This window comes from Suricata suricatta, chromosome 11 (genome assembly GCF_006229205.1).
Source record: "Suricata suricatta isolate VVHF042 chromosome 11, meerkat_22Aug2017_6uvM2_HiC, whole genome shotgun sequence".
Classification (NCBI taxonomy): Eukaryota; Metazoa; Chordata; class Mammalia; order Carnivora; family Herpestidae; genus Suricata; species Suricata suricatta.
In genome coordinates, this window is record NC_043710.1 from 6,429,160 (window position 1) to 6,492,369 (window position 63,210).

Genomic DNA, 63,210 nt, shown 5'->3' on the forward strand with positions numbered 1-63,210 from the left:
GGGAGAGGTGGGAATTGCAATCATCAAGCCGGAAGTATTCGAATTAGGCAAGCGTGAGACCCCAGGCTCCAGCTGCCCCTGCAGAATTCCCATTTTTACGCTCCCAGGCAGAGCACGGTGGGTGTCACCACCGGCTTTTGCAGAGGCAGAGGCTGAACCTCAGACACCTTAACGTTGCTGAGGTCACCCAGCTGGGAAGAGGAAGAGGGGGCACTAGTACCCAGCTGGGGCCCTGGGGCTCTGATGCAGCGGGGCCACCCAACGTCTGAAAGCTGCTTGCGGAGAAGGAGAGAAACAGGCTCCCAGCAGGGCAGGGGCCACTGGGTCCCCAGGCCTCCTCCTTGTAAGTCCTACCAGTTGTCTCCCTCTCCCCACTTGCAAGGATCCAGAGAGAGGAGAATGAGCTCTCCATCAGGACAGGGTATGAGGGGCTGGAAACAGTGACTTCTCTCAGCCGGGGGAGGACAGATGGGAGCCACCTCGGCCAGGCGAGCTTGCTCTGGCCAGGAGCCCTGGGCCTCCTCCAGAGCCAAGGATTTCCTATAGGCACAGCCCCTCCTGCCCTAAGGAGCACTAGCCCACTCCCTACTTTCAAAGAGCAGCCCCCAACCTTGAAATCAGGAGAGGGACCTTGAATCCATCTCCAGCTAGGACTCGTCCTGTGACTTTGGGCAAGACACTTCGTCTTTCCCGCCTTCACCTTCCCCATCTATAAAAGGGGTTGACAAAGTCGTCTGCAGAGGGCTACTGGAACACCCTACAGTGCAAGGGAGAGCAGATGTACCGCAGACAGGGTCAGGGTCACTGTCAGCCCTGTTTTTCATTCCGCAGATAACTGTAGGTTTTCCAGGGACAGTGCTCCGAACAAGACCAAAAAAAGGAATGCCCCCATGCTCCAAGCTTCCGCCTTCTCCTGCCCTGGAGGCAGCCGGCGCAGAGTCCCCCTCGCGGGCCCGCGGGAGGCCTGGTCTCCCGGGTCCCCGTGCAGAGCGGCGCTCGGCTCCACGGCCGCGAGGTGGCGCGCGCGCTCGCTCTGTCGCCTCGCTTCCCTGAGGAGTCCCGGCGCGCACCAGGGTCTCCAGCGCGCTTCGGGCTCCAGGCAGGGCCCCGCAAGGAGCTGCACGTTCGCGTACCAGATGCGGATTGTCTGAGGGATCTTCTTTTCTTGGGGTGTTCTGGTCTCATAACAAGACAGTAGAGGGGAAAAGGCGCGATCGGGGACCTTGCCAGGGTCTCCAAGCTCTGGGAGGAGCCTGCCCCGTGCTTTCCGGCCTGGGCGATGTCCGAGTGTCCGTTCGGCGCAGGGCCAGAGCTCGGGCGTGCAGGCCTCCACCCCTGGCTCCCACGGGTTCTGTTCCTCAGCCCCAGCTCGGGTTCCGCGCAGACCCCTCCCCGCCCTCTGCCCGAGCGCCCAGCCCGGATCCGTTTCAGGACACTTGCGGCCGCGGCTAAAGATAGGAGGACACCTCACCATCGACTAAAAATACGACCCCCAGCCCGGGCGAGGTCGCTGGGTGGCGGGAGGGCGATCCCACGTCCCGAGTGTGGGGCGGGGACGACGGCTCAGAGAGAAGGGCGGGACCGCGAGTTCGGGGTCTGGATGCTCGGCGCCTCGCTGGCGGAGGGGGCGCGGGCGTGGCCCCCTGGACCAGCGCGCGGGCGGGAAACACCGCGGAACCCGAGGTTCCCGGGAAGGGACCTGCGCGGAGGTGACACAGGGACCCGGGTGCGACCCAGGACGGGGCCCCCCGGGGATGGGCCTCTGGGAGGGCCCCCTGGGCGTCGCGGACGGGCTGCAGAGTCCCGGCCGGAACTCACCTTAAGGTGCTCAGGCGGCGGCCCCGCGGGCTGCGAAAGCTCTGGAGCTGGACGGCGAGGCTATGGGACGCGATCCGGGCTGTGAACTCCCAGTGCGAACTGTGGCCCCTGAGGCTCCGCCCCTGGCCCGCGGAGCCAATGCCGGGCCCGCCCCAGCCAGGCCCGCCCACAGCCCCGCCCCACGCCGGGCCCCGTCTCCGCTCCCCCATCGGTGGCGCGGCGCCTTGGGTACAGCAGCCGCGCGGACGTGGGGTGCAGTGCAGGCTCGGACGGCTGCGAACCAGGCGGTGTCGGGTGCCCGGGCTGGACTCCGTGGACTTTGGCTGTGCCTGTCGGAGCCAAACTCGGCGTTAGGAGGGCCGAGGGTGTGGCAGCCGGAAGCCGAATTGTAGTTCTACAGAATTCACCAAACGACCTCGGACCAGTTCCTTCCCTGAAGGGCTGGGTCCGGGGAGCGCCCGCACAAGTGTGTTCAGTGACCACTAAGGGAATGAATGAGGCCTTGGAGGCGCCCTAGTGAAAATACTACAAACTTGCGAGAGTTGCCAGGAGTTTACCGCCCCCGACTAAAGAGGGCACTGAGGGTGTGCGGGCAGGGTACGCCCCTGTTTTGTCATCAGTCTAGTTGGCTTCTGAATCGGCGGTGGGACCCATACTTAGACTTGTTCCACCTTCGTTTGTTTCTTTCTTTCTTTCTTTCTTTCTTTCTTTCTTTCTTTCTTTCTTTCATTCATTCATTCATTCATTCATTCATTCATTCATTCAGTACTAGAAGCATTTATTAAAGGGCAGACCCTGCACAGGGCCCTGGAGATAGCCGGAAGGAAACGGCCCTTGCTCCATTCAGAGATTCACCAGATACTTGAGTATCTACTAGGTACGGGTCGGGTTTTTGTCACTGGGGATTCACAGCCTTAGGAAAGAAGGAAAACTGTAATTAACGGCCCTGATAGTGATCTGTTGTGCCTGAAAGTGCAAGACCTGTGGCCTTTGGGCCTTTCTCCTGCCTCAGGCTTCTCACCCAGCCGCTGCCCGCCCACCCCCTCCCTCCCACAGCACAACCCTGGGAGAAGACCCAGCTCCAGGCTAAGCCTTAAGCACTACCTCTAAGCCACGGGCCCAGGTTCCCCGCTGGCTCAGCTGCCCACTTGCTCTGTGGCCTCAGGCAGAGGACAGTTCCTCTTGCCTGTAAAAGGAGAGTTACATGAGTCCCAAACAAGATAAGAGACTTTCGTGTTTTGTGTTGATGGGAACACATAGCCCTCAACAGGTGCTACTTTCATGCAAAAGTTCACAGTCGCTTTGCGGGACAGCAGGCTGGCCTTGCCACTTGACCTGGAATGGCCCCCCTGATTAAACCTCTGGAACCTGCAAGAATGTGGCTGAGGCACAGCTCCCTACCCTCTCTGTCCATCTGCTGGGCGTCCTTCTTTGGGGGAAGGAGGTTGGGAAGGGTCGAGAACTCCATTCAGAACCAGGTGGAGAAAACAGAAAGTTGGAGGGATGGAAGTTTGGACAGGCAAAGACACACACCCAAGGTTCCCACATGAAACTGGGAACCAGTTCCAGAACTCCTTGAAGAGGGTTTTTTTTGGGGGGGGGTTGGCAAGCACTGGGGGATGGTTAGAGAGCAGCGGATTTGGCCCCTTCGACCTGGTCCTAGCCCCCACTCCCCTCCCTCAGGGGCTAGTAATCAGTCCGGCATGGCTGCCAGCCCACGACTCCTAACCAGGGCCCCAAGCCATAGGAGCCACCATCTGTGTCCTGGGGACTGTTCTGAGTCCATCTGGACGTGACAAGCCTCCCTGTACGTGCTGGCTTCCCATACTCCTGCCATCAGCCAGGGCCCAGGCCTGCCCGCACAAAGCCTCCATTACATCCGAGCTGTGACCTGGGCCTGGGGGTGGGTTCTGTGCTCTCCAGGCACTGAGGTGAGCGGTTCGCTCTCTCCATTCACAGATGAAATTATGTCACTTGGCTGGGGCTGGAGGAATCCCGAAGGGGCCTGCTGATGGCACCGCTCCTGGAGGTTTTGCTGAATAGACAGGATCTTTGCGTACACACCCAGCTGGTGTGGGAGCCCTGCAATTAATGTGCATTTATGAAACAGGATTTCATTTGCTAAAATTGGCTACTTTACGCAACTTCTCAGGCTGTGTGTAAGGGCCTGAGTGTGGGCGGGGAGGCTGGGATCCTGGGCCAGGGGATAGCCAGGGTGTCCTGCGTTTCTGACTCAACGGACATCCAGGCCAAGTGCCCCGCCTCCTGCCCTGCCCGTACCCTGCATCCAGGGTCTAAAACCTCAGCCAAGGCTTGGAGTGTTCTCACTGGAAGGGCTCCGCCTGAACACCCTGGTGGCTGAGGGGACAGGACCCTGTAGACCGTTTGGGAGGGGTTAGAGGCAAGGCAGGCTGTGATGGACCAGTGCCCGAAATGGGCTATTCAACTTCCTTCCCCTGCCCTGGGAGCACCCCTGGCCCCAAGATGGGTCTAGTCCGTCTCTCCCACCCCATGGCTGCTCCCCCCACTGGGCCCTGTAATCACCACGCAGTGACTGACTCAGCCCTTCCTTCCCCTCCCAGCCCCTTCTTCCTGGAAATCGTCTACGTCAGCCCAGCCCTCGTGGGCCCAGAGGGAGAGAATTGGAAGCCCCCTTCTCCAAGATTAGCTGGGGAGGATGGAGAGACTGGTGGGGAAGGCCTTCTCCCTCCCAGGCTGAAGCCAGCTCTCCAAGGTCCCACCTACCAGGGGAGCTAGGGCCCTAGGAGGCAGGGGGACACTGGTGACCAGGAATCTGGGGGCAGGCCTGGGGGCAGAGAGTCACAAGGAAAGGGCAGTGACAATCTTGGGGGTGGAGAATCTGGGGGGCCAGTGACAGGAGACAAAAGTGTCTGGAAGGGGCCTCAGCACCCCAGTCCCCCGAGACCACAAGGAAGCGGGGAGCTGGGCAGGAGCTCAGTCTGCCCCTAGGAAGCCTCCTCCAGCTCGAGCCCAGCCTGAGGGCCCCATGGCCTCAGCCAACCCCCGGCCTGGGTTGGATTTTTCCTTGATTGTTTCTTATTTCCTTCTTCCCCTGGGCTCCCGCCAATTCCAGCCCTGCCCTGCTTGCAGAGAACTCTGGCCCACCAGAGGCTGGGATTCCCGAGGAGAGGCCCCTCGGAACTGCCCCCCAGCTTCTGTCTCTGTTGTGAACCCCTCCTGGGGAATGGGGTGTCAGGGCCTTGTGGGGGGACTTTTTTTGGGTCAGGACTTTGGGCCCATGCCCAGAGCCATGGGGGTTTCCAGAGTGGTGACAGCTCTGTCCTAGCAGAGACTAGCCCAGGCATTTCCCCCAGAGGCCTCTGGGAGCATCCAAGCCGCATGGCTGTCCTTTGGCCTGGGTGAACACAGGGTCAGCCGGGGGCCATCTTCAACACTTCCCACCTCTTCGAGACATCTTGTCAGTGTCCATTTTGAAAACTCCTATTTGCGTCTATTTCTTGCCTAGGGCTGTGCTAGACACAGATGGCCAGGACTGGTCCCCAGCCCTCAGGGAACAGATAACCCCAAATGCAACAAATAACCAATTCTAGACTAGCACGTTCTGTGCCGTAAAGGAGGGCCTTGAGCCTGGCTCTGACTCACTTCTAACTATCCCAGGCCAGCACGGATGAGGCTGTCTGTGAGTACGGACGGAAAGAAGAACTAATAAGGACAGAAGTGAGAAGGATTCGAGTTGCTAGAAGGGAGGAAGCAGATGGGAGCTTTAAGAAAATGACAAGGAGGGGCTATTTGAGCAGGGTACTCATGGATGAATAGGAGTTCACCAGGCAGAGAAAAGAAAGGACATTGGCAGGCAGAGCAGGCAGAGACCAAGGCAAAGGTCAGGGGGGGCTACAAGTAGATGCCTGGTGTGACCAGGAAACAAGAGACACCCAGTGGACCAGGATGGCATAGGAGGGGGGGCAGTCTACGAGGGTAGCGGGTGAATACTGTTTTCCTTGCCCAGCTCCTGTCCCTCTTACCCTGGTGACCAGTACTCCATTTCCCAGAGTCTCCAGTGTGACTAACGCCACCCCCAAGGTCTCCCTCTTCCCCCTGTTCCCCAGGCCCCCGTTCTCCCAGAAGACAACCAGTGTTATCAGCTTCTTGTCTATACTTCTAGAGATGCTCTTACATGAATGGCAACGTATAGACAAAGTACTGCAGGTCCTGGTGGCACTGGGGGCAGGGAGAAAGGCAGGCTCTACTGTCGATGGCAGTGGAGGCGACTCTGCAGGGCGGATGATCGAGCCTCTGCTGTTCTCACGGCTCTGTGCCTGAGCAGTCCATACACAGCAGGACACAGAATGTGTCCTGTCTTCCCATGTTTGCCGCGGCACAGATGCCGCGGCACAGTCTTCCGAAGCAGCTCTCAGCTGGTGCCCATGTGGCGTGTCCCCAGTGCCTTCCCACGACAAGGCGCTGCGGCGGGTCCTCCCCTGCAAAGACCGAACCGCGCATGCGTGCGCACAGCTGCGCCACCATTCTTACCCCTTAGGGGCGGACGGACGCGCGCTGGGGTCACTTGGTCAGCTCTGTCTGCCTGTCCTTCCAGGGCATGGGCCACGTGCCAGGCCGCAGAGGGCCCCTTTCTCCTTAGCCTCCTCAGTACCTGGTTCTCGACCTCTCTGATTTCTTTTCAGTCTGGGAGGGAAAAACTCAGACTGTTTTAGTTTGTGTCTCTTATAAGTTTGGCTGCCTTTTCGGAGGCTTTAGGGCCATTCCTTGTTCATTTTCTGTGGACCGGCTGCACAGTCTGGCTTAGGAAGGTCACTTGCGGGGTGGAGGGGACCTGGAGGCGGGCTGGACTGGAGGCAGAGGCAACTCTGCAGAGAGGGTTGGTTCAGGAAAAAGATGGAACTTGGCTCTGAGCTGTGGCATAAAAGCCAGAGCTGGAGATAATCAAGGAGAAAGATTGGAATTTGGTGACATACCGGCCATGGGGCCCATGGAAGGAGAAGGGGAGTTGATCCCAATCCAGGGTGACGACTCAGAGCAGGGAGGGCGGGGCAGGGCAGGGAGACGGTGGGGCCACCAAGGGAGATGGAGGATCCTGGGGGTGAAGATGATGTGCCACCTGCCTATTCACCACCCTGCGTCGTGACCGATGTGCCATATGCCCCTGCTGACGCGCTTCCAGGTCCACAGTCCCCGGGCAGGGCCCCTACCACCCCCTCCCCACTCCCTGTGCTGCAAGGCGGCCCCTGGCCTCACCTGGCCGCCTCCCGGGGGCAGGTCAGCTGGGACATCTCTCCCTCAGGGAAGCCTTCCGAACCCCCAGTTGATGTCAAGTCCCCTTGTGGTACCCTCGGAAAAACTCTGGGCCACCGTCCCGTCTGTGCCACTGTCAACTGAATCACATCCGTCCCCCACTGGACAGTAGCCACCAGCGTCTCCCCAGAGTGTCTGGCACATTGTAGGTACCTGATGAACGAACAAAGGAATGAATCAGTGAATGAACGGCAGGATGCTGGAGATGGCAAGGTGCTAGCAGACACGGGGTCTAGGAAGCCAGAGCCTGCAGCCGAGGCCCTCTCTGTGGCCCTTCCCTGGCACCCCGTCTGCGCTTGGCCTCCTGCGGTTTCCTCGACCGCATTTGCCTCTGCCTGTGCCTGGTTTTGCTTGTTGGCGGAGCTCTGGGTGGGGAGGGCGCTGTCTGTTCCCTTCACCTTTGCGTCCCAACCCGATCCCAGCCCAGAGCCGGCAGCCTAGTGTTTGCAAACAGGAGCAAGAGGCCGAAGCGATGGGCTGGGGCTCCAGGTCTGCACACCAGAGGCAGGGATGTCCCGACTTGCCTCTTCTCCAGGCGCCTGTCTGGGAAGGCAGAAGGGAGGGTGTGTGGTGACAAAACCTTCCTGCCGCGGGCATCTCCTGTGGGCCTGCTGCAGGCAGGGCGCGCTTCGGGGACGGGACAGGCTCCCTGCCTGAGAAAAGCAGTCCTCCTGACGGAGTCACGGGGAGAGGGTCATTCATGGGGACGGACATGGAGAACCAAGGAGCGGAGGGGCCAGATGGTGCTGTGCAGAGTTTCTTTTCAAGGCTTCCCCACACGTGGCACAAGATTTCAAACGGGATAGGAGGGTGGACATGACGGTTAATTCTCTGAGCCCTCCTGCCCCTGCCCCCAGCCCTTCCACTCCCATCCGCAGAGGTAAACCGCTGTTACTCCAAGTGTTCCAGGGGGCAGAGCCCTCGGCGGGGCTGGAGTCAGCCAGCCTGGCATTTCCCCTTCCCCAGCCCTCCGGGGGGGTCAGCGGCCCCGGCCCTGGAGGCCTCCAGCTCTTTCTCAGAGTAGATGCTTCAGACCCCGGGAAGATCTGGGAGGGATGCAGCAGGCAGAGGAGATGGGGCTCAGCTGGGCCCTCAGGGAGCAGTGTGCGGGGACGAGGGGTCAGCAGGGTCACAGGGCAGCAGCTGTCCCAGAGGCCTCGGAGGGGCCCCTTGGCCCAGGCAGCTGCTAGCCCGCTCAGCTGTCAGGCGGGCAGGGGGCGGGGGCAGGGAGCCCAGGACTTGAGGAGGAGGGTGGGGCTGAGCGGGGGAATCTGGAACTGGCTATGGGCCCAGGTGGGTCCAAGGGCAGGCCTGGGGGCCTGGCATTTTGAGGGCAGACCCAGGGGGAGCAGATAGGCGTGGCTGCTTAGCAATAGAGAACCTGGAATGAGAGAGGCCAGGGTGACAGAGGGGTCCAAATGTCTGAGTGCAGCTGAGTCCCAGCCTAGTGACAGCCGCCTCAGTGACCTGCAGACCGGGAGGCCAGGAGGGTCAGCTCCACCTCCGGCCACCTCCCCCAGCCCCGCTGCCCCTCAGGCAGACCCCCCAGTACCTCCCAGTTCTGCAGCTTTTGAGTCCGGTCCCCACTCCTCACCAGAGCGCTGCTCCTGTCACCCGATGGCCCAGGTGCCCCCCCTTAGTGCTGATCTGCCCCCAGGCACCCCCCTAAGCACCTCTCCTCAACCCCTTCCCCACGTGCTCCCAGGTCCCTGGGCTGCTACCTGCTACCTGCCCTTGCTGCGTGCCAGGATGGTCAGCATGGCAGCGGGGAGAGATGAGGGGTGTGGAGTTCAAATCCCAGCTCCGTCACTGACTTAGGCTGTGACCTCCAACTCTCAGCACCTGCCGGCAGGGGGTGTGGGGAGTTAGATGCGACCTCCGTGTCACAGTGCGCGCCGTACGTCCCGGAAATGTCCACTCCTTTGTCTTCCTGTGAAGACTGTGCCCTGGCAGCCGTCCCGAGCCCGCGGTCCTGGATCAGGTTTCACTGTTTTGGTTGCAAATGACAGAAAGTTCAATTCTGACTAGTTTAAGACAAAAAAGAGGGGGATGGTATTGTGGCTTAGATTTTGGGGAGGTGAGGACTAGCTTCATCAGAGCTCAGACAACGTGGCCTGGTGCCGCCCTCTATCTCCTGGCTCTGTGTCCTCTGGTTTAGTCCATATTCATGATGGGTTTCCCTCTTTGTGGCAAGATGGCTGCAGCAGCCCCAGCCTTGGGCCACGTCTTTCCTACCACTCACGCAGAAGCCCTGGAGTCATTGTGTTTGGACTGTCTTAGGTCCTGCCTGTCCCTGGCCATTCACCAAGGCCAGGGAGATGCAACGTGCTGCTTGGTTTAGGGAAAGGAGGAGCGAGGTGGGCGGGGGGCTCTCCCAGAGGGAAACTGGGGTACTGTTTCCACAGGAATGGAGAGTGGGTACTGGGAAGCTCTTCCGAGAGGCTCCAGCCTCTCCCAGTTTCACTCTGCCCCTAGTGGCACTGCCAGGCCTTCCTAAGTCACAGGCTCCATGCCGTCCATCTGTTCTACTAGAAGCCTTTACAGGTTCCCTGGGGGGCACTGAATCAAGTCCAAACTCCTCCGCGAGGCCTTCCTGACTTCACCGACTTCACCGTCTGGCTCCAAAGCTCCACTCCAGGGCCATCACTTCTGTTTGTCCCTCTTTTCCTTCCTCCTTCCTCCTTGTCTTCCTCTCTGCCTGCATTCCTTCCCCCATAAACCTAACCCCTCTCCCCCATCATTCCTAGGCTCACACCAACAATGGAGCATCATTCACTTTAAAAAAAAAAGTTTGTTTATTTTGAGAAAGAATGTAAGCAAGGGAAGGGCAGAGAGGGAGAAGAGAGAATCTCAAGCAGGGTCTGCCCGGTCAGCACAGAGCCTAATCCCGGGCTCGAACCGATGAACCGTGAGGTCATGGACTGAGCCCAAATCAAGAGTCGGACACTTAGCTGACTGAGCCACCCCGGCGTGACAGGGAGAGTCATTCACAACAGCCAAAAAAGTGAAAACAGCCCCAATGTCTGTCACTCCGTTGAGTGAATAAGGAAAACGCCGTCTGTCTGTACAACGGGATATCACTCAAAAAAGGAACAGAGATTAAGGACTGACACCTGCTACAGTGCGGTGACCCGTGAAAACGTGACGCTCAGCGAGAGAGGCCGGCCACCGAGGACCCTGTCATTTGTATGATGTGCCCAGAACAGACAAGTCTGTCGAGGCGGAAAGTAGATTTGTGTTTTCTAGGGAATGGGGGGGCGGGGCAGTGACGGCTAGTGGGGGTGGGGTTTCTTTCAGAGGTGATGAGAATCCTCTGGAATTAGTGATGATGTTCACACAACATGATGAATGTACTAAAAACCAGTGTATGGTGCCCATTAAAATGGTAAAGTTGACGGTGCTAGTACATACATCTCAATAAATTTTAAAATGTTACTACCCCCTCCCCCATGCCATCAGTCAAGGCCCTTCAAGGGGACTTAGAAGGCTCAAATCTGAAGGAGAAGGCCCTAGACTTGGCTTGGGGTGGAGTGGGGGTGGGGGACTCAACAGGAGCCCCAGGGTCAGGGGGAGGGAAATGTATCCCAAACAGAAGTGAAAAATCAGCCCAAAAGGCTACTCCCAGCACCAGGGGAAGCTGCCGGACAGGCTGAGCCAGGCTGGGTGACCCTAGGTCAAGGGAAAGGAAACACCAAGCCCAAAGTAGCTACAGAAAGGCAGAGCAGGATAGAGGCGCCAAGGAGCAGTCATGGCCCGCCCGGTCCCCCTCCGGTGCCCCCACCGCCTCAGTCGCCCAGCTTCCTTCTTAGAATCCAATTGGGTTCCCCTCCGCAGCTCTCCCCTGACCTTCCTAGACACAGAGCCGGAATCCTAAAGGGGGGGCCAAGCAGCGGTTAAGGGAGGGCAGCCCCAGCTTTACCAGAACCAGGTAGAGGTGGTTGGAACCCTGGGGCCCTGCGGGGGCGCGACAGCTGGCACACGGAGGTGCGGAACTTGCTAAGAGCACAGAGACTTTGTTTCTTTGGAACCATCTGCTCTGCCCTCAGGCTTGTGTCCTGAGGGCACCAGCAGGACCAGGGGAGGTGCCGCTGAGCCAAAGGGGGGTCTGAAGCAGGTGCATCCCTGTCCTCAGCTGCTCGGCTTCCTCCCACCTCCCTCACCAATGACCATCCCTCCCCGCCCGCCCCTTACTCCAGAGGTCATGTGCCCCAGTGCAGGCAGGAGCAAGAGTCCTATAGGAACAAGAAAGATGCCACCAATTCAGGAAATTAGCGACGGGGCTCAAAAGGGGCCTGGGAGCAGCCAGCTGGCTCAGTTGAGCACCGGCTTCCTGACAAGAGCCAAAGGGACCGTCTGGTGGCAGAGAGGCGCCCATCCGCCAGACCTGTCTGCAATCTGGGGTTCGCATCCTGCTTTCTCTTTGAGCTTTAAATGCCTGCTCTGCCCCCCCATCACTCCCAGGGGTCACCCGACTGGTATCCAGGCAACAGACCTGCGCTCCCATTCATGCTGAGCTCCTGCTTTCTCACTGGGAGGCTGCACACCCCTGCCTCCTGCGTCCGTCTGCCCTGCACACGCCTCCCTTCACCCCACATGTGGGTCTTCCCTCCCCCTCTGCCAACTGCCGCATCCCGCAGGGCCTCTGGATCCTGCTGAGGCCGTAATAAGGGGAAAGGGGACTTTGTGCTTTGCCAAGCGGGGACCCAGACATTACAAGTCCCCACAAGGCTTCTCCAGCAGCAGCACCAGGGTAACTGCCAAGAGCCGTGGCTCCCCGAGGGCCACACATGGGTTCACGAGATAAGGGCACGGAGCTTTGTTTATCGTGGCGGAGGGCCTGTTGGTTAATCTTCCCAGGCGGGGAGGGACAGGCTTTTGGCCGGCCTTGGGGTTGGTGGAAGCACCACTACTATTCTTAAACTAGGGTTCAAGGTTGTGGAAGAGGGGCCCGGGACTCCCCAAACGCCACATCCGGAGACGAAGGCGTGAGGCCCCCTGCCCCGCAGCTGGGTGCTTCCGTGCGGGGGGATCTTGGGGAGGAGGGAGAATCAGCTCCCCAAGCTGGGGCTTGTCTCTGGTTCTTGTCTCCAGAGGAGGCGCCTGTAACATGAATGAAGCAAAACCACAGCCGCTTGTTTCCAAAGGGAGACAGACTGGCTTCACCCAGGTCTGGTCAGACCTGCCGTTGACGCCGCCTCCCTGTCCCAGGTGGGAGGCAAAGGTTGGACACTGCTCAATCGCCAGTTTATCTCTGACTCAGGGCACAGGCATCGGCACCCGCTGCTCCCTGGCGCACTTTCCCTCGGCCCGGGAGCTGTGGTTTCCGGGCTTGGCTTTGGCATATGGGGCAGGACAGACTGCCAGCTTTGGGCAGAAACCCACCCCACGTTTAACCTGTGACCGCCTTTCCCCAGATGCCAGGACACACGAGATGTTGGGGGACCCCGGAGGGCCCTGCCCATCCAAGAGCTCGGGGCTGTGGGGCTCAGCAGGGCCGGCACCAGGAAATCCAGCTTTGGCACAGCTCCGAGGGGCCACCCCCTCCAGATGGAGAGGTCAGGCCGGGCCCAGCATGCAAGCGAGGGCCGAGCGGGGAGGGCCGGGCACGCTGCCAGCTGCTCGCCCTGCGGCCCAGGCCCAGGGCCGCAGCCCAGCACACAGAGGCCGTGGGGGTCTGGTGGGGTGGGGGTGGGCCGGGGCTGGACGGAAACCCGGTGTGACAGATGCTCTGCCTTCTCTGGGCACAGGTCAGGGAGGCGATGTTCTTGGTTCTGCTGGGAGAGAGCGCGAAGGTTTAAACTCAGAAGTTCTCAGAATTTACTTTTATTTCTCCCAAAGCTGTCTCCGTGTCTGGTCCAGGTAGAAAAAATCACAAGGCCACCTTGCGTTTTCAGAGCTCGCGGAGTCCACTGCCTGTTTGCTCTAGACTGTGTGTCCTTGAGGCAGTAGTGGCTTTCTTCCAGAGAGAAGCTCAGCTCCGAGTCAGGGTCCAGCCGCACGAGGCCTTGGCCGCCAGGCCACCTCTCCTCCAGCCCCGCCGCCTGTTTCCTCCCCGGGCGACGGCTAGGCTCTTGTGTGAGGGCCGTGCGACGGGGAGGGCGGGCGTCCCCTCAGATCCTGACCACCTGAACGGCAGCACACGGACTCCGCGTCCCCTCCCTGTTTGCGGTCCGCTGCCCCCTGAGGAGGAGTCGGCCGAAGGTGCCCCCCACCTGCCCTTTGGTGAGGCGCCCGGGGTTCACGCAGATGCAGCCGAGGACGTCCTGGGGGAGAGGGGAGGCGCCGGCGTGAGAAGTCTGGAATGGCCTAACCGTCGGACCCCAGGGAGGGCTTTACAAGATGGGAAGGACCCATCTAGTCTGATCTGTTAACTGATTGGCGGAAAACCTTGAGTTCCTTGGGGGCTTCGGAAACAACGAAAAAAGGGACAAACCTGACCTGGGGGCTGCTCTCCAGCGTGGGCGCAAATGTTGACCTCCTGAGAGGAACAGGCTCTGGGTGGGCAGGAGGGGGACTGGTTGGGTGGCGGGCGGCAGAGATGAGAAAGAGCCAAGGGGCTGAAATGCCCTTGGGGGTCACAGGCGAATGCAGGGGGCGGGGTGGGGTGGGGGGGCCAGTGCACGGGTGAAACCTCTCCAGGTCGCCCGACACGGCCCCACGCAACTGCCGTTTGAGGGCCTTCCTGCCGGGCCCCGGGCTGGGCCGGCAGCGCCATGCTCTGGGCTGCTGGGGAGCAGCGGGGGATGCCTTTTACTTAAACGTTTTACTAACAAACAGGGCCACCGTCCCCAGCATGGAGGGCAATGACTGGTGGTCCAGACGGGCAAGCCACAGGGCGGTTCTGGCATCTCTGGGAAGAAGCAGGGTCTGAACCTACCTTCACGAAGTATTTCAGCTCTGACGGGATAATGAAGACGTCTGGGGTGACAGGCAGCTGTGCATAGGTGTAGAAGTTCTCATAGTCAATGGCCATGTCTTCCTGGGGAGGGTAGAGCGGGTAGTAGCTACAGAGACGGAGAGAAACCGTCAGCAGCGGCTGGTCTGGGCCCCCCTTCCCACATGGCTTCCCTCTGTGCGTCCCTGCTCTTAGAGGGTCCTGCCCGCTCCTCTGGGTTCGGGGGACAGAATGCGGGCTTGTCAGGATGGCGTGGAGCTCCCTGGGAGGGGCCCAAGGAAGGCGCTGCCCATCAAATCGGTCAGAGCTCCGGACCCCGAAGCATGGCCTTTGTGGTCCGTTATTCCAGCGAGTGGGCTCACCTCCTCTGGGTCAGAATGTGCTTGAGGATTCGGCTGAGTCTGTCTGAAGTTCCGGAAGAACTGGGGAAGGAAGAGAAGCAAGAAACGGAATGCAGAGCCCTGTTTTTCAGCTTCTGTTTCTCTCTGGGGAGGACTCGATTTAATAAACTAGCGGGTAACGACATGGCCCGCAGGCGCAGTGATGGGAGGGTACCTTGGGAAAGTTCAAAGACCCACCCACGAATAGCTCAGTCTGTTTCCACCTAAGAAGGGGAGCCGGCCAACAGGCTGTGAAGGGAAAGGGCGGGCATCCCTTGTGACAAGACCATGGTGGGCTGGTGGCTGGAACCATGGTGTGCAAGAATGGGCGAGGGGTGCCTTGGTGGCTCAGTTGGTTAAGCATCCGGCTTCGGCTCAGGTCATGATCTCACGGTTCGTGGGTTCGAGCCCCGCGTCGGGCTCTGTGCTGACCGCTAGCTCTGAGCCTGGAGCCTGCTTCGGATTCTGTGTCTCCCTTTCTCTCTGACCCTCCCCTGCTCGCGCTGTCTCTCTCTGTCTCTCAAAAATAAATAAAAAACAAAACAACAAAAAAAGAATGGGCGAGGGGCCCACCAGTGTGTAGCGGCATGCAGGCGGGGTGACCCCCACCGTGCCCAACACCCGAACTACTTCACACTCCTTCCAGCCACGGGGGATCTGAACCCCCGGACCTATGCTCAGTGGGGGCCGTCTCTCTGCAGAGCGACGCCCTGCTCTGGTACAGAGGCTGTCCTTTCCAGGAGCCTCCTGCTTCATCCTCCCTGAGCGGGGACACCCACTCCTGCTTAGGTCACGGAGGTGGGAGGAGAAGGAAAGTAGGTGAGCTTCTAGAATTATACAAAAAGTGCAAAGACGTGGCTCCTCCGGGGTCTCCGACACGGCAAATGACCGCTAGCAGAAACCCATGGGTCCAGGGGCCGGAGAGCCAGCGTCCTGCCCGCTGGCCCGGAGCTGCTCCTCACCTGCTGATCTCCTCGGCCCCCATGTGGAACAGCAGATCCGTGGACGTCAGGCCGAAGACCACTCCGTTCAGGGAGAGGCTGCAGGGCTCAGACACGAACCGCACTCGCTAGGTTGAAGGGGCGAGACAAGCATTTGTGCACCAAAGCTAGGGACTCCTTCCCCGTGAAAGTGGGGGGGTCTCCCAGGGCTGGGGAGACCACCAAAAGGGGGACCCAACCAACAGAGAATAGATCACAAATACATTTGCTTGTTAAAAAGAGAATCTTAAGGGGCGCCTGGCGGGGCTCAGTCTGGTCAAGTGTCTGACTTCAGCTCAGGCCATGACCTTGCAGTTCACCAGTTCGAGGCCCACCTCTGGCTCTGTGCTGACAGCTCAGAGCCTGGAACCTGCTTCGGATTTGGTGGCTCTTTCTCTCTCTGCCCCTCCCACGCTTGCTCTCTGTCTCTGTCTCTCTCTCAAAAATAAAGAAACATTAAAAAAAATTTAAAAATAAAAGAGAAGCTTAAGATTCAGGCCCTATCCATGACCCCAAAAGGCCCCCCTGGCTCACGGGGCAGAGCTGGGTCCCCCGGGGCACCTCAGATTCAGGCTGCCCGCCGCTCAGGGAAGGGATGCTGGTACCTTTACGTCTTCTCGAGGCAGATCAGAGTAGGTGAAGGGTGGCTGTGGGTACACGGGCTCGTGGTGCACGTCCCTCAGCGACGGGACAAAGACGAGGTGGGAGCCGGAGCTATTGTGTCAAAAGCGTGTCAGAAGAGGGAGAGAAATGAGTGCAGTTGAGTTAGAACAGCTGGGCGACAGACTGAAGATGTCACAGCCGGACACAAGCGCCCGCGTCCAGGGAGGAACGTCAGAACGGAATTCTAGCAGGAGAGGTGCTGTTTCCCGTGGGCGCCGTGAGCAGAGGACGGTTCATTCTCATCTCCGCCCTTCTACCCGGACGAGGCCCCGGTCACCCGGGACGAGCCTCCTCCTAGCCCTGCGTGAGGCTCCGCTGGGGACAGCACGGGCCCGTCTGGTAGAAAAGGGGGGAGACGTTGGGATATAGAAAATCTAGAAAGACAATGTTTGGACACAGCACGGGCCCGTTTGGTAGAAAAGGGGGAAGATGTTGGGATATAGAAAATCTAGAAAGACAATGTTTAGCTAGAGCTGGACCCGAAGTTCTGAGTCTTCATGCTACGCAAAGGGACGTGGCCTTGGGCCTTAGTCTCCCCGACGGGGGCTCGTTCCCAGGGAGAGGCGGGCACCGCTGACGGGCTCCACACGTGGCCTCTCCCGTTCGGGGATCGCACTACACCTCCCGACAGAACGCTGGGTCCGAATTACGACGACGGAGACAGGAACTCCTTGAGAGGGACAGGGATAACGCGCTGGGCCGTCCCCGTGCCTCTCCCGTGGGGAAGCGAGGCCCCAAGCTGTTCTCAGCAATCGCCTTGCCAAAATGACGGGACTATTTAACAGCAACAGCAGAAGCATGGATTTCCTCGGACGGAGGCGGAAGGGGGGAATCTCTAGGGTACAACATGTCATCGAAGAAAACCCTGGAACTCTGGGACCCAACTGCTCATCCTCCTCAGGAATGCAAAAGAGGAAAAGGGTGGGAAAAAAATCCGGTTTTCTTGGTTCCCTCAGCCGGGCTTGGCAGCGGGGCCTATTATAAACCGCACGGTGCAAAGTGCCACTTTGGGGGCATGTTCAAAAGCCACCAATAGCACTCAGGGCCAGCTCCCTCTCTTGCTTACACTGGATGGCCTTCCCAGACGCAGGAACAGGGATACGGTATTGGTGACCGTGGTCCCATCCGTCCCTTGTTTGCCCAGAGTGTCAACTGAGACTTTTACAACAGATCATGAGGAACTTGAGACCACACGCACTTTGCACATCACAGTCTCTCTGACGTGGACCAGCGCACTGTCCTTTCTCAAGGCCGCGGGGACCTGAATGGGACTCGCCGTGCTCCAGACCCAGGGGCTCAGGCTGTGGTGGACACAATGGGGATGTGCAGCTGGCCCCGCTGTTCCGCGAAGGTTCTGGAACAGCAACAGTTAAGGAGAAAACGGCCCCTCCCTCTCAGTCACGAAGGGGCGTAGGGGGAGGGATCGGAAAGAAAATTCCAACTATGCTGAGCGCTGCGCAGCCCTCAGGCGTCACGGTGGGTGGGTCCCCGCGGCCCTGCTCTCTGTGGAAGGGGCGCTTCCTCAACAGTTCTGGCTTTTACTGATAAATTGGCTCTGTGCTCCGCGTTTCTGAGCGCTCAGGATATAAATCCCCCCAACGGGGAGTCGCTGACCCCTTATATACAGTCCGGGGAACGGGGAGGCGGCCCCCTGCCCCGAGACGCACGCTGGCTGCAGATGAAAGTGCCTGGCGGCGCCGGGCGCTCACCCCACAGTGACAATGCCCCCTTTGTTCTTTGTTTGTCCCACTGCTGTCACCACCATACGGGGCGAGGAACCAAACACAACCTGATGTCACAGGGACAGCACCCAGCCCTCCGGGGCACGGCTATGCAGGCCCTTGCCCATCCCCAGGGAACTGAACTGAACAAGGACACCAGCCCTGTTGCCGGCTGTCGGGGTGCAGTGGGGGGTCATCTCAGAGGAGGAGCACTGGGCGCTCTCCGGGTCTGATGAACTCGGCCAGGGTCCCCACCAACGTGGGAGGCAAGAGGGCAGGCACTGGTATGACCTTCATTTGCGGAAGCGAGGGGGGCAGGGAAGACCCATCGCACTCGGGCGGTCACGGGCCCGACTCGAGGCCCCTGACTGGCAGGTTAAGTGAGTGGGTGCTCCGCCCCATCCCCGAGGCCTACCACGCTGGCCATGCTGCCCATACAGGAAGGTAGTATTACGACTAATTGACTCCGGGATCAGTTCTCACGGCGGATGGGCGGAGGATTGTACATCTTGTTTCGAGAACCACCTTTGTTACAGACTCGTTTTTTAAAAGCTTGGCCTCAGGAATGTGTTCTTATGAGCTCGGCTACCGGCGAGCAAATCCCCAGGGGAGACGACCCGTCACCTTCGCCAATTCCTTCCAAACCCTGGCGCTGCCAGGGCAGGGACAGGCAGTGAGGAGGTCAGCTTCCTGAGCAGCTTCCTACACGCAGCCCTGGACTCTTCCTGGCACAGTGCCCTTTCTCTCAAATTAGAGCCGCTCATCCCTTTCATTACCACTGTGACCTCTCACGGTCCCTTCCCCTTGGTCTCTGGCGAAGATCCAAGGTCCCACCCTCTCGGGAGTTTCTACCAACAGCTTCCGGCCTGTCGGCAGTGCCCCTCGAAACCCGGGGAAGCTTCAACTCCGGGGAAGGACTTGGGCTCACCCCCAAAACAATCACTCGAGCAGCAAGATGTTTGGGGCCCCTGGGGGTTTTGTTGGGTAACTCATCACACTTCTCGGAATCAGCTGGGAAGATTCCCATGGAATGAGTTTACACAAAAGTGAGCGAGAAAAAGGAAGGAAGTAAAAGAGCAAGCGAGGGAAGAGCGAAAGTCTACGCAGCCTTTCCCTGTCAAGTGTGTTTATCTTTGCGTTTTACAGAGATGCCTCTTAACCCGGCGTCGGTGCACTCGAGGGTCAAGAGTTGGATGCGATCTCTGTGGCTCCCGGGGAGGAAGCGGGGAGGGGCTACCATTGCTTTGCAACCGGTTCAGCTTCTTCCTGGGAGGCCCCGGAGACACTGGGCAGCTTAAGGTTCTGCCCGACATTCTGAATTCTGACCTTCGTGTCCCTTCGATAACGGTCCGCAGACACTGCTTGAAGACGTCTTCAAATGGACTCGTCAGCAGACAGTTCTGCAGGAGAAGAAGGGCAGACGGCCTTTACTCACCTGCCTAACAGATGGGAAGACCCAGGGGCCAAGCTGTTGAGCGAGGAGCTGGAAGGGGATACAAAGACGGTAGAGACGCGTCTCTGTCCTCACGGAGCGGAGTCTGCTGGGGGACAGGAGAGGAGAGGGGGGAGGAATTCATCCTCTAGAATATAAGCTGAGCAAAAGACGAAAAGGAAAATCGCCTCAAAATCCTTTCAGTGGAAGGCACAATATCCAGAGACAAAGGGTAGGAGGTACCAACTCTTGGCCACCGGGAGATGCCCTGGAAAGGGCCATTTGTTTTCTGCATCAAGGGACAGCATGACGTGGGTCACGGAGCTGAGGGCGGTGGCCTGGAGGGGCGCTTTCACCCGTGCAGCTCCACGACCCACGGACACCCACATCCAAGCTAGCGCATGGTGTCTCCACGTCCAGTGTCACAAGGGGCCACCAGGACTCACAGATTTGAATTTCCCTCCCCTAGCTTCCAAATGGCTTTGTGTGCTGGGGAAGTAAGACTTCACATCCCGTATCTTTGTACCGATGCCCTGCCGCAATGTTTTTCCGCTCAGCCACAGGGATTGATTTAGGTTTGTTACAGACGCAGCATAAACTCCAAAATCTGGAAGTAACAGGGAGGGCTCAACGGAACGCAAGATTCCAGCCCCTGCCCACCCCAGCCCTGTCACTTACCTCAACCTGTTCATGCTTCGCATCCAAAAAAGGTCCAAACTGCAAACAGGCCCGAGGGGAGAGAAACAAAGGTGTCAGAACCACACAGTGTCCGTGAGCACCTTCACACGCCCTCCTGCCCGGGGTCCATCTGTCCCTCCAAGGCCGCACGTGGAGCCCGGGACAGGTAGCAGATGGGGTGGGGGTGCCCAGCTGTGACCCTGGTTGGAGGCAGGCTGCCTCCTACAACACTTGGCCTTTTTCCAAGGTCTCCCCCCCAGTTTTCCCATTGCCCCCCCCAACCCCCCAGCAAAACTGTCCCAGGAGAGCTACCTACCAGGATGCAGACATCTGGCCGGTCACGGTTGATGATGGCAATTAGATCGAGCAGGGGGTCGTAGGTGATGCTGTCAGAGGTGGTGTATGGCCCGCAGGCCACCAGGACCATGGTTTGCCCAAAACCTAAGAAAGGATCATAAGGTGTTGACTAGAAGAAAATGGAATGGTGCAGAAGGAACAATTACGGAAAAAAACACCACAGGATTCAATTGAGAGTCTCCCTCTGTGTGCAACTCTGGGAATCCAAGAATAACATCTCCTTCCCATCCTCAGAGAATATTCCATCAGCTGCCAGGGACCGGGAAGCACGCGAATAACCAGAGTCCTGACCGGCAGTTTGCTAGCAGCGCACGTGCGCGATGGGAGGAAGCACAATCAGGAGAGAAGTGATCAAGGTGAGGTTTGCTTACACGCTTCCTTCCTCTATTTTTTATTGTGGTAAAATACATACCACATAAAATTGACCACCTTAACCATTTTTAAGTGTACATTTCAGTGGCAATAAATCCAGAATGCTGTGCAACCATCACTGCCATCCATTCCCAGAACTCTGTTCATCTTGTCAAACTGAAACTCTGTTCCCCCTAAACACCAACTCCCCCTCCCCGGCCTATGACTTTGGCCGCTCTAAGTACCTCATGTAAGTGGAATCATACAATATTTATCTTTTTGTGACTGGTTTATTTCACTCTGCTTATGCTCTAAGTAGGATTTTCCGGGGGCAAGGGTGAGGCGGTCTCCCGGAGCGTGTGGTTTGCGTGTGCTTGGTGTGAGGGGACATCTGTGGCCCAGTGTGGCTGCAGAATGTGGTCCAGGGAGGAGTCTAGAGAGACAGGCTGGGTGTGAGGCTCAGAATGTGATTTCCATGTGAGGGGCACGGTGTGGTGTCTGGCCACCTTCACGCACTGCCCTTTTCCTCCCGGCACTGGAGTCAGGGGGGTGGGGGGCACTGCAGATTAGGTGTACTGTTGTCCCCTAGCCCGGAGACAGACGTCTGACTAGTTTAAGCCATCCATACTCTTCTCTCTGGTTCTGGAATCTCGAGGTGAACTGTCCAAGAACAGAAAAAGGGACGGGGGCACCTGGGTGGCTCAGTTGGTTAAGCAGCCGACTTCAGCTCAGGTCATGATCTCACAGTTCGTGGGTTCAAGCCCCGTGTCGGGCTCTGTGCTGACAGCTAGTTCAGAGCCTGGAGCCTGCTTCAGATTCTGTGTCTCCCTTTCTCTCTGACCCTCCCCTGCTCGTGCTATCTCTCTGTCTCTCAAAAATAAATAAAAATAAAAAAATAAAAAAAAGAAAAAGGGACGGAGCTGACCTACTCCAGCCAGAGGTAGTGGGTGCGACAGTTGGGGATTTCCTGCCAGCCGGACACCTCGAGTTGTGAGGCTGTTCCCTGATTTAAGTCTCCATTCCTGGCCACCTGTCCTATCCATGAGCCAGCTCCGTCTCCCCTACCAAATTCTCTTTTTAAGTTAGTCTGCACCAGGTTCTGGAGCTCACACTGACAAAACCCAACAAATATCCCTGAGTCTTAACGTCTTTTAGCTTCCTGTGGCTGTTGTGACAGTGATCACAAACTTAGTGGCTCAAAAACAACACAGGTTTATTATCACAGGTCTGGAGGTCAGAAGTCCTAAAACCAGGCTTGGCAGGACTGTGTTCCTTCTGAAGCCTCCAGATGAGAACTCTTTCCTTGCCTTTTCCGGCTTCTAGAAGCCGTCTGGCATTCTTCGGTTCATGTACCTTCCTCTGATGCTGGTAGCCTACGATTTCTCTCTGACTCGGATCATTCTGCCCCCCCCCCCCCTTAGCAAGACCCTTGTGATTGCACTGGGCCCACCTGGTCAGTCCAGGCTAACCCCCCACTCAGGATTCTTAAGCATATCTGCAAAGTCCCTTTTGCCACATAAAGTGACATACACATTCCAGGGACTGGGGGCGGGGGGGGCATTACTTGTCTCCCAGAGCAGGAGCCCCATGAAATGAGATCGAGAGCTCAGGAAGGAGAGGAAGTTCCATGCAGTGACAGGGCAGGGGACAGAGTGAAATCCGGTTCTGAGGAGCCTACAGGCGGTGTAAACCCTGGAGTAAATAGCAAGTGGCAGCTGGACGAGGCCCAGGTCTTATTCTGTCTCCATGAGTGCCCGGCTCAACCCCTTGGTCAAAAATGTTTGTTAATAACCATTCGACTGCTTCCAGAAGCTTCCCTGGCACACGGCAGGGGCGCTGGGCATCTCGTGTCAATTTCGTTTCACCACCTGAAGTGGATCTAATGTCACCAAACTACTGTTGCCAGAAGCACCTATCTTCTGATACGATGTGCGAGGTCATAATCTCCTAAACTGCATTCTTGGTTCTAGGTCGCCTCCAGGAATGACCTCACACGCTACCAACGCACACAGGGGGGCGACAATACCTGGTGTCAGCCACCTCATTGGGAGTCCTCAACAGTCTTCTGCTTTGCTTTCAGAAATGCTTTGAATTACTTTGAAGCGGTCTGCTAACATTTCTTTTTGTCCCTTCCCCTCTAGATTAGTTATCCAACGACTCTAGGCTTCCTGGGAAATTTGTCTAATTTTTTAAAAAATGTTTTAATTGTATTTAAATCCAAGTTAGTTAACAAACTGCAGTAGTGATTTCAGGAGGAGACTTTAGTGACTTATCACTTACATATGATGCCAACCAGTGTCCTCCTTAATGCCCCCCCCCCCCGCAAACCAGTTTGTTCTCTGTGTTTAAGAGTCTCGTACGGTTGGCCTCCCTCCCTGTTCATATTTTTCCTTCCCTTCCTCTATGTTTTGTTTCTTAAATTCATCTAATTTTAAGTAAACTTGTTATTTTGGAATAACTTCGGAAACATAGGAAAGTTGTGAAGACAGCACCAAGTTCATGTATATACCTTTCCCCCGCGGCCCACGAAGCAGACCTCCCGACTGTGGTGCATTTGTCAAAACGTAGGGATTAACACTGGTTTATTACTCGCAGCTCCTGACTTTATTTGGGGTGTTACTAGCTTTTCCACTAATGTCTTCCAGGGTCCCACAGTGCATTCAAAGAAATTCCTTTATATAAACGATTCCTATTTCTCCTCTCATTAAGTAACTTCCAGATACAAATGGCCTCTTGTAGCCAGAACCCAGGTGGCAAGGCTCACCGGGCTCGGAACCTGGCCTTCCACGAAGCGCCCATGGGCCACCAATCTGCCGTCACCCCTGACCTCTGCAGGGTGCTCCCCTGGCCTCCGCAGGGTGCTCCCCAGAGGCCTCTGCAGGGTGCTCCCCGGCAGCCTCTGCAGGGTGCTCCCCTGGCCTCCGCAGGGTGCTCCCCTGCAGGGTGCTCCCCTGGCCTCCACGGGGTGCTCCCCGGCAGCCTCTGCAGGGTGCTCCCCGGCAGCCTCTGCAGGATGCTCCCCTGGCCTCCACAGGGTGCTCCCCGGCAGCCTCCGCAGTTTTGTCAGGGCCTGACGAACCTGGACCCTCGTCCACCATATTCACGGTTAGCAAAAACAATGTTTGGCCCCAGCCTTACCTTCATCCTCCTGGGTGGGCTGATAAAAGGGAAGCGGCAGCCCCTGAAAGACAGGAGAAAAGCTAAATTGAGGCCTTACCCCAGGTACCATCTTTGGTTAAAAAAAGGAGTGGCCCCAGAACGGGGTGCAGAGGGAGGGATAGCGTGTGCAGGTGGGGAGGGAGGGCGGTGGGGGAGGGCTGGGGTGCATAAGAAAGCAGCCTCAGTCTTGCTTCTCGGAGCTAAAATTAGCTCACAGATCTGAGGCACCTGCCATTCCTCTCCACGGCTCAGCGCGGCAAAGAAATCCGTGTGCTGGGAGGTCACGGCTAATCTCATAACAGGACATCCAGCGAAAAGCAGGAGCAAGACAGGCGCTTCCAGGACCGGTTGGCTAGGCCAGGGCCGGACGGCAGGGAGTCTTAGACTTTTGCTTGCACTGTATGAAAACTGGGGGGAGGATGATCCCCTCGAGCGGGGGCCGGTAACGCAGGGCCCCGGGGGCCCAGTCGGGCTACTGCCTGTGTTTTTCTGGCACACAGCCACACTCACGGGCTTCCGGGTCGCCTGTGGCGCTTTTGTGCCACAGCAGCAGAACTGAGTCATTGTGACAGAGACCATATGGCCTGTACATTAGCCCCAAGTACAGACACGGTTTGCTGGCCCCTGGCTTAGAGGCAGTTTCCCATTTTATACAGAATGAGAAGCAACTAGCTACGCTCTCAAAGAGGAGCAGCTTCTGGAAAGTCAGAACCGCACATACTGCACCTGCGCAGGGCGGGAGGGGGTTGGGGTGACCGCCAGGGTACCTCGTAGAGTTTGGTGGCAATAAACTTTCTACCCGTGGTGTTGATTCCTTCCATAATTACAACCTGGACGACAAGAAGCAGAACGGGACATAAATGATAGGTCAGCAATTAACTATTTTGATACAGTTAAAAATCACTAAGTATCGGGGTGCCTGGCTGGCTCGGTGGGTAGACCACGCGACCCTTGACTCTGGGGTTGTGGGTTTGAGCCCTGCGTTGGGGGTAGTTACGTAAAAAAAAAAAAAGAAAATTAGGTACTAAGTCCAGCTGTCCCATTTTGTGGTTGTAAATTGAGGGTACTTTTCTAGAAAACAAATTAAAGGGGCTGGGGAGCTGGGTGGCTCAGTCCATTAAGTGTCCAACTCTTGGTTTCGGCTCAGGTCATGATCTCATGGTTTGTGAGTCCAGAGTCCCATGTGCGGCTCTGCACTAACAGTGCAGAGTCAGCTTGGGATTCTCTCTCTCTCTCTCTCTCTCTCTCTCTGCCCTCCCCCACTCGTGCTCATATGCTCTCTTTCTCCCTTCCTCTCAAAATAAAAAAGAAAACAAATTAAGGGAGTTGTATTACTAATAATTACGCTCTATATGGATGACCTAATTTTTCATAACGATCCTATGAGGTAAGAATTGTTCTTCCTCTGTTAGGGGTGAGGACACTCTGGCTTCAAGAGGAAAAGGAATGTGGCCAGAATGACACACCTTGTGGGGTGGAGCTGGACCCTGGCAGCGGATCCCGGAGCCGAGGTCAGGGCATCGGGGGGAGGCTGGAATCCCCGTGCTCTCGGGCCTGGGCTCCAGCCACACCCCCTGGCACCGCAGGCTGAGAGTGACAGGCAGCTGGTAACAGAACGCTGTTCCCAGGCCACAGCCCACCCCACACACCACAAGGTAAACAGCCCACACGCACCCCATCTCACCTGCCCGGGAAACAGAGAATATTCTTTGAGCTCAGATAAATCCACTGGAATTTGAGCCCCTGAAGAATGTTCCCGGTCTCCCTCGAGAATCACGGACTTGCTGTTCAGCTTCCCGTTGGTATCACAGCCAATCTGGCCCAGCAGAGTGACAGGCTCCTACCGAAGGTGTAACACAAGAATGACAGTCTTTGGGACAGGAGCCCAAAACCTGAGGTCAACAGAATAAATCACAAGCAAATCCCAAACGGCAAATATTTTGGGGGGAGGCGGGGTGGCATCGTGGTGACAAGAATCATCCCTGCTCTCAGGGCAAAAGGACGAACACTCAACTGGCATTCAGTCAGTCTGTAGCCCCACCCCCACGCTTGAGCGCCTAAACTTGAGCATCTCAAGGGAAATGCGCACCCCAAGGCCGCCCGCCGCACCTCTGGAGAGGTGTAATTATTAATCACAGCTCCCGGAGCGCCCGGAACACCAGGCACTGGTCGGCAGGCGTACGTGTACTAACCTGTTTAATCTTCACAATGGCGGAGTGGATACTGTCATTGTACCCACTTTACAAACGGGAAAAATCAGCCCAACAGGTTACATAATTTAGTCAAGGTCAAGGAGTGGATAAAGTCTGGGTCTGAAGTTTGGCTCCCGAGCCAGATCTTTTTATTTTTTTAACAGTTTATTTTCAAATTGGTTTCCATGTTAACACCCAGTGCTCCTCCCCAGCCGAGGCAGATCCTTAACCGTATGCCGTATTGTCTCTTCACAGGAAGTTCTCTGACTTGAGCTGAAATTTCTCTCCCCAGGGCTTCCTCTGTCCTGTTCCCATTCCCGGCCGCTGAAGAAGTCTAATCTTTTCCCGTAAGATCCTGTGTCCCTCCTCCCCTCCACTGCTTCCTCCCAATTCCTCCCAAGCTTCCTTCCGTGACATGGTTTTGCATATTTTGCCCAACTGGCCAATCTTCTCTGAATGCAAACAATGACAGAGGTACCGTAAGGAATGTTCTAGAACACATTCCCCCATGGACTAAAAAGCGTTTTACAGAGAAAGCACTGGTCCGTATGCCAGATCAAATCACGATTAAAGATACTCCTGGCAACAGTTGGTCCATAAGGACAGAGACCAGACAGGGGTGGGCTGGGCGTCACCGTTTCTGGAAACCCTATCCGTGCCCTTGACCTCGTATCCTGATAACTGAATGCTTCTGTCTGCAGGAAATCTGCAGGGGGCCACCTGCCTTACCGCGAAAAGGAAAAGGCCTCCGTCTTTGAGTGCAAGACCCCAATCCAAGTGCAAAGAAAATGGCCATCTCTGGTCACAAAACCTGAGAACTTTTCTGCAGAAGGATTCATTTTATCAAGTTCGACCAAGACAGATATTCTAACTAGAATGTAGACAAGACGTAAAAAAGGAAGAAGGATGCCTGTTCCCCATCAGTTAAAAAGTCCAACAGTAATTGGGAAGGCCTAGTAGGACCATTCTTACCTGAGCGGCGGCCAGAACGGGACTAAACGCCTCAATCTGGTAATGCTCCTTGAGGTCACTGCCAAGTTCTTCTATCTTACAGGTCAGAACTGAAATCGCAGAGGGGAGAAAGCACCGTGTTTAGGACATGCCACTTGCCAAGCGGAGGAAATCCCGCACGCTGTAAGGTGTTAGTCCGTGATCTGACGGAAGCAGGAGGGTGTCCAGGATGTATTTCTAAGTGGCCTTCCATCTGGCCACATAGCGAGTGGCAGAGTCCCTGAGCGGCAGCTCGGGTCCCCACGACCCAGTCTTCCTTTCATGCTGTCATCGGTGAGGTTTAGGGGGAGCCAAGCCCAACCTGGAGCATCTTCTATTCTTTTTCTTTTTTTTGTAATTTTTTAATGTTGGTTTTTTTTTTTAATTATGTATTTTTTGAGAGAGAAAGAGACAGCAAGAGCAGGGGAGGGTCAGAGAGAGGAAGAGACACGGAATCCGAAGATAGGCTCCAGGCTCTGAGCTAACTGTCAGTAATAGAACCCGATGCAGGGCTCAAACCCACGAATGGTGAGATCAGGACCGAGCCAAAGTAGGCCGCTTCACTGAATGAGCCACCCAGGCGCTCTAATCTTCTATCCTTTACAAGGAAGAAGCTGTAAATGTCTTTGACCTTACTCGGCTTCTTTTACACAGCTCAAGTGGCTGTCACTGGGAAACGGCCAGGCACTTTTTCTTTAGCTCTTTTCTCAGTGACTTGGGAGAATGACTGACAGCCTCCCCTCCACTAATGGGCATCCGGAAAACGTCTAGCGACTCCCATGTTCAAAGGCAACTTTGGGGCTTGTTCTCTCAGCCTCGCTAAAGCTTTATACTCACTCTACGCCTTCCCAGGTAGTTTATAGTCTCCGGAACTTCTTTCTTTCTTTTCTCATAAATTTTTAAAAATATTTTATTTTTGAGAGATAGAGAGAGAGAGAGAGAGACAGACAGACAGGGAGGAGAGTGTGAGGGGGGAGGGGCAGAGAGAGAGGGAGACAGCAGGCTCCAGGCTCTGAGCTGTCAGCACAGAGCCTGATGTGGGACCTGAACCCATGAACCGTGAGATCATGACCTGAGCCAAAGCGGGACATTCAACGACTGAGCCACCCAGACACCCCTCCTGAATTTCAAAGGGAAAAACAATCACCTTCTCGAATGTCTGGAAGCTTCTGAAACATTGATTTGTAGCTCCCGGTTAGTGCCTCTGGACACCCCAAGACCTTCAGGCTGATGTTGCCGGCCCCTCCTCTTCCAGACCAAGACACTCCCTGTGCTGAGCCAAAGGAGGTGACCACTTCTCCTCGGTTACTTCTCGAGTTGTACTTCTGAGAGCGAGTAGCACTGATCGGAAGCAGAACAGACAAACGTTACTATGTTCATGTCTACAGAGAGAGGAAGAAAACGAGGTCGCCTTTGGGAAGCAGGGACTGGAGAAACATCAAGCCGGCCTCACATTGTATAAATCTAATCAGCTTAATGGGGTTGGACATACCCGGACCTTTAAGGAATTTCAGGAATGAGGGTAAGTTTAGACACAGAGCCAGATTTTAAAAAGTTTTCTCCTGGCTTAAAACGAAACAAAGCAGAACCAAACCAAACACTGAACTGATTAAAAAGCAAGTTTCAAGCACCGCTTTCTGTCTGACGATTTTTCAGCCCTTATGAGCCTGGCTAAGGATAGGCCTTAAGTTGCTGCCTACGTCTAATACCTCACGACGGAGTTGAAGGCAGACACCCCGATAAAACCCAGTGACAGGGACTAATCCACGTTCCCCAGTGTCCACGGAGGTGGAGAGGTAATGAATTCAGTCAGCTGGTGAACAAACATTCCCATTCTTCGAGGCTCAACGGACAAGTGCTCCTATTTCCATTCGCTGGCACGTAAACAAGAACACACGGAGGCTGCCGAACAGCCTGGGTGGCAGCGAGGCCCTCCGGTCCTCCGGCTGTGCACGCAGCTTACAAAGGGGTCGATTTCAAACGGTCTTCATGTAACACACCGGGGACCCTGCAGGAAGCAGTGTGACGTGGGCAACCTCGCGACCGGGACAATCAGTCCCCTTTTGACACCAGGCTACAGAAAATGAGCTCAATTAATGGTCTCGCTCTCCAGGGCCGCCTCTACCCGAGTAATTTAGAAGTTTACTTTCATAAATTACCAAACCAGTTTCTGACGTCAGCTTTATTATCGTGCGTTTAAAAAATGCCTAGGCAGCGCATCGCCGACTTCGCCAGGCTCCTCCTGGGGCAGCTCCATGGGCCTGCCATTGCCGCCGCCGGCCCTTTGAAGCCACGACATTTCGGGCGACTGCTTATTTAGAGATTATGACCGCTGTGGTAGTGCTGGTTCAGCTCATGAGAACCGTGTCTCCACACCAAGTTTCATTTATTTATTTATTTTAATGTTTATTTATTATTGAGACAGAGAGAAACAGAGCGTGAGTAGGGGAGGGGCAGAAAAAGAGGGAGACACAGAATCCGAAGCAGCTCCAGGCTCCGAGCTGTCAGCACAGAGCCCAACACGGGGCTCGAACCCACAAACTGTGAGATCATGACCTGAGCCAAAGCCGGACGCTTAACTGACTGAGCCACCCAGGCGCCCCACTACACCAAGTTTCAAAGATGCTCTTGGAAGTCTAGGAAGCTCACGGCCGAAACCCGAGAGCAGGAGTGGACCACGTTGGAGTTAACTGTCCACCAGAGGCCCAGGTCTGCTCATCTGAATGACTGTGATCATCTCCCTCCTCAAGAGAAGGAGCTGGCAAACCTTAAGCTCTGCTGAATCTAGAAGCCGTGATCCAAAGTACAGGTGGTGATCCCCGAGGGTCCGTACTTCCCTCAGTGGTTACTATGACTGTCCCTTAGCCTCATTCTGACGTGGCAACACCAAAGCCTTTCTCTGACTCGGCGGGGCCCCCGCCTATGGGATCCTCCAACAAGAGACAGGTCATTTATGGATTTCAAACAGCTCACACGTGATCTTTGTGGATTTACGCGTGGAGGTGGCAGCGGGGACCAAAATGCCAATTAAGTCCGCATAGATTCACAGTGACAGACAAGCAACTAGCTGTAACCTGAGAGAGGAGCCACATTAGGAACACAGAGACGTGCTTTTCTTTTTAAAAAACAAATACTTCAGCTGAAGAGAAGGAGGAGGAGGAGAAGAAACCCAACAACGCATAAACTAACAGAGGCAGGTGGAAGCCTATTTGTCTCTACTGGCAACGCTCCTGAGACCACAGGACTTCTGAATGGGTAGGTTGTTTTCCGCAGACGGTATCAGTTTCTGATCTAGGAAATGAGCCCCAGAAAAGTGGGTGGAAAGTGAGTTTCCTTCACTACTGGAAGACACGGTAATTTTCCACACAGGAAGCGAAGGCAGCGAGGGAGGGAGCAAAGAGGCTCCCCGGCCAGGCGCCGCAGAGGCACGCGTCCACCCCGTCTAATCGGGTCGCTCTGGATAGCCGGCCACCTGATGCCCAGAGAAAGTGGGGGGCACGCCTGCTGCCTGGCAGCTGGATTAGTGCTGACCCATACCTCGGAGAGAAACTCGACGGCGAGAGCAGCTGATGGGGGCTCCGGATAGACACCGTCCTTTTTGTCAGGGGGGTTTCTGGGGTGGTGATGACTCGCTTCTGAGAGCCCTAGGAACAAAACAGACACAGAATCTCAGGGACTGCAGATCCGAGTTGCTAGCTGAGCGTACACAGCCCCTTAGGAAGAGAAGCAGGGTGCCCGAATGCAGGGCACGAGGCGGGACTCGGCCGGTTCTGTTCTTAAGGCCCCATCTCCAAGCACAAGCCCACACGGACATCTGCAGCGGGATCCCCAAGATCCATCACTATCCTGTCCCCATTTTGAAGGCAATAATGAAAAAGTACTGACATTTCGCAGAACAAGACTGCCAAGCAGACAGTCTGTCCTGTCAAATCGTTCACGTGGTCACTCTTTCCCCACCACAGCTGCTGAGTTCTGCGACGCGGATGGCTTTGACCTGCGTGGACACGGCTTCCGCAGAAGGGACGGAACCACGTTACTATGCACTCCGGCAAAGTTCACTGCACATTTTCAACATCAGAGATGGGAACGACTCCAGGCAGATAACATGGCCGGGCTCATAGCTGGAGACTATTTAGCAAACGCCTCCCCGATGGGTCATTTCTGTTTTCTGGATTTTATTCATCAATAAGAATCCAAAGATAGGCCCAGGATGGAGGATGAAACCTGTAGCTCAGAGATCTATTGCTCCCCAAAGTCTAGAATAGCGACTGCGGCAGAGCAAAGACAAAACTCTTGCCGGGATCACAACCAGGAGGCCAGCTGGTGGCAGAGGCCTCTCTGCCCTTGGGCTCCTCCTGGCTGTGGATGGAAGACATGCCACCACGGCTGCCTGCTGGGGATGCCTGGGGACGGAACCCAAGGGGTAGACTATCATTAAGTAACCGGAATGGAAATTAGATTTTAAAAAGACCCTTATGCTGCGACCACTCTTTTTTTTCCCCCTCTGCTTCCTGCCCGCCACTGGAGAGCTATGGCCCAACCCATAATAACCATTGTTTAAAAATGTTTATTTTTCAGAGAAAGAGCATGAGCAGGGGAAGGGCAGAGAGAGAGGGAGACACAGAATCCAAAGCAGGCTCCAGGCTCTGAGCTGTCAGCACAGAGCCCGATGTAGGGGGTCAAACCCACAAACGGTGCGATCATGACCGGAGCTGAAGTCGGATGCTCAACCCAGGTGCTCCTACAATAGCCATTTTTTAACGGTATTTTAATAGTTTTCCAATAAAAAAAATAAATTCTAATATTTACAATCTTGGTTTAAATGTCTTTATCTGAATAGTACATTTGCTTTTTTTGCATTATATTATGAGCATTTTCCCATATTATCACACACGGTCCTCTTTAGTAGCTGCGTTCATTCAACTGCTATGTAATATTAACATAACTACTTCTCTGTGGCTGGATGTCTGGGATGCTCATAGTTTGGGGGGATTATAAACAATGCGGGGATGCCCCGGTTCATGCAGATAGCATCTCCCATAATTTGGATGATCTCCTTAGGCAAGTGGCTGACCAGGAAGAGTAACCGGACCAAAGGATGGATACGATTTTATGGTTTTGATATACTTTCTCAATCTATTTTCTTAAGTGACTCTTGTAATACACAGGCGCTGTCGAACTCTAGGGCCAAGGTGGTCTGGGAGTATGTCAAGAGAAAGTCAGTCTGTCTCCCAGGACGTGGCGAGAGGATGTCACTCTAGGAGACAATGCAGTCTCGTGGTCCTTGTCCTCAGCCCTCGCGGTGAATCTGATTGTGTCAACAGTCCAACGCCACGTATGCTTCTCGGGGATGCAGTCTAACCACGCTCACGAGATCTCTCCACACCACACGCCATATGCATTTGCAGCGAGGAACACAAGAGACCGAGGGCACCAGAGTCCCATATCCTGGGGTGAGCACATTCTCATACCACACAGAAACCCAGGTTATGGCCAAGGGTGCCTGCTAGCTTATTAATTTGCTAGAAACAGAACGCTGGCGGCACGGGAACTTCACATCCTCGGGCTAACACATCCTCGCCCTGTCAGGCAGGGTGTGAGGAAAGCCAGACGATAACCACAGGATTTATGGCGGGCACGGAGGCGAAAGAGCAGCTGTCAAGTGCCCAAGTCAGATAGTTCATGACGATAAACAAGGCCCTTGGAACATCCACCCCCTACAGCACAGGAACACCTGCCGTCAGACGCGACAAGGGCCTGGCAACCTCACTGTGGTTCTGTTCGTGCGCGAACGACCAAGGCTGGCACCGTGACGACTTTGTCAGGAGGCCACGGCTGTATTGCCCAACAATGAGCAAGCAGTTTCCTGTTCTACGTATTTAACATTTCTCTTGCTCAACCCATACGGTGTCTCCTCCGAGCTTCAGACACACTTCATATTGTTGGTTCATTTCAGTCCGACCCGCTCAACTCTGATTCCCTGGTCACCGAGTGTGATTCATAACTGAGCCCCCTAAATGCCTTCGTGGCAGAAATGGTGTCCTCGGTCGGATGTCTCCGTCGCTGGAAGGGTACATACTTCCGCACCAAGTCAAGTGAATCTGCATCTGATCTATGCATCAGTCTACCGAGAGCTGGTTACTAGGAGTCAGTCCCCAAGAACGTGGTCAACTCCGGACATACAGACAGAGCAGATAAATTCTGGAGCTGTGAGGCCATCAGTCAGATCGACACGCGGCAGCCCCACTGGGTGTCATGATGCTGGTTGGTCCTACCCAGGGAGCCAGGCGACCCTGCTTACCCAGAAGAGATGTCCTTCAACAACTACCAGTGTGCCAGGCCCCGGGCACACAGCAGTAAATAAAGCAGTGTGTCTGCAAGGACCTTCCGTTCTAGGGGAGGGAGGCAGACTCAAAACAAAGAAGCAAATACATGTCTTGTGGTAATAGGTTCCGCAGAGAAAAGCAGAGCAAAAGAAAACAGAGGGAAAGAGGAGAGGGCTTTGTTCTTATAGGCAGATTTGTTCCCTCAGACAGGGGGCATAGGAGGTGGGCACATGTGGGGTGTCTGAGGAGCACCAAGACCACCGGAGTGAGGAGAGGAGGGGAGACAAGGGAGTGGGGCTGACTCAGGACAGACCCTCACGCACCTTCCAGATGTGGTCAGGGAAGATGGGAGAGCCAGCGGAGAGCCGTGAGCAGGAAACCCCAGCCTGACTGGCATCCCACAGGAGCACGGAGCACCGACCGTTGTGTGAACTGCTTAGAGGCGGACAGAGCGAGAGAAGCCAGGACTGGAAGCCGCCCCGCTCGCTCGGGAGACGGCGCTGCTGCAGGCCTCGCTGTGACGGGTCCTGGGGGACAGGGGGACAGGGCCCGGATTCCGGGAGGAGGCCCGACAGGACCAGTGGAGGAGCTGGACGTGGGGCGTGATGGAGATGGAAGACCGGAGGTCTCGGGGTTCCTGGCCTGAACGAACGCAAGAACCAGGGAGATTTTTAGTAAGATGTGGGCTCTCGCACGAGCCCATCTCTAGGGGGAAAGTCAAGTGCTGATTTCAGAGCTCTTCAGTTTTAAGCGAAGGGAAATCGCAGAGGTCCACACAGTCTGTGGCATGCACCTGTTTGTGTCACAGCTCCGCGGGGCACGTTTCTAGCTTTCTGGCTCGCCACAGGCACACTGGACGACTCCCCTTCTTTCTCATGGCGTAACTTTGGAAAATGAAGGCTTGCTCCGTGTTTATTGAGTTTCTACACATTTATTTGAAGCTTCTTGAAGGCAGAGCCCAGCCATGCCCGTTTCATTCACCAGTGTTTACCCAGCGTCTAGTACAGTGCCCGGCATGCAGCAGCTGCTCAGTAAATGAATGAAAAGCATCCTGACTGTGTAACTGAGGAACCTGCAGCTCAGATAAAACAACCCGCGCAAGGCCACCTAGGGCTTTAGACTCAGGCTCTGAGGGCCACGCTCTTCCACTACCCTACCCTACCTCTTGCGAATAATCTATCACTAGAACTGGATTATTTGATTATAGGACTTCTACCCGGCACAACACTCTGTAACTTTTACAGAGAGTAATTATGGATACTGTATGTATAAACATTTCATGATCCGCTAATTGAAAACAAAAAAGCAGGACAGCTTCCTGGTCACAGGACGGCCATTACGTAAGCGCATCTATGCCTGTGATGGGAAAGGAAGACATGGTAGGAGCGCGTGGTTCTTCTTCTCCCTCAGAACTTCAAGGGTTGTGACAATGTTTTAGTGTTTTTAGGATAGAGAAAAATGCTACTTATAGAAAGCATTTGCAAACACTATACTCACCTTAGAGGGTGTGGTGTAAGAGTTCAGGAGGGTCTCTTCTTCTTCCTCCACTTCAATTCTAAAATCAGTGTTTAAGGAAAACAAACTTCCACTCGGAATCTAAGGCAATGGTTGACTGAATAAGAAATCTAAATAATAGGTACTTAAAAACAAATTATTTGAGGGAGAGAGAGGGAGAAAGAGAGAGAGAGAGAGAGAGAGAGAGAGAGAGAGAGAGAGAGAGAGAGAGAGAGAGAGAGAGAGAGAGAGAGAGAGAGAGAGAGAGAGAGCGCGCCTGCAAGAGGGGGAAAGGGGCAGAGGGAGAGAGAGAGGATCCCAAGCAGGCTCCATGCTCGGCACGGAGCCCGACGTGGGGACGTAGGGCTCGATCCCACAACCCTGGGATCATAACCTGAGCCCAAATCAAGAGTCAGATGCTCAACCAACTGAGCCACCCAGGAGCCCCGGTAGGTACTTCTTATGATTTGTTTTTATTTATTTTATTAAGTTTATTCATTTATTATTTCTGAGTGAGTGTGCGTGCACGCTCACACACAAGTGGGGGGAGGGGCAGAGAGAGAGAGAGGGAGGGAGACATCGAATCCAATGCAGGGCTCGAACCCACAAACCATGAGATCATGACCGGTGCTAAAGTCAGATGCTCCACTGACTGAGCCACCCAGGTGCCCCTGTTATTTGTTTTTAAATTACACAAATTATGAAACACAGCATGTGCCTGATGCAAAGACCTTCTGCAGAAAAGGATACAGCTCTTGGATGGAAACAATGTCTCTGGCTCCTGCGTGCCCCCCATCCCTGGAGGCTATGTGTGGGCCTTTGGGCAATCTTTTGCTCAGACACTGAGGAATAAAAGATAAGGAATATATTATTGCGTAGTCAAGTAACAGAGGAGGCGTTTTTCACAGCCATGAAGTAGTAACAGGTGTTCAAAACATCATCACATAGATCTAAAATTCCTCAAAGTAAGAATTAAGATGCATGATAGACTAAAAACAGAGAGTTACCCAATGACTGTCTCTAAGAACTTAATTCTAATGACAAAACCAATGATTTGTTGAAGACCCACCACCAGACACACACAGTGTTAGGGGATTTATACCCCCTCTCGTTTAATTCTTACAATAACTGTAAAAAATGTGGGTTCTCAGAACCACTAACAGATGAAGAAACGGAGGCTCAGAATCCAGACCTGATTCTAAAGCCCGTACTCTTCTCAACACATCACAACGCCTTACCTCAAGAGCAGAAATGGAGAAGTTCATGATTCGTTTCCTTCCGTGTTGTTCTTACCTCATGCTCAAAGGAGTTCAGGATCTCTGAGGTCAGGCGACCTTTCCCTGTGCTGGTGAGGAATGCTATAACCTCAGTGGCCATCTTCTCCTCATTCTGCCCATACAGAAGGCACAGCTCTACCACTGCAGGAAGGAAAATTGGACACGTAAGAACTCAGTTCATGTCTTGTAGCCTTCCCCTTGAAAAGTGGAAATAACCTTCTATTTATTCAATCAATATTTATTCAGCATCCACTAATCCCAGGCACTGTTCCAGGCAGGGGACCATAGCAGTGAACAAAACAGAAGAATCCTGGTGTCCACGAAGCTTACTACTGGAGACAGAAAACAAATAAGTAAAATCTGCAGCGTGCTAGATGGTTAAGTGTGCTGGGTAGAAAAATAAAGCTGGGGAAGGGATCAAGGGGGGGGGGGCAGGGGGTGGTAATTTTCAATAAATGATTAGGGCAGGCTTCATTGAGAAGGTGGCACTTGAGTGAAAACCGGAAGTGAGGCATGCAGTAATTCAGGGAAAGAGCTTTCAAGCAAAGATCCTGAGGTAGAAGCAAGATCGGTAGAAGCGAGATCAGCAAGGCCACTATGGCTGGAACGCGGGGAGGAAGGAGACAGAAGAGGAGTTGAAGGGTCAAAGGGGTGCAGATTGCCGGCCACTGTACTTACCCTGGTTAGTACTCTGAGCAACTTGGAAAATCACTAGAGTTTGGACAGAATAGTATCATGATCCAACTTCCACTGAACAGGATTACTCTGGATGCTGTGTTAAGCACAGACTAAAGGGGACAAGGGCAGATTCAGGGGGACCAATTATGAGAATCCAGGCAGGGCGCCTGGGCGGCTCAGTGGGTTAAGTGTCTGACTCCTGATTTGGGCTCAGGTCACCATCTCACGATCATGAGATCAATCCCCATGTTGGGCTCCATGCCAAGCGTGGAGCCTGCTTAAGACTCATTCTGTCTGTCTCTCAAAAAAAAAAAAAAAAAAAGAAGGAGAGAGAGAGAGAGAGAGAGAAAATTATGGCAAAATGCAGGTGAGAGTTGTTGATGGCTTGGATCAAGGCGGTGGCAGTGGAGATGGGGAAGAAGTGGTTGGACTCTAGATGGGAAGCATCCTGAGGATAAAATCAGTGGGATTTGCTGATGTAAAGAAAAAAAGGAGTCAAGGATGATGCTGTCTTCAGCCTGAGCACCCGGAAGGAAGGACAGCAGCAGAAGTACCAGGAGGACCAGGAGACCTACAGATATTTGGTTTTTAGACACACATAGATTGAGGCACCAATCAAACATCCAACCTGGATGGACCAGCCTGCAGTTTTGTAAGACATACACCTGGGAACCGTGAGCAGCACACGGGATAAAAAGCCAGCTGAGATCATAAGGGGCTCATCTGGGGCTCAGGACGAGCCTGAGAAGTGGTGACAGCCAAGGTAAGAAAACAACGAAGTGCAGTGTCTGAGAAGCTAAGAGGAAAACGTGTTTCAAAGAGGACATGACCATCAGATGCTGCTAATTTGAGATGAGGACTGAAAACTCACCACTGACTTTAGCGAGGTGAAGGTCAACTGGTGACCTTGAGAGGAGCAGCTTCAGCAAAGTGTTGGCGGGGAAAAAGCTTCCTGAAATGGGCTTAAGGAGGAACAAATTGAAGACAGCTAATATAGACAACCTTTTGAGGAGGTTTCGTGTAGCTGGGGAGGAGAGAATTGGAACGGGAGGGGTCAACAGAATGTTTTAAAAGCCGAGTAAGGGGGCGCCTGGGTGGCTCAGTCAGCAGAACATCAGACTCTTGTTTTTCTGCTCAGGTCACGATTTTATAATTCATGAGTTTTGGACCTCAAATCAGGCTCTGCACTAACAGCGCAGAGCCTGCTTGGGATTCTCTCTCTCCCCCTCACTCTCTTCCTATCCCCTGCTCTCTCTCTCTCTCAAAACAAACTTTTTTTTTAAGTGGAGCAAGAACCACATTCCTATGCTATTAAGGAAAAAAGACTCTCAGAGACAGAAGAATGGGAAATATGAAGAGTTTAGAATTACTGGGGTGATGTTCTTAAGAAGGTGAGAAAGAATGGGATCTAGGACTCAGCTGGAGGGTTTGGATTTTGCTACGAAGATGGAGAATTTATTCATTGCAATAGGACGGAAGGAGAGGTAGGTGGGAAGAGGGAATGGTGGAAGCTTACGAAGTTCGCACATTACTTCTATTTTCTTGGTGAACAAGAAGTTCATCAGCCTGAGTGGGACTGAATGATGTTAAACAAGGAGAAGGTGGCGAACAGTCATCCAGGACAAGCAGAGGGGGGTAGATCAGGGAAATATGGTCTGACCGGCAATGTTAGTCCCCCTGAGGTTAGTGATTATGAATTCAAAGCCTAGAGTTCCAACACCACTACCAAAGTACCTCTGTGAGATGGAAACAACACGCATTTTGGAAAAGAATGCACTGGGCATATAAACATGGAGTATTCTGGTATCTCGAGGTAAGTCAACATGTTTGCATTCTGGTTTTACATATTAAAAACAGCTCGTGCCCCAGAGCCTGACCTTTAACAGGGAGCACTGGACTTGAGGAAAGAAGGCTGGAGTTCTAGGACCAGCTCAGCTGGTCCCCTCGTCTGTTTCTCCCTCTATACACAGCTGACAAGCTCCCCAGAGCTCCTACCAAAGCTCAAATTCAGTTCTGGGAACCCAGCTCGAGGGATTCATATTTGCACAGACCACCAATGCCTCGCTGGGAAACCGCGGATCAGCAGCAGTTTAAAGCGGAAGCAGGAAAGGGAGGAGCCAGGAATAAAAAGCCACATTGCAAACCCGCCACATCTTTCGCTCGGTTCCAGAGGCTCAAATAATTTCCCAGCTCGTGCCACCGGGCCTAGTCTGAACCTGGCACGTCCCAAGTGCCCCTTTCTGAAACTGCGTTGATCTAAAGCTGCACTTCGTATTCTTATTTTTGAGTTGGGACCCAAGACCCCGCTGCAAACATTCCCAAGGCCCCACGTCCCAAATCGCAACACCTGGATTCACTCTTCATCTCCCACCCACCAAGAGGTCCGATCGGAGGGGGGGAGGAGCTTGGAAGGGCCCCCCCCTCTGGGTTCTACGTGACTCTCGGCACACTGGGCGCGAGCGTGAAGCTCCGCTGGGGTCCGGGGCGGAGGCGAGGGACTCACATTTCTCAGCCAGAGCCTCATCGCAATCCACGTCAAAGATCTGCAACTCCTCCACCAGGCGCTCGGCCGACACGCTCATGGTGACGCAGGGGGTGGGCGGCCGGGGGCCGGGCCCACCGAGCTCGGGCCGGAGTCCAAGGAACCCGCGGCGTGGAGATCGATGGGCAGGACGAGCTTCCCCCCGATCTTTCACCCTTCGGGAGACCGAGACGGAAGGGGGCCAAACAGCCCAAGCTCTCAGGCGATCAGAAGGTCCCAGGCACCAGTCACGGAGACTTTATTTTAACTGGGAGAAGCCCCTAAAAACCCGAAGGGAAGAAGCAGAAATCTCGTTAACTCGCTCTGGACTCCTGGGGAGAACGTACTGCTTCCTAAAAGTTACGGCGCAGCACCTCAACGACTGGAGCAAAACAGAACAGTCATGGAAAACCCGCCAAAAGGTTTGCAAGGAGGGCGCATGCGCGACACCGGGGCTCAACCCCGCCCCTTCCTCTCTGCTTCCTCCTCCACCTTCCCGGGCGCCGCGCGCGCTCGCGCGTCCAAGGGCGCGTGCGCACTAACGCCAACGCGCCTGCCCGCGCGCTCCCGGCCCGGCCCGGCGGGAGACCTCAGATGTGGCGGCTGCGCAGTTGCCTCTCGTAGGGCGCGGAAGGGGACCTCTGGCGCGGGGGCCCTCGACTCGCGTGATCGAAACCGTGTCGCCGTGCCGGCCGCGGTTGCTGTATTTCGGGCACCGCCTGCTGGGCGAAGGAAGCTCGGGGACGAAAGTTCGTCACCCTTTTGGGTCGTGCCTTGGTGCTCGGGCGCTGTTTGGGTATGCCCGCGAGGCTCCCAGAGCCTGGGCCAGCGCGGGTGAAGGAGGGAAGGTCGTACCTTCTCTGTCCCCGCCTCCAACCCTGCACTCGGTGTGCTGTCGCTTATCTTAAGAGGGTGGTTTCGTTAGGGAATCTGGTTGGTTATCGTCAGTGGTTATCAGCTTGGTCCCAGCCACAGCGATAGGTCCGTTTTCTAAATCTGGGGCATTTTGGGGAGGGGGGGAGGTGAAAAATGCCATAATTTTTTGAGCACTTTGGGCTTGGGTGCCTCTGGGTTTCAGAGTACAAGTTCCCAGTGGGCTACTGGAAGTTTAGGGGTGAGGATGGGTCACTAACGGGGAGAGTGTACAGGTAAAATGAAAGGAAGTCTTCCCCTGAAACATCTCCCAAGTCTTTGAGCTAGAAAGTCTATGGGCTAAGCTTAGTAACTTTAGACATTATACTCCCCTAATGGGCTGGTAGTCTTTCTAGAAATGTTTGGTAATATGTACCAGCCCTAAAGATGCTCATTTGCTCTTGACTCCACATTTCGTATCCTAAGAAAACCAGCCTAAATCCAGGCAAAGTTTTACGTACAAAGATGTTTCTGGTGGCCTTATTTACAGTATTAAAAACGGAAACGGTTCCAACATACAAAGGTAGAGGCTGATTAAGGAGTATGGGGTTTTACCCACTTGGTGATTCTCAAGACTGCCCCAAAGAGGCCAAAGACTCCTAGGGGACGCCTCAAGGAATGAGATGAGGCACCAGCCAGGCGGAGCCAGAGCTCCCTGTCTTAGCCTCAGCCAGATGATGTTGAGCAGAGTCAAGGGCAGATGGAGAGGGAAAACCCTTACCCTACCCTAAGTCCTCTTACTGGCAGGTTCCAAGGGCAGGTCCACCTGGGGACAAGCAATAAAGGATGTAATCGTTTTCTATTGTTACGTAATATTTTATTACCAATTTATCGGCTTAAAACAACATCCACTTATTGGCCCAAGGTTCTGTGAATCTGAAGTCTGGGCATAGCGTGTCTCTGTTCTCTGCTCTGTGAGGCTGCAATCAAGGTGTTGGCCAACCTGGATTCCTTTCTAGGGGTTTCTTCACCAACCAGAGAAACTCTGTTTTTAAATGGCTCATGTTATAAAGTCAAGCCCATCCAGATAATTTCTCTCTCTCAGGGCCAAATGCTTTGGGACTGTAATTACATCTACAAAATACCTTTACAGCAGTGCCTGCGTGAGTGTCAAGAGGGCACTGCCCTTACCTGAAAAGATACTGACTCTGTAGACCCCAAGAAAGAAAAATAAAAACCAAAGGGGAAGTTACTGAATATTTGGGTCTATTTTGAAACATGTAAGGCCTTTGATGTTGGATAGTTTCATTCTGTGGTAAAAATAAATGTAGTATGGGAGGAGGAGTTAGATCCTCTGCTGTGGGTGTCAGAAATAGACTAGGTATGACACCAACTCATCTCCCTTCTTTCAATGTTTTCCTGAATTATTAGTTGCTTGTTATCTGGAGGTGGAGGATGGGGGCTGATTGGCAAAAGACTGACTCTGGTGTTTTATAGAAAACTTTCAAGAGCATGTCAGGGGCACCTGGGTGGCTCAGTCGGTTAATCGTCTGACTTCCGCTCGGGTCATGATCTCATGGTCCATGTGTTCGAGCCCCGCATCAGGCTCTGTGCTGACAGCTCAGAGCCTGGAGCCTGCCTCAGATTCTGATCCCCTCTCTCTGCCCCTCCCCTGCTCATGCTCTGCCTCTGTCTCTCAAAAATAAATACACGTTAAAAAATTAAAAAAAGAAGAGCATGTCAATACTCTCTAGAATGTGGGATTATTTGTCAAATACTGTGCCCAGATAACAGGGAAAAACTCATTCCACATCCTATTATAAATGCCTAGTAGCCATTTGGATTTCCTTTTCTCCATCTTGCATCCTTTGTCCTTTTCCTTTTCCTACGAAGTTGCAGGAGCTCTTTGTATATCATAGACCAGAGGTCACAAACTATGACCCTTAGGCCCAAATTGGTCACCTGTTTCCATAAGGTCTTCAAGTTAAGAATATTTTTCACATTTTATGGGGCGTCTGGGTGGATTAGTCGATTAAGTGTCCGACTCTTGATTTCAGCTCAGGTCATCATCTCATGGTTGGTGAGATGGAGCCCATGGTGGATCTATGCTGACAGCACTGAGCCTGCTTGGGGTTCTCTCTTTCTGCCTCCCCCCTCCCCGCCCCTTGCATGTGCTTTCTCTCTTAAATAAACAACAACAAAAACCTAAATTCTTTTAAAAAAAGGAAATATTTACATTTTTAAATGGTTAAATAAGGGGTGCCTGAGTGGCTCAATCAGTTAAGCAGTCGGTCAACTCTTGATTTCGGCTCAGGTTGTGATCTCATAATTTGTGAGTTCGAGCCCCATGGTGGGCTCTGCTTCCTGTGGAACCTGCTTTGGGTCCTCTGTCTCCCTCTTACTGGCCCTCTCCCACTTGAGCTCTCTCTTTCTCAAAAATAAATAAGCCTTAAAAAAAATTTAATGGTTGAAAAAATCAAAAGAAGAATATTTCATGATGTATGGGAATGATATTCAATCTAAATTTCAGCATGCGTAAGATTTTATTGGAACACAGCCATGCCCATTTGTTTATGGTCTGTAGCTGAGTTTGTTCTACAGTGACAGACTTGAATAGTTGTGACAGGGACCTTATGGCCCTTAAGACTTAAATATCTTCTGTCATTTACAGAAAATGCTTGCAGACCCTGTCATAGACAGTAGGCACTGTCTAGTACGTGTGTTGCACAAGTATATTTTCCAACCTGTGTTTTAACTTCGTAATTTCTTCTACCAAAGTTTAAATTTTTTTCTTTTTCTTATTTATTTTTTTAATGTTTATTTATATTTGAGAGAGAGAGAGAGAGAGCAAGCATGAGAGAGCCAGGGAGGGCCAGAGAGAGATGGGAACAGGATCCCAAGAAGGCTCCCCACTGACCGCGCAGTGCCCCACATGGGGCTCAAACCCATGAACCCAGTGTGGGGCCTGAACCCACGAACCATGAGATCATGACCTGAGCTGAAGTCAAGATCCAGATGCTCAACTGATGGAGCCACCAGGTGCCCCTACAATTTTTTTTTAAAGATTTCATTTTCTAAAAAATTTCGGGGCACCTGGCTGGCTGACTCTTGGTTTTGGCTCAGGTCATGATCTCTTTGGTTTGTGAATTCAAGCCGCCAGTGGGGCTCTGTGCTGACAGCGTGGGGCCTGCTTGAGATTCTCTCTACCTCTTTTTCTGCCCCTCCCCTGCTTACAGTCTGTCTGTCTGTCTCTCTCCCTCAAAATAAATAGACTTAAAATTTTTTTATTTTAAAGTAATCTCTACACCCAGTATGGGGCTCGAACTCAGAACCCCAAAGAGTTGAGGGCTCAACTGCCTGAGCCACCCAGGCACCCCTACAATTGTTATGTCTATCTTTTCCTTTGTGGCTTTTTGGTTTTCTGCTTTGCTTAATAAGGTCTCCCCAGTCTAAACTTACTTGTGCAATATTCTCCTAATTTCTCTTTTAGTAATTTGTTTTACATTTTACCTTTGGATCTCTAGTCCACCTGGAATTAATTTTATTTATGATGCGAGGAAGTATTTAGCCTTGTTTTCTTCCAGACAGCCAGTGTGTCAGGTCAGCTTAGAAAATGAAACATTCTTCTGCACGTGAATTAGACTGAGATCTTTTCATGTATTCTTAAGTTCCCCAAATACTTGGATCCTTATTTAATTTTATTATTTGTTTGTTTGTTTACTTATTTATTTAAGTAGACTCCCTGGCTAATGTGGGACTTGAACTCACAATCTTGGGATCAAGAGTCAGATGTTCTACTGACTGAGCCAGCCAGGCACCCTAAATACTTGGATCTATTTCTGGATTTTTTTTTTATTCCGCTCCACTGATTTTTGTCATTGCCTTTTCTATGAAAGTGTAATAATGTTTTGATTATAGTACTGTATCAGATAGGTTTGGGATTAGTAACATATAGCAAAATCCTAAAATAACAGGCACTTGGAAAAACTGAAGTGTATTTCTCTATCAGATAAAAGGATTCCAGAAATAAGCCCAGGGCTGATGTGGATTCACGGTCCTCAGTGACTGGCGTCTTCCCTCTTCCTGCCCCGCTGTCCTCGTGTTAGCCTCCCCAGAATGGCTTCTGGGGTGCCAGCCATCACACTCATAGTCTGAGTAGGAAGAAAGAGGGGAAAGACTTTTCCAAACCTTCATCTAGTCCTTTCTGAAGGAGTCATTTTATAAACCATTCCCAACAACTTTTAGATTTTGGTCACCTAGTCACAGAAAAAGAGGACAGAAAATCCAGCTTTATACGTTATAATGTTGTATTATTGGGGTGACAGGCACATTGTTACCCTCATTAATAAATTTTGTTAGTAAGAAAAGAGAGACTTAGTGCTGGCCAAGCACTTAACAGCCTTTGCCCCAAGTAACTTTATAGTTACTCTTAAAAACTGTAGGGGAAATGGTGCCTGGGTGACTCAGTCGGTTAAGTGTCCGGCTTCGGCTCAGGTATCTCACAGTCCTTGGGTTCGAGCTCCGCGTCAGGATCTGTGCTGACAGCTCAGAGCCTGCAGAGCCTGGAGCCTGCTTCAGATTCTGTGTCTCCCTCTCTCTCTCTGCCCCTCCCCTGCTCACACACTCTCTCTCTCAAAATAAAGACATAAAAAATTAAAAATAATAAAATAAAAACCGTAGGGGTGAGGCACCTGGGTAGCTCAGTCAGTTGAGCATCCAAATCTTTTTATTTTTATTTTTATTTATCTTTAAAATTTATTTTTGAGAGACAGAGAGAGACAATCCGAGCAGGGGAGGGTCAGAGAGAGAGGGAGACACAGAGTCCAAAGCAGGCTCCAGGCTCTGAGCTGTCAGCACAGAGCCTAATGCAGGGCTCGAACCCACGAACTGTGAGATCATGACCTGAGCCAAAGCCGGACGCTTAACTGACTGAGACACCCAGGCGCCCCAAGCATCCAGATCTTGACATGGGCTCAGGTCAGCTTAGGTCGTGAGATCTAGCCCCATATTGGGCTCTGTGCTGACAGTGTGGAGCCTTCTTGGGCTTCTCTCTCCCTCTCTTTCTGCCCCTCCCTGACTGAAGCTCTCTCTCTCTCTTTTTCTCTCACTGTCTTTCTCTTTCAAAATAAATAAATAAATAAACATTAAATAAAAATCTGTAGGGGAGCCTGGTTGGCTGTTAGTGGAGCATGTGACACTTGGTCTCAGGGTTGTGGGTTCAAGCCCCTTGTTGGGTGTGGACTTAAAATTTAAAAAAAACCTTTAAAAATAAATAAAAAATAAAAGTAAAAACTGTTGAAGTATTTGCTATTTTTAAAACAATTTTCAAGAAACCATTTTAATCTTTAGAATGACTTTATGTGGTCTACTCTATATCAGGCCATTCTGATAGAAGGTATTTAAATTTTTTATATACTTGGGAAGCATTGATACTTTTCTTTTTAAAAAAATTCTATTTTTAAGTAATCATACCCAACATGGAGCTCGAACTCACAACCCTGATCAAGACCCATATGTGCTGACTGAACCAGCCCAGGTGCCCTGAGAATTCATACTTTTCTGATATAAAGGATTCCAAGCAAGATCTTGTTATTTCTTCATTTTTCGAGCACTTGTGTTCATGTCCTTAGATACAACTTTATAGTTTTTTCCATAGAGATCCTGTCTTTGTTCAAATTATCAACACAGTATTTTTTGTTGTTCTTGTGAATGGAATATTTTTCTCACACTGATTTCTAGTTGGTCATTGCCAGTTCAAAGAAAAATGATTGTCTTTTGTACATATTTTTTAAGCCAATCACTTTTGCCAAATCCTTTTGCTATTAAAAAAAATTTTTTTTAATGTTTATTTTTGAGAGAGAGACAGAGTACGAGTAGGGAAGGGTCAGAGAGAGAGGGAGACACAGAATCGGAAGCAGCTCCAGGCTCTGAGCTGTCAGCACAGAGCCCGACAGTGGGGCTCGAACTCACTAACTCGAGATCATGACCTGCGCCGAAATCCGATACTTAACCGACTGAGCCCCTGGTTGCCCCATATTATTTTTAATGTTTTAGGAGAGTCTCAGATTTTCTAGGTTATTTTAATTACAAACAAAGAGACTTTGTCCCCCTTCTTTTCTTTACAAAAATTGTTTTTAATATTCGTTTTTAAGAGAGAGAGAGTGCAAACAGAGGAGAGACAGAAAGAGAGGAGAGACAGAATCCAAAGCAGGCTCCAGGCTCTGAGCTGTCAGCACAAAGCCCGACGTGGGGCTTGAACCCACCAAACTGAGATCATGACCCGAGTGGAAGTTGGACACTCAACCAACTGAGCCACCCTGGTGCCCCTCCCCTTCTTTTCAAATATTGATGCTCATACTTTTATTTTCCTGTCTCAGTGCATCAATCCAAACCTTGAAATCACAGTTGAATCACAAGGGCATCTTGCCTTTTTCTGTTTCTGAGGGCAGTGGGTCCAGCATCATGTGGTTGGATGGTCATTACTGGTTTTGTTAAGAATGTATTATCAGTGTTATTTTCTTCCAGTTCTGTTTTACTTAGAGTTTATTAAAAATGACTGCTAAACTATACCCAACAGCAAGAGAACAATTTCCTTTTTTAATTCATGGATGTCATGAAGTGTGTCACTTTTCTAATAATAAAACAAATGTTTGGGTGCCTGTGTGGCTCAGTTAGTTAAGCGTCTAACTCTTGATTTTGGCTCAGGCCATGATCTTATGTTTGTGAGATTGAGCTCCATATCAGGCTCCATGTACCAGGCTCCGAGCCATCAGCACGGGGATTGGGATTCCCTCTCTCTCTGTCCATCTGCCACTCGTGTGTGCACACAAGCACGTGTGCACTCTCTTTTAAAATAAATAAATGTTGCAAAAAATGCACTTTAAAAGATCATGTATTAAAAACGTGCATCAAAGATCACTATCAAGAAAGTGAAAAAATAATTCACAGAAAAGGAGAACATGTTTGCAAATCATATATCTGATAAGGATCTGGTATCTGGAATTACAAGGAATTCTTATAACTCAATCAACAACAAAGACAACCCGGAACACCTGGGTGGCTATGTTGGTGATGCATCTGACTTCAGCTCAGGTCATGATCTCACAGCTTGTGGGTTCGAGCCCCACATCAGACTCTATGCTGACAGCTAGCTCAGAGCTTGGAGCCTGTTTCAGATTCTGTGTCTCCTTCTCTGCTCCTTCCTCATTTGCACTCTGTCTCTCTCTGTCTCTCAAAAATAAATATTAAAAGAAAAGAGACACTCCAATTTAGAGGTGACAAAGGACTTGAGTAGACATTTCCCCAACGACGATCTATAAATAGCCAATAAACACATGAAAATGCGCTTAACCTCATCAGTCATTTGGAAGATGCAAATCCTGTCTCTTCACACCCACTAGGAAGGCTATAATGAAAAAGATCAGCAGTAACAAATGTTGACACATGAAGAAATCGGAACCCTCAAGCAAGCTGGTGGGAATGCAGAATGGTGCAGCCATCGTGAAAAAATGGTCTGGTGGTTCCTCAGACAGTTAAAACACAGAATCACCGTATGATTCAGCAATATACGAGAGAATTGGAGGCATTGATACATACAAGAACATCTATAAGAATGTTCATAGCGACACTGTAAGAGCCAACATAGGAACATCCCAAAGGTCCATCTACTGCTAACGGATAAATAAAATATGGTATCTCCATGCCAGGGGGTTGTTACCCGGTCATAAAAGGGAATGAAGTTACTGACACATGCCACAGCACAGATGACCTTGAAAACATTATGTGAAGTCAAAGAAGATACAAACAAAAGGCCGCATACGATATGATTCTGTTTATGTAAAATGTCTAGAAGAGGCAAGTGCGAGGAAACAGAACAGATTAGCGGCTGCCAGGACCTGGGGAGGGACTGCTAACGGGTAAAGGGTTTTTTTCCTTGTAGGGGGATGAAAATGTTCTAAAATTTGATAGCGGTGATGATTACACAACAGTGTGAATATATGAAAAACCACTGAATTGTACAATTAAAATTTTTTAAATTTATTTTTGAAAGACATTGCGAGCAGGGGAGGGTCAGAGAGAGAGGGAGAGACAGAATCTGAAGCAGGCTCCAGGCTCTGAGCTGTCAGCACAGAGCCTGACAAGGGGCTCGATCCCACAACTGTGAGATCATGACCTGAGCTGATATCAAGAATTGGTCACTTAATGGACTGAGCCACCCAGGTGCCCTGAGAAAGACATTGTTCACCCCATTTCACTGACAGGGATTCCATAAACGCAGAGAGGTTAGGGAGTTGGGTGGCAGTCACACAGCTGGTAAGGAAGAGAGTGGACTGTGGACTGCGTCTTTTGTATCGCAGCTGCGAGGAAGCTTAGAGAACCCATTGCGGGAGCCTCCAGGGAACAATGAGGGGAGGCATCAAACCAACTCCTGTCATTGCTTTTCTGGACTTGGGTTGCAAACGGGAATCTCAAGGGCCTCATGTTCGTTAAAAGTGATAGAAAGCGGGGGACGTCTGGGTGGCTCAGTTGGTTAAGCGTTGGCTTCAGCTCAGGTCATGATCTCAATGGTTTGTGGGTTCGAGCCTCACGTCGGGCTCTGTGCTGACAGCTCAGAGCCTGGAGCCTGCCTTCGGATTCTGTGTCTCCCTGTTTCTCTCTGTTTCTCAAAAGTAAATAAATAAATAAATAAATAAATAAATAAATAAACAAAACATTTAAAAATTAAAAAGAATAGAAATGATAGAAAGGGTATAGAAAGGGTTAAGGTCAGGGCCAATCGTGCGCCGCTGTTGGCCACATAGGGTGAGTATGCCACGTATCTGTGTACCTTAGAGCGGTAGATGCAAAGTAGAAATGAGATGGAAATTGGGGTCGAGATTTCATCTTTGGACACTGCAAGCTGATAAGGGTGGCTTTGAGAGAACTGGGTCAGAGAGCAGCAGTATCTATACAATATAATATCTATATGTAACATAATTAATAATGTATATGTAAAATGATAGATCATCACACCTGTGCTCCAAGGGTGCCAAAGGGAAATTTTAAAGGGCTTGAGGGACGTACAGAGAAAGGGCAGTCACTTTGAACTGTCACGTGATAATGTTATTTGCGTTACATGAGAAATGATTTAAGAGTGCTACAACAGAATCCCAAGAAAAGCGATGTTATATCCTGCGTCAACTGAGAAAGGACTTATTTTACTCTTTAAATTAAGTTCATTTCACACTTTCATTTTCTTTCCATTTATTTTTTATCACGGAAAGGCCTTTAATGTAAAACTTAACAATCTTAACCGTTTGTAAGTATGCAGTTCCTTAGTATTTCTCACACTAAGGTTGCAGGAGGCATTGCTCTACACTGTAGGCAGGTGGCCACCAGGTGGCAGCCGTGTGTCACGATCTGAGATTGTTATTTAAACTTGTCCTTCCCAAATTTCCCCCTACGTAGCTATGTGAAGCTAGGGCTTTCAGGCTCAAAGCCATGAGCCTTCAATCAATGAACTACTGTTTGTTTGCTTTTTAAAATGTTTTATTTATTTTTGAGAGAGAGAGACAGCGTGAGCAGGGGAGAGTCAGAGAGAGAGGGAGACATAGAATCGGTAGACAAGTTTCAGGCTCTGAGCTAGCTGTCAGCACAGAGCCTGATGCGGGGCCTGAACCCACGAACCGTGAGATCATGACCTGAGCCAAAGCTGGACGCTTAACCAGCTGAGCCACCCAGGCGCCCCAACCAATAAACTACTGAGTTACTATCCTGAGGCACTGGATTTGATCTGTGGTGGAGAGAGAGATGGGTTACAAAGACAGTAAACGTGGGGTGCCTGGGTGGCTCAGTCGGTTAAGCGTCCAGCTTCAGCTTAGGTCATGGTCTCACAGTTCGTGGGTTCGAGCCCCGCGTCGGGCTCCATGCTGACAGCTAGCTCAGAGCCTGGAGCCTGCTTCGGATTCTGTGTCTCCCTCACTCTCTGTCCTTCCCCTGCTTGCACTGTCTCTGTCTCTCAAAAATAAATAAAATACATAAATTTTAAAAAAAGACAGTAAAAGCATAGTAGAGCACCTGGGATCTACTGCTGCACTCCAGGGGCCGGGCTGGCCTCTCCTGTGTGATCCTCACTCCTGAAACCCCATTCCAGTGGCATTACTGCGCCTGCCTCCACTCCCCACGCTGTCCTCCCCATCGAGGCACAGCTGTGATCTGCTGGAAATTTAAATATGGTCATGTCAGCCCTACTACCCTGCTTAGAACACTCCGTGGGGTCTGCAAGCTGCTCCGCCGGACACTCCCACCTTTCCGGGCTCTTTGTCTTTCCTTCAGCAGACTACTGGTCCTTCAGTCACAGGCCTTTTATCCCCTCGGTGGCCCCCGCCTGGAACGGTCCCCTCTTTGCAGAGCTCTCTCTCATTCTCCTTTCCTATTTCATCTCACGGCTGTCTTCTCTAATCTCCAGGACCTCTCCTCCGAGACCCTCATCACAACTGTAATTTCACGTGTGTTTCTGGCAGTCTTGGATTAGTATCTCTGCCGCTTATTTTACTGTAAGCTCCGTGGGGCAGATGACGTGTGTCTGTTTTTGGATCCTGGGCTCCCAGCCTGCTGTTCATTGACCGAACAAAGGAAACAAGAAGCTAGAAGTTGCAGGGATTTGCTTGGAGCCAGTAGAGATCCCAACCTAGACTGGATGCAGATTTGCACACTGTCTATTCAGGTTGGCTTTGAGCCCTTGGTGACCTTGGGCAGGTTGCCTGACCTGTGTGTCAGTTTCTTAGTTGGCCAAATGAGTATAAAACGACAAGGAAGGGCTGTTGGACTCCAGGGCAGCAGTGAAATGAAATGAGTTGATACATGCGAAGCCTCTAGGCACTGGAGTGTCGGATAGAGACCCACAAGAGAATGTAAGTGATCTCATTAGTGATGTTTTATAGGGGCGCTTGGGTGACTCCGTTGGTTAAGTGTCTGACTCTTGATTTTGGCTCAGGTCATGATCTCCCGGTTTGTGAGACCGAGCCCTGCGTCAGTTGCGCAGGCTGACAGTACAGAGCCTGCTGCAGATTCTCTCTCTCCTCTCTTTGCCCCTCCTCCCCTCAAAATAAATAAATAAAATTAAAATTAAAACAAAAGCCAGCATACAAAGCAACACAACAATTACTCTTCTCCTTGGTTTCTGTGCTCCAGCCCCAGTGGCCTTGCTTCCATGACCAAGCCAAGCTTCCTCCTGCCACAGGACTCTTGCACATGCCCTTCCCACTGATTGGGTCTCCCTTCCCCCTCTCATTGCTTGGTAGCCTCCATTCTTTGTTTCAGATCACAGGTGAACTGGAAACTATCCCCAATCCACCCAAGTTAATTTCCCTCCATTATACTCTCAGAACTCTTATCCTAATGGAAATTTTATATTATTTTTATTTACTTATTTATTTTAGAGAGCTCAAGCAGGGGAGAGGTGTAGAGGGAGGGAGAGAGAGAGGGAGAGAGAGAGAGAAGAGAATCTTAAGCAGGCTCCATGCTTAGAGCAGAGCCCAATGCAGGGCTCGATCCCATGATTTTGGGATCATGACCTGAGTTGAAATCAAGAGTCAGATGCTCAACCAACTGAGCCACCAGGTGCCCCAGGACATTTTATATTATTTTTGACCCAATGCTAAATGGTTGGGACCCTATCGATGTATTCACAGTTGTGTTTCAGTGACCGGCATGTAAGAAGTGTTCAGTATTTCAGTAAGTATCAGTTGAATCAGCGTTACTTCCTGAAATCTTAAGAACAGCCCTGTGAGGTACACATTTTTATTTCCATTTTCTAGATGGGGAAGCTGAGGCTAAATGACTTACCTACGGTCATGTAGCCAGACCTTGAACTCACCTCCAGCTGACTCTACGACACATCATCTATCGCTCTGCTATGGGGCAACAGGCCAAATGTCTTCGAGTTTTGTCTATATATTTTTTTAAATTTCCTTTTACATAACCTGATCATTTCCTGAGATACTCTGGAATCAATGAGCCTCCTTTTAAAGAAAAGTAATTATTGCTGTGACATTTAAGAATTATCAGTACATTGCACAGGATAAGAATCAGGCCAGGTGAATTGCTTTCCTCCTATTACAGAACAGCTTTGTGTTTACTGAGTACAGCTGTGCAGGCGGTTCACTGAGCCAGGGCGCCTGGCCAAGTGGGTGGGAATGGGGTGGGGAAATTGAGCCCATGTTTTGCTGGCCAGGCTGCGCATCTTGCCGTGAAGCTGTATCACCGCAGGGTGGGGCGGGGGTTGGTACTTTTTCCAGCTCGTGCAAAGGCATCCTTCACTCACCGAGCTGGGTCCTCAGGGAGCTGCCTCTGCCTGGAGGGGGGCGTACCTTTCTCAAGTTCACTGAAGTTCACTCAAGGGTGGTGATCGGCCTAGGGGGCCCTGGGTTTATGGTTAGCCCACCTACATGTTTTAATTGAATGAAGCATGCTCTGCTCTAGCAATTTCGGAAGAAAAGGGGCCTATTTGGGGAGTATTGTGCATGAATGGGAAAAGACGGGAAATGACGTCAGCTGTTCTCACTTTCCCAGCCCTGCTTTCAGGGTGGGCGGCTCTCGCCAGCTGGACATTCTTCCTTAGGGCGCAATGTTAACTGTCTTTTTAGAAGCAGGGCTACCCTGAGCCTAAGTGCTCGCCCTAGGGGGAGGGCTGTTGGCTCAGACGCTCCAGCTTTCTCGGAATGGACAGTTTGACAAGTCTAAGAAATTCAAATATTCAGGGCGCCTGGGTGATTCCATCGGTTAAGTGTCTGACTCTTGGTTTCTGCTCGGGTCATGATCTCACAGTTCGTGAGTTTGAGCCCCGAGACAGATTCCGTGCTGGCGGTACGGAGCCTGCTTGGGATTCTCTCTGTCCCTCTCTCTGCCCTTCCCCTGCTCACCTCTCTCTCTCAAAAAATAAATAAACGTAAATAAAAAAATAGAAGAAATTCAAATATTCTTCTGGCTTGTCCTGGGAAAAGCAGACATTCTCAGGAAGACGAGATGGTGTGTAAGGTGGGCCCAGAAGATGGAGCTAACAAGGGCACAAATGTTTTGTTTCGTTTTTTAGAATTAGCTGATTTTTTATCACTGAAAAAAGCAAACCCCCTGAATGTGTGCACGTAGCTGGGGAGTGGCCACGAAGCCGTCGTGCATTTTCAGCGCCGGTTACATGGAATGGAAGCTGCGGTTTTTATACGTTGTCCTACTTTGGCAGAGCTCAGATAGTCAACTCATCCTCCCAAGTGCAGTGAGTTTGCTCTGACATTCGGTTTGTCATAATCATCAGGCTGCCTCGGCCCGTCTGTTCTTTCACGATTCTTTACCTTGTCTTCTTCTCTAATGTATTCCAATAGTTATATCTCCTCTCCTAATCAGGCAAAAAAAAAATGTAGAATTTGGAGCCCTTTTCAGATACAAGATGACATTTAGCTATTTCCACTTCTGTGAGTAAGATTTGAGTCTCTCTGTATGTTCTAATGTCACTTGGTCACTTTTTAAACATCAAAAATATATTGGACGGCTTCCTGATAAGTAATTGTATCCTGTTTGGCACGTTGAATGAAAAATGATCATTGCAAGTTTGCTGATGGAATTAACTTCCAAACACTGAAAATTTTGCTTCAGGGGCGCCTGGGTGGCTCAGTCGGTTAAGTGTCCGACTTTGGCTCGGCTCATGATCTCGCAGTTTGTGAGTCCGAGCCCCATGTTGGGCTCTGAGCTGATGCCTAGGAGCCTGGAGCCTGCTTCGGATTCTGTGTCTCCCTCTCTCGCTCTGCCCCTCCCCCACTCACGCTCTGGCTCGCTCTCAAAAATAAACATTAAAAATTTTTTTTTAATACAAAAAAAGAGAAAATTTTGCTTCAAATGGACATTAAGGAGTGTTGTCACTTCTCAGTTTTTACCTGTTTACATGAAGTTAAGCAAAAGTTGGGGAAGGGAAAATTGTCCACATTCTGGTAAGACCAACTTACAACACAGAAACCTTTGTTATACGTTATCAGAGTTTCTCTGAAGAGTCACATTTCTGCAGCAAGCATTTACCCTGAAACGCCTGAACCCCAGGGGCCCCTGAGGTGGCTCTGCAGGCCCCCCGACCCTACTTGGCCGTTCGTGCCTGTGGGCCAGCTCTTCACGGAGCACCCTGTCGATTTTCTCCCCACGTCTCGCCTCTTGCCTGCTCTGGCTCTTGCTCACAGATTAACACCTTCCACGGAAAAGGCCCGATGTATGTGGATGGGACCAGCCACATAAGCTGAAGGGCCCAAAGCTCCTGTTCAAAAAGGATTAAGAATTTCAAGATGGCGCCTGGTGGCTCAGTTGGTTGAGCGTCAGACTCTTGATTTCAGCTCAGGTCATGATCTCACAGTTCATGAGTTTGAGCCCCGAGTCTGGTTCTGTGCTGACAGTGCAGAGCCTGCTTAAGATTCTCTCTCCCTCTTTCTCCCTCTGCCTTTCCCCGGCTTGCTCGTGCTCTCTCAAAATAAATAAATAAACTTAAAAAAAAAAAGAGCATGAAACCAAATGTGGGACCCTCCCGAGTGTGGGGACAGGTGGCATGACCTTGAGGCTGGCCGTGTTCAGTCATTCTCAGCTAAAGCCATGGCGTCCCTTCGCTTTAGGCCAGCACTGGGCCAGGCTCTTCTCTTGACTTGGGCCTCTGAGCTGCTCCATTTCTCCTCCATGGGTCTATATTATTATTATTTAATTTTTTTTAAATTTTTTTTATGTTCTTTATTTATTTTTGAGAGACAGAGACAGTGGGAATAGGGGAGGGTCAGAGGGAGAGAGAGATACAGAATCCGAAGCAGGCTCCAGGCTCTGAGCTAGCAGTCACAGCACAGAGCCCGACGCGGGGCTCGAACCCATGAACCATGAGATCATGTCCTGAGCCGAAGCTGGACGCTTAACCGACTGAGCCACCCAGGCGCCCCTTATTATTTAATTTTTTATGTTTATTTATTTATTTATTTTTGAGGCAGAGAGAGACAGAGACTCAGAATCTGAAGCAGGCTCCAGGCTCTGAGCTGTCGGCACGGAGCCTGACACAGGGCTCGAACTCACGAACCGCGAGATCATGACCTGAGCCACAGTCAGACGTTTAATCGACTGAGCCTCCCCCAAGCCCCATGTCAATGGATCTATATTACTGAGGAGGGAGCGTGGGGCAAGCTGAGGGCAAAGCGCCAGCTCGCACCAGCCCACCCCGGCACCCCCTCCCCCAGGGAAATATGTGTGATATTCCTCGGATACTCCTGACCACCCAAGAACAAAAGAAGGGTTTAAGTGCTCGCCGTGGTCCTGTAGGAAACTAAAGCAGATGAAAACTTAAATCCCCTTACTGCCTACAGCCCACTGACAAGTCCTTGAAACGGCAGAGTGACCTCCCTCTAGGAGCCGCTGCCTGATGATGTCACTTTGCTGGAGGAGAACCTTAGCTTAACATTGTCCCGACCTCGAGGATCCTGTAAGTCTACTTCCTTTATCTCAACTGCCACGAGATCTGTGCTGGCAATCACACCCCAAGGTTATGACGCCCTAGCATGCATCTGAAGGGTCTCATGACCGAGGCTTTATTAATCCATAATAAGTGGCGTTTCCCTAGCAACAGCTAGGGAAACCTTGGAAGGTCCTGGAAACCTTGCTTCCAGATTTCCTCAGAGACTTACTCTATCCCTGACCCCCTCCCAACCTGAGGGTGTGTAACGAGTTCCCCGTCAGGACCCCATGCAGCTCTTCCTGCCCACGGGCCCTGGCCCCGAGCTTTAATAAAATCACCTTTTTGCACCAAAGACATCTTCAAGAATTCTTTCTTGGTCGTCAGCTCCGGACCCCATGAACCCCCTCCTACCCCAAAACTTCATCATTATAATCCTTCTGAGGCCAGCTGCTGGTCTTCGAGAGGCCGAAGGGGGTGGAAGGTTCTGCTAGCCACAGCCCTGGCTGGGGAACCCGAAGACCTGGCTAGGATTATGTGACAACTGACCTTGGATCGCCTGTGAGTGAGTGCTTGCTAAAGACAGAAATGGCCCTGGAGCCTGGGAGCCACTAACAATGGTAGCATTATTTAAGAGATGTTTGAGGGTGTTTTCCTTTGTTATCTTCTCTTACAGAACTGCTCTGGAAATTTCTATCTAGAAGTAGTAGGAAATGACCAGAAAAGTCATATTCTTCAAACATTACCTTGTTCATTAAAAATAATCAGCGGGGTGCTTGAGTGGCTTAGTTGGTTAAGCGTCTGGCTTCAGCTCAGGTCATGATCTCCTGGTTCGTGGGTTCGAGCCCCGTGTCAGGCTCTGTGTTGACTGCTAGCTCAGAGCCTGGAGCCTGCTTCAGATTCTGTGTCTCCCTCTCTCTCTGACCCTCCCCTGCTTGTGCTGTCTCTCTCTGTCTCTCAAAAATAAATAAAAACCATAAAAATAAAAAGTAATCAGCACCCAGTAGGAAAGGTGCCCCCTTGCAAATGGAGGAGACTTCATGCCCTGGCTTCGTCGCCTATTGGCTCCAGCACCGTCACGGGCTTGAAGGCAGCTGGAGAGCATGTGTCTGAGGCAGCGCAATGGTGGAAGCGTTCTAGATCTGTGCTGCTCTCCACAGCAGCCGCGTATGGTTACTAAGCACTTGGATTGTGGCTAGTGAAACCGAGGAACTGAATTTTGTTTTCTTTATTTATTTCTTTAAAGTTTATTTATTTATTTATTTTTTAAATGAAAATTTTAAGGTTTAATTTTGAAAGAGGCAGAGGCATAGAGTGAGCAGGGGAGGGGCAGAGAGAGGGAGACACAGAATCCAAAGCAGGCTCCAGGCTCTGAGGTGTTAGCACAGAGCCCGACGAGGGGCTTGAACTGACAAGCAGTGAGATCATGCCCTGAGCCGACACTAAGAGTCAGATGCTTAACTGACTGGGCCAACCAGGTGCCCAACCCATTATTATATTTACAGGCGGAGGCTCAGGAGTGGTGGGAACTGCCCCAGAGTCCCGACTTGGTCCAGGCGATGGCCCCTCTCCTGCCGGGGAAGTGACAGCCCGGAAGACCCACCCCCCTGCTCCGTCCCCACAGGCTACGCGGACTTTCTGAAATGCTTCAGAGGAGGGTCCTACCTCTTCTCCGTCTCCTGGACGGTGTTCGGCAACAGCAGGTGTTTGGCCTTGGTCAGGAAGAAGCCAGCTACGGCCAGCGCAAGGAGAGGGGCCAGGCCGAACGTCACGGGCCGTAGTGCTGGGCCGGGGTTCCTAAGGATGTAGACCATGGGGGCCAAGAGGGAGTCCCGGCGCGTGCCGGAGGTCCCCACGCTTGTCTCCGTCTGCGTTGGACGGGTCGGGACCCTGCAGACGCACCGTCATAATGCAAGCACCTGCAATAGGCCTGATAGGATTCGGTGAACGAATGAATGAACCAGGCTCGGCCTCAGGGCCGGTGCACCGAGAGGTAAGAAGGCTTCCCTGGCTCGGGGCCCTGTGCGAAGGAGAGGACTCATCTCGGGTGCAGCCCTGCAGGCTGCTCGTTGGGGGCCATGACAATGATGTAAAAACTAACAGCTCATACAAACTTGGGCACGTTCTCCAGGCACTTGACGCCCTCGGCGCCTCCATGTCCTACCCCTATCAAGGATGTGTGCGTTTTTGCTGAAGCTAAAGAAAGTGAGGCTGTTTATGGGGTGCCTGCCCTGCTCCAGTCACTATTCCAAGACCAGAGTCCTATGACAACCAGAGGCATGATAAATAGTGGCGTGAGTCTGCTTCCTTGAGATGGGACACCACAAACCCATTTCCAAATGGAGGCGGATTTCCCTAGGGGCCCGGGTCTGAGGTCTGAGGGGGCAGAGGCTGCCCTCTTGGTCCCGGAAACCCTGACCCTTCTTCTTACCTGATTTTAGTTGGGAAGAGCTCGATGGGATACAAGTAGAGACAAGGAAACCAGCCAGACTCCCTTCCCCAGGTAAACAAAGGATCATCTGAAAGGCATTCGAGTCTGAGAGAAGGCCGTGGGTGGGGTGTGGACAAAGCGAGTTAATGAAAGGTCAGTGCGGTCACCTGTTCTGACATCTCAATTAAGCACCTCCCTGCCGCAGGGCCTTGGCACTTGCAAATCTCGCTCCTCACAGTGCTCTTCTCCCCACTATTCACCTACTTTTTTCTCATCCTTCTTCAGATCTCAACTCAAAGGCTACTTTTGCAAAGAGGACTCCCCTGACCCAGTTCACCAGGCCAAGCCCACCATACATGCCCTGACTCCCTGGACATCTAAGAGGCACCGATCCCAATGCAAAGGACACAACAAAGCCATCGGTTACAGTCTCTGTCCCCGAAGGCCTCTGCACGCCAGGGAGCAGGGTCTGGTCTGAGCCCAGGAGGGTGCTCAGGAAACAGCTGTGAATAACTGGCAGCCAACATTGACACTTTCAGACCAGGAAGGGGGGAGTTAGGGAGGGAGGGACACAAAGATTAGCCGTGTCCTGGGGGGTCAGGGAGGTGACTGCCCCACAGACAGTGTTCTCATCAGGAAAATGACAGATGTGACAGCCTTTCCCACATCTCCCTCTTGCAGGATCCTGGATTTCTGTTATTCCTACAGCCATCTCAAATTAGTATCCCTTGCTACTAGGGCTCAGAGGGCTGATTTTATATCTTTATAAACTTACCTGCAGGATGACAACTAAAATGTATTTGATGTTTCCCATGAACCAGGCTCTGGGATAAGAACTTTTACACACGATCTTTTATTATTTAAAAAAAATGATTTCAGGGGCACCTGGTGGCTCAGTCAGTTAAGTGTCTGACTTTGGCTCAGGTCATGATCTCATAGTTCGTGAGTTTGAGCCCCGTGTCAGGCTCAGCTGAGAAGCCCAGAGCCTGGAGCCTGCTTCAGACTCTGTGTCTCCCTCTCTCTCTGCCCCTCCCCTGTTTGCACTCTGTCCCTCTCTCTCTCTCTCTCTCACAAATAAACAAACAGTTAAAAATTAAAAAAAATTATTTTAAACATACAGAAAAGTATAGAGATTGATATATTTTTCAAAAAACACCCATAAAGCCACATTGTTTTCCTTGATCTTACTATGTGATCTTGGACAATTCACTTAACCTCTCTGTGCTTCAGTTATTTATTTATTTATTTAGTTACTTACTTACTTATTTATCTATCTATGCTTCAGTTATAAAAGTACTTGATGGAGTCCTCATGAGGATTAAATGAGTTGATGGTACCCGGGAGGCGGTAGAGACCTTTCCATTATTCTTCCTAAACAGCCGTGAGGCTCCGCTGAGGGCAGGTGGGTCAGCGTGTCTGAAATCACAGGACATCATTTGAAAGCTGGCTCATCTGGTTCTCCAGTCTGCTCTGAATCCTCAAACCAGACCCCGTTGTCCCTCACATCCGAAGGGAATTTTCACGAGACCCAGGAGAAAACCTCACCTCGAGGAAGGAATATGGTGACAAGGGTCATGCAGCCAGCCACCAGCAGCAGGGGGCCATGGGGATCCAGCAGCCAAGGAGGCCCACACTCAGGCCCGCCGGCAGCTTCGCGGGTAAATCCACGATCACAAACAGCACTTGGATCCGGTAGATGTGGAAGCCAAATCTCCGTGGATCGAAAGCCAGCCCGTAGAAGGAAAACCCACCCAGAACCTGGAAGAGAGGTCGCGACAGCAATTACTTCATACCCTAGAGGCGGCACGTGGTTTGCCTTTCTTTCCAGCGGAGGGAGAGTCTCTCCAACCTTCTGGGCTATGGATGGATGGGATCCTCTTCTAGAACCAAATACTCTCAGGTCCCAGATGTGGCCACGTTACGTTCCGTCTTCTCATATTGCTTAGCCACAATCTAGTGCCTGCATCTGCCTCTCAAGACGATGGGATGCCAACTCAGGGGGCAGGTGTCAGCTACGTGACTTGGGGGTCACTCTTTGGGGCCCCACTCACCGCGGCAAAACAGCAGTTTATCCTGCAGAGTCCCGGAGTGCGGAAGAGAGATCCAGAAGGAATGGGGAGCCCTTCAGAGCAGCCGTGCCCTCCTGCATGCGGAAGCTTGCCCCCTGCAGGAGACCCGAGCGGGGATGGTGGGACAAGGCTCCGGCCCTTGGGCCTTCCGCTTTCTCGTAGATGCACTCGCTTCCCACCTTGACCAGTTCCCTCGCACGCCTCCGCGGAGAATCAGAGAACTTCACATTTGGGGTTTCTATTCTCTTACAGAGCAACTTCTCCTTTGCTTGGAACTAGTTTTTCTTGTTGTCGAGAATGATCATTTATTGAGCTCTGCTATGTGCCAGATGGAGGTCTAAGTACTTGATGTGAACTAACTTCTTTAACACAAGGGACATTCTAGTAACCTGTTTATAGATGAGGAAACAGAAGCCCAGAAGGTTAAATAACTTGCCCAAGATCACAGAGCTGTTAGCGGAGAGCTGGGACTCAAACCCAGGTGAACGACCCGACGTCGTGGATCTTAGCCATTGGTATTCTGCTTCTTTATGTTCAAAGTTAGAAAGGTCTCTGCCTCCTCTTTATCACTACTCTGAATTCCCACTCTCTGGGAGCAGTTATCTTCTACTCTTCGAGAGGTTTCTACTCATATTTATCTCCTATTTTCAGATAAAATGCTACATTGCTGAAAGGTCCACTCTGGCTGTCTCCAGATGGGGTCCAGAATGAGCACTGGAGTGCGGCCTCTGGTCGCTGCTCCACGGGGGAGGGAGTGTGAGCGGTGTTCCCTCCCTCACAGGGAGCTGCAGGACCTCGAATGTTCCAAAAGACTCTTGGGCTAATACTCATCCTCTTCTGCCTCCTCTCAGACCCCTGCGTGCCAGGCAGGTGCCAAATGCTGAGGCCTCAATCGGGAGCTCACTGGCCCCTTCCCACAGGAGCCCTTCCCCCCCCACCCCCGGCCTGGGGCACTGTGGGCTGCCGTGCCCCCCGGAAGGCAGCAAGCCAGTGCCAGGCCTGCTACAGGCCTGCCTGCTGACCTTTCTGTCCATTCGGGAGAATCAGACAGTAAGTAAGATAAATGGTAAAATACATAGACCAGAATATGGATGTCAGAGGCCACAGAACAAACCAAAGGAGGGCTGGGGGACAGGAAATGCCAGAAGCGCTGTGGGTGTGAATAGGGTGGCCAGAGAAGGCCTGGGAAGGTGACTCGACCAGCACCACAGACCTAGCACTGAGAAGTGCTGGGGGCCCCTTCCACGTCATCTCACATCGATATCACTATTACCCCCATTTTACAGATGAGGAAACAGAGGCTCACGCTTAGATGACTTGCCCCCACCCTCAGCCAGGGCAGAGGCCACATCCATGTACTTTGAGTCTTTGAGAAGTGACCTGAAGAGGTGTCCTGGGCACAGTGCCCCTCACGGGGCAGGAGGAAGAAGCAGGGGGCTGGGGTCACTGCAGGGGACCAGGGGCCAGCCCGGGCAGGGCCAACAGGCTGTGCGCCCATTAGGCTTCACTGGCTAGGTGCTGACGAGCTGGAGGAAAGTCGAACAGAGGAGGGCCGGCATCTGTTCCATATGGAACAAGATTACTCTTCCCGAGGATTCGAGAGTAACAGAAGGGGTCAAGGGTGGGAAGAAGGAGCGTGGTGGCCCAGAGGCGGGTCCTGGCCTGTGATGAGGACAGAACCAGCAGGCTTTGCGGGTGTCTTGGTGAGGAGGGTCATGGTGGCAGAAGTGGGGGCCCAGCGGGGGGAGGGGGTGCCGAGGGGATCAGGCAGGCGGTGCCATCTCGGACACCCCGCAGCTCTCCGCTCTCTGAATAAGAGATACTAGTTGGCCAGGCTGCCGGCCCCTTGTCACTGGGGCCTGGCTCTTAAAGCAAGAGCTCCCTGCAGGCCTCATGGAGATGACGGAGTTCCCTCCTTCACCTCTGGGTGGGGGAGGGGTGAGGACAGGGTCTGGGGACCGCCAGGGGCCTCCTTTCCAATGAGCTAGGCCTTCCCTTTGCCAGCCCCTCCTTCCCAAGCTTAAGGCCCTGCACAAGGCCAGGAGGCTGGGCTCCTGCAACCCAGCAGGGGAGACAGGCACGGCTGGGGCCTCTGGGCGCTGGGAGAGCCCCTCCATGGTGCAGGAAATGGTCCCCGACCCCCCTCCCCGGCGCTAAGGGAATTTTCTAAGGTTGCACAGAGGAGCAGAGCCCAGCGCCCCCTAGTGGCCCCTTAAACGCTCTTTCTGCCTCACCGAGTGGTTACGTCCAACAGGCTGGCAAAACCCGAGAGAGGTAAGAACCAGAGGACACTGTGCCCAGGCCGGGCCTTCTCGGGAATGTGCGTCCGCCTGGTCAGCTCTCCCCAGGATTATCTGTGTAGCCGTGGCCTCGAGCACAAAGCTCTCCTTCCCTGCAGGACATCGTGGTCACTTCCAAGCACGGGGACTGAACGCCCCTCCTGGAATCCGCTTCCTGCGGGGCCAGTGGCACAAAGCCAACTTCTGTCTGTCAAGTGGGGGCAGTTATACAGGGCTATGGGGAGGATGTGGGAAAGCGCTCAACCGAGTTAGCAGTTCGCAACAACAATGATCATCCCAGCCCCCCCCCCCCGCCCCCCGCGGCCAGGAAGAAAACCCGGGAGGCAGCCCCGTAGGTCTGCGGAAATAAGACAGGGGACCCAGCCCGACACAGAGATGTTCTGCCGCGTGATCCACAACTCGTCCACAAGCAGAAAGTAACTAGAAAGGATGGATCGCGATACGTTTCAGAACAGAATGGGGAGGTGCCGTCGCCTCAGCCGCATCAGATGTGCGTCTGGGGGAGTGTTTCCTAGAAAAGAGGGGTGCCCAGGACCTGGGCAGGGAGGGGGAGCTGCGCTCTCCCCAGGCCCCTCCGCTCCGGGGGTGGGCGTGGCCCTGGCTGTCTGGCTGGGGGAAGGAGATGAGGGGGTCTTCTCGAGGGGGGGTCCTGAGTCTTTAAGGACAGTGTGAGGATAGCGTGAACGCTAGCCTAGTTGGAAGCTTCTGGAGACTTCTTTGGGTCTCCTCCCCTCACCTGCAGAGAAGACGCTGAAGGCAGTGGCCCCTCCCGCTGTCCCGTCATTTGTATGGACTGGGCAGTGGCCTTCAGCGACTTGTGCTCACTCACCAGGTCCCACTGGAGGGAAAGACACAGAAATCTCCACAGGTGGCTCCGGCACCATGTGGCTTTCATAGAACGTTACAAGCGGCCTC

At 52.4% G+C, this 63,210-nt stretch overlaps 2 protein-coding genes and 1 long non-coding RNA gene across 6 annotated transcripts in view; all 3 read right to left on the bottom strand.

The window, feature by feature from the left end:
• CDC42EP2 (CDC42 effector protein 2) overlaps window positions 1-1,914 on the bottom strand; it is a 6,372-nt gene extending 4,458 nt beyond the window's left edge. Inside the window, exon 1 of the mRNA XM_029956711.1 lies at window positions 1,819-1,914. The gene's annotated coding sequence lies outside the window, so the exon portion shown is untranslated. The remainder of the gene's footprint in view (window positions 1-1,818) is intronic.
• A 4,092-nt stretch (window positions 1,915-6,006) lies between these two features.
• On the bottom strand, window positions 6,007-9,042 carry LOC115272307. Its single transcript, XR_003900354.1, has 3 exons — window positions 8,832-9,042; window positions 7,054-7,263; window positions 6,007-6,278 (listed from the first exon to the last, which is right to left on the bottom strand). It is a non-coding gene; the product is annotated as an uncharacterized LOC115272307 (long non-coding RNA).
• A 3,875-nt stretch (window positions 9,043-12,917) lies between these two features.
• POLA2 (DNA polymerase alpha 2, accessory subunit) lies at window positions 12,918-40,046 on the bottom strand. Of its 4 annotated transcripts, none has more exons than XM_029957435.1 (19): window positions 39,794-40,046; window positions 39,187-39,485; window positions 36,022-36,146; window positions 35,479-35,570; window positions 34,732-34,789; window positions 30,446-30,552; window positions 28,056-28,249; window positions 26,891-26,979; window positions 25,411-25,566; window positions 24,494-24,556; window positions 23,706-23,748; window positions 20,176-20,300; window positions 19,860-19,910; window positions 19,076-19,149; window positions 15,971-16,079; window positions 15,348-15,454; window positions 14,368-14,427; window positions 13,988-14,114; window positions 12,918-13,373 (listed from the first exon to the last, which is right to left on the bottom strand). In XM_029957435.1, the coding sequence occupies exons 2-19, from the start codon at window positions 39,263-39,265 to the stop codon at window positions 13,221-13,223; spliced, it is 1,812 nt and encodes a 603-aa protein (XP_029813295.1). In that variant the 5' UTR covers window positions 39,266-39,485; window positions 39,794-40,046; the 3' UTR covers window positions 12,918-13,220. The 4 variants fall into 4 exon arrangements, with proteins under 4 accessions (XP_029813295.1, XP_029813294.1, XP_029813296.1 ...); XM_029957434.1 differs by lacking the exon at window positions 39,794-40,046 and adding an exon at window positions 39,579-39,629; XM_029957436.1 differs by lacking the exon at window positions 39,794-40,046 and having other exon boundaries at window positions 19,860-19,898; window positions 39,187-39,633.
• Window positions 40,047-63,210: the final 23,164 nt, after the last annotated feature.

What these genes read in the sequence shown, in the direction of transcription:
- POLA2 (XM_029957435.1), bottom strand. Translation starts at nt 39,265, where the DNA reads ATGAGCGTGTCGGCCGAGCGCCTGGTGGAGGAGTTGCAGATCTTTGAC. An exon ending in TGAACTCCTTTGAGCATGAG is followed by an intron (nt 35,571 to 36,021) that starts GTAAGAACAACA and finishes TTTATTCCTCAG; the next exon opens with TGTCTGAGCAAAAGATTGCC. An exon ending in ATTCTCTGTTTCCCGGGCAG is followed by an intron (nt 24,557 to 25,410) that starts GTGAGATGGGGT and finishes CTTGTCGTCCAG; the next exon opens with GTTGTAATTATGGAAGGAAT.